General features: G+C 39.0%; 1 protein-coding gene and 1 non-coding gene across 9 annotated transcripts; one reads left to right on the top strand and one right to left on the bottom strand.

Annotated features, from left to right (window-relative positions):
* The first annotated feature begins 7224 nt into the window (after positions 1–7224).
* On the top strand, positions 7225–7331 carry LOC124080897 (U6 spliceosomal RNA). Its single transcript, XR_006847895.1, has one exon. It is a non-coding gene; the product is annotated as a U6 spliceosomal RNA (small nuclear RNA).
* A 17152-nt stretch (positions 7332–24483) lies between these two features.
* On the bottom strand, positions 24484–43020 carry Nr4a2 (nuclear receptor subfamily 4 group A member 2). 8 transcript variants are annotated; one of them, XM_058573492.1, is made up of 8 exons: positions 42424–43020; positions 30736–30857; positions 29389–30254; positions 28463–28592; positions 27943–28031; positions 26769–26971; positions 26199–26377; positions 24484–26049 (listed from the first exon to the last, which is right to left on the bottom strand). In XM_058573492.1, exons 3-8 carry the CDS (start codon positions 30250–30252, stop codon positions 25793–25795), a joined length of 1722 nt encoding a protein of 573 aa, XP_058429475.1. In that variant the 5' UTR covers positions 30253–30254; positions 30736–30857; positions 42424–43020; the 3' UTR covers positions 24484–25792. The 8 variants fall into 8 exon arrangements, 7 of the variants coding, with proteins under 7 accessions (XP_058429475.1, XP_058429476.1, XP_046282898.1 ...); XM_058573493.1 differs by having other exon boundaries at positions 27868–28031; positions 29389–30076; XM_046426942.2 differs by having other exon boundaries at positions 27868–28031; positions 42681–43016.
* Between the last annotated feature and the right edge of the window lie 29069 nt (positions 43021–72089).

Here is a 72089-nt window from a genome sequence, read left to right as displayed (position 1 = left end):
TGGCTATGGGTTTCTGGAACTCCCAGCTGGTATCATATGTCTTGGGTTTCAGCTTCTTAAATTGTCATCTTCAAGAGCTTTGAATTGTATAAGATGGTTCCTTCACTCACATGCCTGGTATTTGGAGTGGGATCACTGAAGCAACTAGAATGTACCTATACATATAAATATATCTCGACATATTCTTTCTGTATGGCAAGCTTAGGTTTCCTTACAATATGGTTGTCCAGGGTTAACTTTAAACATATTTGAATAGCCACAGCTCATCAACTTCTGCATGCATTTACAAAGTTGCCACATGATCCTATAAACACCTATCTTTTTTTTAGTTCATGTTTTATATTATGTTGTGCCTCTTTTTATTAATATCATATTAAATCCTTACAGTCTAAATGCATCCCCATAAAATTTATAAGTTGAAACCTAATCCCCAATACAATAGTTGTGAGAGGGCTGGGAATGTAGCTCAGTGATAGAGTGTTTCCCTAACATGTAGGAAGCCCTGTGTTCAATACCCAGTACTACAAAAAGAATATATATATATATATATATATATATATATATATATATATATATATATATATATTAACATACATAATTATACATACATATCTATATAAAAATGTATATATAATTATGTAAGTCATTAGGTGATTAGGTAATGAGGTCAGAGCCTTCATAAATGGGATTAGTGACCTTATTCAAGAGGCCTGAAGGAGCTTATTTGCTATTTTAACCAAGTAAAGATACTAAGTGTCATTTTTGAGCTCTTAGCAGGCACTGAGTCTGCTGGTACCAACATCATGGACTTCACAGCTTCTAGAACTGTGAGCAACAAATTTTTGTTGTTTAAATTACCTAGTCTTACGTATTTTTACAGCATTCCAAAGAGACAAAGATATATACTTTGCATTAAATCCTAAAACCAGGCCTGAGAAGTAGCACTGTAATATCATAGTATATATCTGAAAAACATTAGGCAATACACCTGTGAAAGGTTCAGCATACTCCAGCTGAGAAGTACTGGAAAAGTTATTACATTTAAATCGGTAATTGAAAAGGGTTCAATGGTTTTGCAAGATCCTACATATGTAATCTAAAGTGAATTAGTGAAAGCAAAATATGTTGTTTTTCCCAGATAAAATGCAAAGTTGAGTCATATTTGCAAATAAGAATGCAGGAAAAAATGGTTTTCCCAGAATAGACAGTAGAGAAAATTACCTAGAAGACTGAAGATGTCATTTGCACCAATTTTCCCCTCAAAGGACCAGCCACCCTTCAACTAAGCCCGGTAGGGATGTTGAGCCCAGGTCAGCACCAGCATTAGCCTCAATGGGAGGTATGTGTGGTTCCATGGCTCTCATATTTCTCTTAAATACTCACTTATCCCATGTGCCATCCCCATAGTCTTCCAAACCTGTTCCAGAGACAGTTAGTTTATTTGACAAAGTAATGCATGTGAGGGTGATAGTGCATTCCATAAGCTTACTGTGAGCATAGGAAGACCATAGTTTGCTTTCGAGGGACTGTCTCAAATGTCTGTCTCATCTCAAAGGAATTATTGTTCTGGTAAAAATGTCAGGCAACTAAGTCTGTTGATAAATCTGATGATAAATTCATGCTTGAGTTAGTATATTGGTTAAGAGTAATGACTCAGTTCTCAGCTAGGAGGGCTTAAATCCCAGCTTCAACACCTAGAGTGTGACTTTGGACATGTTACTTAACTTCTCCCTACTTCAATTTCTTCATCTGTATAATGGAGAATATAAAACTACCCTCAAGATTTCATATACACCCAAGAAGCATTTTTAAGTATCTCTGTAGCCTTCAGTTGTTTGTAAAAATTATAATCTCATATTTTTTCTTTTCCTAGAAAAGTAAAATAAATATGTCTCTCCTGGGGTCCCCTAAGCATCATACTTCCGTGTTAGCTCTGAATTGATTTTCCTGAATTCCCCATTGGACTAAGTATTAGACTAAGTGACTTGAGTGACTGTGTCTGTTATTTAATTTTTTATTTATTTATTTATATATTTTTAAACAGGGTCTTACTATTGTCTCAAACTTCTGGTCTCAATTGATCTTCCTGCCTAGTAACTGGGACTACAGGTGATCACCACAGCACATGTTTTGTTTTTGTTTTTTTTGTTTGTTTGGTTGTTTATTTGTTTGTTTTGTTTTTGTTTTTGTTTTTTGTACCCTACATGGTATCTGGTACATAGAAAAAAACCTCATAACTATCATTTATTAATTCATTCATACCTTATTTTCTGTATAAATTTCCTCTTTTGGCATGTTTGACCACATAGACAGTCATCTTTACCCAAGTCACTATCATCTGATAAGAATGGTAGTAACTCTTGGTATTCTGTATCAATATCTTCCCTACCTTCCAGATAAGGTTAGCACTGTCTCCAGGGTCTTGGGTTCTCCACTTCTATTTCTGTCTTCAGACCCATTTCTTGCCATTCTGTACTTCAAAATGTCCCTCTAGCTTTGAGTGAGCTGCATTTTATGATTCAGCTCCAGAAGTTCTTTGAGAGGGTCAAAAAGAAAAATTTTAAGTCTCTAGGTAAGCTACTACTCAAAAAAGTAATTTTAGGTATTAAATTCTTTGTCTGGTAGGAATCAATAAGAAAGAATGCATGCTACCTAATAAGGGCTTCAATGATGGTTCCTTTCTCTGATTTTTGATTGTTCTAAACATGATATTATCTTGTCCTTGAATTGTAATTTATTTTGATTAGAGATTGATTCTTTCTTCATTAAATATTTCTAACCTTGAAATAGATCATGGACAACTACAAATACATGATTTTTTAACAATAGGCATTACATTTGTTTTTACCATAAGCTTTCAATAAAACATAAATTGCCTGATTTTCATAGTACTTGCATCTTTCTAACTATAGTTGAGTGCTTTATGCACCTCCATATAATAATAATTTATGCAGAGCTATTGATACTGAATCTATTGTGTTGTACAATTCGTTGAAAGACAAGTGTTTATTTTTAAGATGAGCTACATTTTCATATGCACCAACATTTATATCTCTTCCTCATATAAAATATCATAGTTTCAACATACTAATATTTTCTTTTCTTGGGACATGTGTGTTTTATTATTTTTCTTTCACAAAGACTAAGTATTTATATTACCCTGCTTGAAAAAGAAAAATGGTATAAAGTGGACACTTCTTGATAAATGAATAAAATAACATGTAAATAACAGCATTTTTTTTCCTCTGACACTCACCAATCCTGACTTTTTTGCTCAATCTTACAAAATCTTTAAAGGAAAAAAATCACAACATGCAAAAATAAAATAGAAGCTGCACTGCATAAGCATTGATCTATAGAAGAATTCATAGACTTCATATGGACCATGCAATATGATACTTTGACATGTGACCTGGACACATAGAAGCTGACTTAAAACATGACACATCATCATTCTGTGGTTCTGAGTCACCTTTTGCATAAGAGTTGTCATCAGCAGAATACACGACAAACCTGATTCTGAACTTTGAGACAAACTGAGAGGTGATACAGAGAATTCTGAATGAGCTGCTGTTTAAAAAACAGACCAGGCAGCATAAGAACATTCTTGAAGCACGACAAAGTATCAGGAAGCAATTTGTGATGAGAAGAAATAATACCGAGACTCTTGAAAACTCTTGTCTTCTCAACACACCCCATTTAGGAAGAATGGGTTGTTATATATGAACAATTATTAAACAAGCTTGCACTCTTTCCAGCAGTACATATTTTTCGTTTAAATATGATTCCTCTTTAAATGAGCGATTTCTTTTTCTTTTTATAAATTTTCAAGGATGTTACAAATTTGAAGTCCTCACATAATGTTTACTCTTCCACAGTAGCATAAAAAACAAAAATTCATTCATTTATGTGGAAAAAAATTATAACTCTGATCTATTTACTCACAAGTATGGTAGCTAACTTATTCTTTGCTTCCCTCTTCTCACTAATCAAAACTGATTACCAGTCATTTCTTGAGACTTTCATAGTCAAAGCTGTTGAGCCAATTTTATACATTTTCTTTGTCTGTACTCTGCACTCTGCATTTCTTAAGAAAGGTGGAAAGTATTAGAAATTAATAAGTGGCACATGTTTTCGATTAATGAAGCATAAAATATTCAGAAATAAAATATTGTTTGTAGCAAAATTATGAAACCATTTCTCAAGCTAAGATATCCACATGCAATAAATTGTTCAAGGATTGCAGGGGTAGAAAATATTCTGAAGCCACAGGATTAAAATCAGAGGTGTCTAGAAAAACTATCAACAGCTTTAATGTTATTCCTATCAAGATCCCTATGGCATTTCTTGTAGAAATAAGAAAAACAAATTTAAAATTTATTTTGAATCAAAAATAGACTCCAAATAGTCAAAACATTCTTGAGAAAGAATAAAAAGCTAGAAGCATCACATATACTGCTTTCAAAATATATTACAAAACAATAGCAATTAAATAGTGTGGTACTGGTCTAAAGACAGACAGGAGGGCCAATGGAACAGAATAGAAATCCTAGAAACAAAACCACACATGTATGGTCAACTGATCTTCAATAAGGGTTCCAATAATATGCAATAAGGAAAAGATAGTCCTTAAGCTTTGCAGGCCAGCATTTGACAATGGGAAAACTGGATATCCACATGCAATTTTTTTTAAATGGACTCATACAATAGGCAAACCATCAGCTCAAAATGAATTACTGGTTTAAATGTACTTCCTGAAATTGCAAAACTTCTAGAAGAATACTTCTGGAGAAAGCTTCATGACTTTGATCTTGTTCAATGATTTTATGGATATGACCCTAAAATTACAGGCAAAAATACAAAGTGGGACTAGACCCAACTAAAATTCTTCTGCATAGCAAAGAAAACAATCAACAGACTTAAAACCCAACCTACAGAATGGAAGAATATGTTGCAGTCATATATCTGATGAAATACAAACTTCAAAAATAAATAAGAACCTTTATGAATCAACATCAAATAAACTAACAGCCCAATTTAAAATAGGCAAAAATCTTGAATAAAGATTTCTCCAAAGAGAACAAACAATGATCAACAGGTTTATGAAAAGATGCTTGACATAACAAGGAAACAGAAATTAAAACTACAGTGAACTATCACCTCCCCCCTTGGGAGGCCCTACATCACATGGTAAACCTTAGATTATAAAACCAAGATAAAGTCACTCAAGTTCATAATAATTGTGATGTATCCATAATATCTATTACCCCCACCCTAAAACTCAATGTTAGAATCTGAAAATCAAATTATATTCCTCTCTTTCTCTTTGTTCCTCACAATCCATTTCTGAGTTACTTTCATGCTTCCTAAAAAACATCTCTGGAATCCATCCTTCTTGATACTTCACTACCACTGCCTTAATTTAGGTATCCATCTTTTCTCTATATATCTACAACATCCTTCTTAATTTCTCCCTGTTGTCAAATCAACCTCTCATTCACAGTCTATCTTCCATGTATGATCAAAGTGATCTTTATTTTTTAAAAAATAATAAATATAGAAAAAGTCCAATTAAATATTTGCGTCCCTCAGTTTAAGTTTCTGCTCAAAAAACTGCCTATTAGCAGTTTTATTGCTGCCTATTAGCAAAAATATAAAATAAATTCATGTATATAGCTTTCAGAAAATCCACTCTAAACATCAGTTCAAACACATCTATCAGTACTCCCTTCCTTAAATTTTATAGGACAGCACTTCCCAGAAAACCCCAGGCCTTCTCATACCTACATACCTTAAAATTTGTATTTCCTTCTTGTCTTAGAAGGAAACTCCTACATTCTCTGAAAAAAAAAAATTACCCAAGTATGCAGTGATACTCCATCCCAAAACCTGGTTTATAGGCCCCCATTAGAGTTCTTACCATATTGTGATGGATGTGTCTGTCCTCAGGTATGTCTCCCTTATTAAACTGTGAGACTTGAGAGCAGTGACTATTGATGCTCTTCTTGACTTCACAGTATTCTTACACTCTAACACAGAGAACTTAGAATCAAAATTGTTCAAATAAATGAGGCCAAAAGAGGCTGTTCACACCTAACAACATTTTTTTTTATTTTTATTGTTGGTTGTTCAAAACATTACATAGTTCTTGACATATCATATTTCACACTTTGATTCAAGTGGGTTATGAACTCCCATTTTTACCCCGTATACAGATTGCAGAATCACATTGGTTACACATCCACTAATTTACATATTGCCATACTAGTGTCTGTTGTATTCTGCTGCCTTTCCTATCCTCTACTATCCCCCTTCCCCTCCCCTCCCCTCCCCTCTTCTCTCTCTACCCCATCTACTGTAATTCATTTCTCCCCCTTGTTTTTTTTTTCCCTTTCCCCTCACTTCCTCTTGTATGTAATTTTGTATAACCATGAGGGTCTCCTTCCATTTCCATGCAATTTCGCTTCTCTCTCCCTTTCCCTCCCACCTCTCATCCCTGTTTAATGTTAATCTTCTTCTCGTGCTCTTCCTCCCTACTCTGTTCTTAGTTACTCTCCTTATATCAAAGAAGACATTTGGCATTTGTTTTTTAGGGATTGGCTAGCTTCACTTCACATAATCTGCTCTAATGCCATCCATTTCCCTGCAAATTCCATGATTTTGTCATTTTTTAATGCAGAGTAATACTCCATTGTGTATAAATGCCACATTTTTTTATCCATTCGTCTATTGAAGGGCATCTAGGTTGGTTCCACAGTCTTGCTATTGTGAATTGTGCTGCTGTGAACATCGATGTAGCAGTGTCCCTGTAGTATGCTCTTTGTAGGTCTTTAGGGAATAGACCAAGAAGGGGAATAGCTGGGTCAAATGGTGGTTCCATTCCCAGCTTTCCAAGAAATCTCCATACTGCTTTCCAAATTGGCCGCACCAATTTGCAGTCCCACCAGCAATGTACAAGTGTACCCTTTTCCCCACATCCTCGCCAGCACTTGTTGTTGTTTGACTTCAACCAAACAACATTATAAACCGCCAAGTACAATCACAAAACTAATAAGTGGAAAAAGTAATTGAAATAAAAAATAATAGTGTTCTCAGAAACTAATCAGATAATAGTAATAGAAATAATAAGAGTTGCATAAGAGCTGTCAGCAGCAGAAAACATAACAAATTGAGAGGTCATATAGAGAACCCTGAATGAGCTGCTGTTTAAAAAAACAAACCAGGGTGCTCGCTTCAGCAGCATATACACTAAAATTGGGACGATTTAGAGAAGATTAGCATGGCCCCTGTGCAAGGATGACATGCAAATTCATGAAGAGTTCCATATTTTTATGTGATGGACATCATTACCCAAAGTACATGTATGAAGACACGAATTGGGTGTCAACATACTTTATATACAAACATAGATATGAAAAATTGTGGTATATATGTGTAATAATAATTGTAATGCAAAAAAAAAACAAAGTACATGTATAAAGACATGAATTGGCGTGAACATACTTTATATAAAAGATATGAAAAATTGTGCTGTATATGTGTAATAAGAATTGTAATGCATTCCACTGTTGTGTATTTAAAAAAATAAAATCAATTAAACAACAAAAAAAAAAAACAGGCAGCATAAGAACATTTTTGAAGCATGATAAGGTATCAGGAAGCAATTTGTGATGAGAAAAAATAATACCAAGACTCTTGAAAACTCTTGTCTTCTCAACACATCCCATTTAGGAACAATGAGTTTTTATATATGAACCATTATTGAACAAGCTTGCATTCTTTCTAGCAGTATATATTTTTAGTTTATATATGATTCCCCTCTAAATGAGTAATTTCTAGTAGTGTCTAGCTACTGAGGATTAGTCAGTAGCTAGACACTATTGCAAGCATTTTATACATTTAAACCCTACAAAACCTCATGAAAATTGTAATGCATTCCATGCTGTCATATATTTTAAAAAGAATAAAATAAAATCACTAAAAGATAAAAAAGAAAAATAAACCTCATGAAAGGTGATATTTTATCTCATTTACAGATGAGAAAACTGAGGGATAGGTAAATTGATGGTATAGATGGGATAGGTAAATTGCCTATGGTAACATAGTTAGCAATTGGCAAAATTCAATAAACATAAGTATACAGTTGGCTACCAATGGTTGCTAGCTTAATTTCAGTGCTCACAAGAAGTACCAGGAAAATCCCATTCTATTTTATATGTGATACAATGTATTGAATTCTTGAATTATAGAATAATTATTCTAGTGTATTTAGTCAACATACCCATGCATATTCAAATCTTTGGAAATATTTCCCTGAGCAAACCAGTTTCTAAAACTACTATTCTACTGGAGCCTGCTTTTTTCCTGCATCTTTCTAAAATATGCATCTTCCATGAATGTACAGCTCAAGGTAGGTAGAGTGCACGCTTAACATGTATAAGGCCTTGAGTTCAGTTTCTAGCACCCAAATAAGTAAATACTAAAACGTGATACTTTCAATAAGATGATTAATCTAATTTCTGAAGTGCCCCTGATATCAACAAACTGCATTGATTTTTTTCCTTTACAACTCCAAATTTAAAAAACGAAGGGGGACAAGATATGAATTTGGTGTCTGGCACCCATGTACAGAAATTTAAGAGCTCTAAGACAAGGCTTCTTCCTATGGATCATGCCAACAATTCCTAATTCTACATGCCTCCAGACACTTAGACTCTCAGAGGAAGTTCAGTGTATTTAGAATGATGAAAAAGTGGGCGCTTTGAATCTCAGCTTGGTATATTGTATCTATATGACATAGGCAATTTCAAACAAACAAATTTTGAACATATGAAAATGTAATTTCAGTTTAATTGCTAAACAAATGTTTGCTTCTCTTTGGCTAGGTATACCATTATTTATATTATACCCTCGTTAGTATAGGAGCAATTTAGTGTCTTTATAAGTAATTATGCGACAACTGCCTCAAGCATTTTCCCTATATGGTGCACATCTTCTTTCCCTATACCCATAAACTGGCTTTATTTTCTTATTCTTAATAGACACATAATGATTACAATATTTAGTGAGTACAGTATGGCAATTTGATGCAACTATACAATGTTCAGTGATCAAATAAGGGTAATTAGCATTTCCTTCTAAAACATGTATCATTTTTTGAGTTGGAAAGCTCTAAAATCCTCTCTTCTAGTTTTTTATAAAATACATAATAAATTCTTGTGAACTGTTGTCATCCCACTATGCTGCAGAGCCTTGGAATATATTCATGTGGAGTAATCATATTTTGGTACCCAAATCCAACTTCCCTCGGTCTCTTTTTGCTTCTACCCTCCCAGCCCCAGTGAACACTCTTCTCTTCTCTACTTCAATGAAGTCAATTCTTTTCACATAACTTTAAAACATCAGTCATTATTTATAAATCTACAAAGAAAGTGTTAAGCAACAAAACTCACCATTGTCAAAAACTCTCACATTCATAACAACTTAAAGACTTCTTATTCCTTGGAAAAAAATCAATGGAAGTTATTCACATATGTTAAAGAATCATCTCAAAAAACTACTTTTTCTATAAATAAATACATTTTGTATAAGTAAGCCAAATGTACATAATGTAATTTAGCTATACTTGGCATCCTAAAACACTTGAGAGAGTATTCACTAAATCATTCACGGAATGCTATAATATTCTGTCACTGTATCATAATATTTTATATGCAAAATATGCCCTTCCTAAAGTGGGCCTAAAAACAGTCATTTCTGAGACATTTATCTGGAATATAAATGTGTTAATGCATTATAGGGTAAAACACTTGAGTGCCTAAGGATTTTTATTCAGTCCCAGAAATTTATCAAAGACAAATCTTTCCTTCCTTTTAATGGGATATTTGAAATAGTTAGCATCTAAATATTAAAGTGTTCTTAAAAGTTTTTGCAAATTGCCATTTAATGATACATTGCCCTTCATTTAACTGAGACATTGTCCTTTACATGCAAGGGAAGCAAAACAAGATTGGCCAATAGAAAGAAAGAGAACCTTATTCAACCTTGAATGACGAAGGTAAGCCTTATCATTTCCCAATTCAATAAAGAAGTGCTAGCTTCCTAAGAAGGTAACCAATGTTAACTGCCTCCAAAATCAATCTAATTCATAAAGTAGACAATATAGACATTGCACAAATTATATTATAGTTAATAATAATGCTCTTGTACACAAAGAAAATTCAAAAATTGGGCAATCATGTAGTAAATTTGAAAGAATCTGGACAATTTATTCATGAAGTCACATTGCCTAATTATTAGTGTTTCTAATATGACCCCTCACCCCTGGTAGAACTTAACTAATGCTTTTAAAAGACAGATAAAAAGGAACCACAAAGAGCAGAATAATAAAAAAAAGTAATATCATAGTTACTTGAGGAAATTTTGTGGCTCAAAAACCTGAGTTCAAAATAATTTAGAGATTAAGAGGCATAAAAGGAATAATATGCAAGTTGAAAGGTTAGAACTAAGATTTCATACAAAAGCCAGGCAAGACTAAAAAATAAAAGGACACAATTAATTTTTAGAAATTCCATTTCATTTGTTGGGCTGGGGCCGTGGCTCAGTGGTAGAGCACTCGCCTAGCATGCATCAGGCACTGGGTTTGATCCTCAGCACCACATAAAAATAAAATAAAAAAATAAAGATATTGTGCCCACCTGTAACTAAAAAATAAATATTTTTTTAAAAAAGAAGTTCCATATCATTTGCAATAAATTCTTGGTTATTAAATAAATTAGAATAACAGATATCATAATAACAAACAGGTATAAGCTCCCTAAGTAGAACAATCCCAAAATTCAACATTTTTAAATGATCAGAAGCATTAAAAATATTTGTAATAAACCAATTATAAAAGTGAAAACAAAAAGTAACCACTCCTTTATTCACATAGGTATTTTTAAATTCACAAATAGTTATAGCAGAAATGATTCTTATTATAATGGTTTATCTTTAGTCTTGTAAGAAAAAGTCAATGATACAGGCTTTGTTTACTGCAATTAATTTTTTTACACCAAATCATTATCACATTAACAAAAGCAAACTGTTTTAATAGTTATAAACATTTGCTTACAATCTACTTGTATAATCTCTTCTCTATCACTTTTTAAGGTAAAAATGATTAAATTAAATCTCTAGGCTGAGGAGCTTGCTAAAATTAAAAATTACAAAATGAAAAAATCAACTTAAATCTTGCAGAATCCTCTGTGCTTAATAAAATCATCTAGAAAATATAGTTCATTGAATTAAACTGATTATTTTTAACAAACAATAACAATAAAGAAAAAAAAAGTGAATTCTCCTGCAGCAGAGTAAAAAGGTACCATGCAAACACTTTATTTGCAATCCTGGAACTAAAATTCTATGGGGAGTTTTAGTATAAAACACATCCAACAGAAATTTAAAGATAGAACATATAGTACCAATTGAGTATAATTGGCCATAAGCTGTAATGTACTGGCTATAACCAATGACAAATCCCTAAAAAAGTAAAGACAAATGTTAGGAGTTTCTTTCTTTCTTTCTTCCAATAAGCAAAGGAAATCTACCAGAGTTCAGATATCAATGTGCACCACACAGCTTAAGAGAAAATATCTGTGTGTACCCCCAACGTGACACCTCACTGTTAGAAGCTTAAATGATACGTACAGGAAATATCAGTTCAGATAAAGACAGACTACAAGTCAGTATTATCATGGAATCATACATTGGATCCTTTCCAGAAATAATTACACACAGCCTTCTGCAATATGCACGCCCTGGAAAGCTGCATATGTTGGCTTCTCAGCAGCCTGACAGCAGGCAGTTTCCAATTGCATGGAGAATGGAGAGCTCATGTTAATGAGATTCTCTTTCTGCATCTCTCTCTACCTCACAGGCTGCATCTTCTAGCAAAGGAAAATCACTCTTCTACTCAAGCAGAAAAAGCAGGAGATTCATATATGCCTTTATTTCACTTACATTTTTCTCCTTTTATCATTAATGTTTTAAAATACATTTATATTCCTCACTGACACTGGAAGGAATCATTTCCTTTGCTTGGATTCTACAGCAAAATGCTTTGTAACATCTTTTCCTCACTTTCATGCTTATTATAACATATTATAGCAGCCACTTAATTCCATTCATTATTTTTTCCTTCTAAAATGAACCACATTTCAGAGAGGCAGGACAGAAAAAAATAGAAATAAATCAAAGTTCACTTTGGTAGTGAAATTTGTCCCATCAATGTCATTATGAGAACAGTTTCAAAAAAGAAATATTTTATTAAGAGAAAACATTAAAATCTTCCTGTTACATTGACCAAGCTAAGATAGCCTATTATAGAGTACATGGTCAAGAGTAGATCTAATGCTAAGAAGACCTATGAAAGTAGGAATCCTCCTATTTTTAAGACAGCTTCATTTAAGAATCAGTATTAACTTTACTTGAATGTATCATATTTAATTTAAACTATACACAAAGTTCTTCAAATTCTAAATTGAGGTAAACAACTGGGGTTTTCTTCCTTCTCCTCCCTCTTATCTAAGATTTTCTCAATAGGGAATATGCAAATCTTTTGTGCATTTTCAAAAACAAAAAGCAATACAGTTTATCAGTTCTTCAAAATTGCTTCCATTGTCTTACAAATAACATCACTGCAAATTGTTTTTTTCTTTTTAATAATCTACCAAATTCCTGTTTACGTATTTTCTTCCCTTTAACTGAAAGTTGCTGCCACCCTGGGCCAAGCTAACAATCCATCTCCTATGTTAGTATTTACACTCTTCAAATAATCTTATATATTTTCTTGTCTTTCCTCGCCACTCTGTTGCCCATCTTGTTTAGGTAAGCAATACATAATCGGTTCTCTTCATCGTTCCTCATAAGTTAATTTCTCCAGCCCCTTAACCACTTCTTTTGTGCTTCTCTGAAATCTGTCTAATTTTTCAACCTTCCCCTGGTACTGAGAAGTTCAGTATTGCATACAGGATCCTGGTCCTGTCTTGCCAATGCTTGACACAAAAAAGATTATCGCCACACCACCTTTTTTTTTTTTTTTTTTTTTTTTTTTTTGGTACAAGGGATTGAACTCAGGGGCACTCAGCCACTGAGCTGCATCTGTGTGCTTTATTTAGAGACAGGGTCTCACTGAGTTGCTTAGTGCCTCACTGTTGCTGAGGATGGCTTTGAAATCAGGACCCTGCTGCCTCAGCCTCTGGTGCCACTGGAGTTACAGGCTTGTGCAGCTGCACCTAGCTAGCCACACCTCTTCTGATAGCCAAACATCTATAGGCATGCAGCTTAAAAAACACATAGGCTAGCTGGGCATGGTGGTGCACACTTGTGGTCCCAGTGGCTCCAGAGGCTAAGGCAGTAGGATCACAAGTTCAAATTCAGCCTCAACAATTCAGCAGGCTTTAAGCAACTTAGTAGACCCGGTCTCAAAAAATAAAAAGGACTGGCATTGTGACTCAGTGGTTAAGCACTCTGGGTTCAATTCCTAGTATAAAAACAAAACAAAACAAAAAATAGACTTTTTTGCTATAATTTTACACAGAATATTTCTATGTAATTTTTTTTGCTCTAACCTTCACTTCATGCATTAGCATTTTATAAATATTTCTTGTGCACTCATATTCTGCATTTCAAATATGTTGTGCTGAAACATGGATATATTTGCTTTCATCTTTTTCAACGAAGTGCTTTATTTTCTCTACGTATGTCTGACCTCTCTGCACCACAGTATTTCTCTGATCACAAAAAGGTCTCCACTTAGTACCATTCATGAGTGTAATTAATATGATCTTTATTCATTATAAGAGTTATTCCTAGTAATGTTAAATAAGAACCTTATGACAGCAACCCCCTGAATCACCTCACATAAGTCAGCTTATTGCCAGATAAGAGTTCATTTTATTTATGGTCTTTCAACCAATTTTCAGCACTTGTGACAGCACTCATGTCAATCTGAATGAGTTTCAAATAAGATTTTGTAAAACCATCTCACAGGTTTCATGTTCCTTTTAGTCACCAGTTTTGTAACTTGATCAACGGATTGTTAAGTTTGACTGCCATGGTTCAATTTTTAATTGTGGAAGTTACTGTTATTAGCTAGAGGAAAAAAATTATTAGACTACTCTTAGTACTAGAAGATGGATTTCTCTAAGTGAAAGCCATAGGAACACAGACTTTTTTTTTAAACAGAGAGAGAGAGATAGAGAGAGAAGAGAGAAAGAAAGAGATAGAGAGTTTTTTAATATTTATTTTTCAGTTTTCGGCGGGCACAACATCTTTATTTATTTATTTTTTTTATGTGGTGCTGAGGATCGAACCCAGTGCCCTGCACATGCCAGGCGAGCATGTTACCGCTTGAGCCACATCCCCAGCCCAGGAACACAGACTTTTAAAAATAATAAGCATTCATTGTAAAATCATATATGTTTAATAATATGCCTACTTCCCATATTTATGTTCCTGTTTCACTAAGTTATCATCGGAATTTATGAATATGTCTACATAATGCAAGTATTTTATTCAAGTTACAGAAAAGAAAAAATGCTTATTTACAGCTCTTGTTTATAATAACTTGCCTTTTCTATCCTATACTGCTACTTGCAATCTAATGAATGATGTGTTTCTCACCCACACCAACTTTCCTATAATCATCAAATTCCATAGCTATTTTACATTATGCAACATTAGAACAGTTATTTTGAATACATGTTAAGGGAAATTAACTCAAGGAAAAACAAGCACTTGATTTTCTTTTTTCTTGCTTTTCAGTTAAGTACAGACAAGAAATGTAATGAATGAATCAACAGTACATATTTTGATGAAAGCAATATTGAACATACAAAACACTACACATTCAAGAAAAGCCTTGCATTTTTCTTAACTCATAACATTGAAAATGAGATTCACAATCTTGTTAGTGTCAGACTATAATCATTCACATTGCTCTACAAATCAAAATAATATTTTTAAAAGAGCAGCATTGCACATTCAATGTTAAAGTTTTATGTCATTTTGTGTTTTATGAATAAAATTTTACTTAGGAAGATCCACAAAGGGATGTGAAAGACAGAGGTTTTGTTAGTCAAGAAGAGAACCCAAGAGGATACTTGTAGATAGTGCATACAAGTTGGTCTCTTGATACCATTTGAGTTGCAAGAAGCGACATTAAATACTTCTGTTCACTGAAAGTAAACTTATGGTATTCTGGTCAAACCCTGAATCACAATTGCTATGTGTGTCATTGAAGTAATGAGTTTGTCTCTAGGGACAGGGCACAAAGAAAAAGCACATAAAACTTCCACTACAGAAGAAAAACAGCCCTGACACCCTAGACAGAGACAGTTGCCCCTCTGTCCTCCCACCTGGAGGTACATTGCTGTCCTGGCATGTGACAACATGTGGAGATTAAAAACAGGAGAAATATCTGGGACAAAAAAATGTCAAAGCCTTAGAGTCAGTTACAATCTTAAAAGAGCACAACATCGAGAGGGAAGTCACATTATTCGGAGCACGGGCTTTAAAGGAGGGAAAGGTAATTAGCAGCATATTGGTTCTAAAGAACAAATTTCAGTCAAATCTTTCATGAAACAAGTTTGAATAGACATTAGAACAGACTTTGAGCAGCCGTTGGGTTTATTGCACAAGGCAAAATGTGGTAGCAAAAGATTTCAATCGAAGTTCCTGCCCTTTCTGGCACTCAAAAAACAACAAATGCTAGTTCTTTTGGTAGAATGATACTCACACATTTGGAAAGTGCTTCACCAAAGATTAGTTTTGAACTCACTTATTGAGTTCAACCTGGAGAAATACTATAGAGAAGGATATGAAGGAAAGATGACCACAGTATCAAACCTATCTTATTCAGTGAATGCTGTTGAAATCCCTGATTCGACATAAATTTAAGTTTTCTTAAAATCCACTTACCTCAAGGCCACCTAGATTTCTCAACTCAATTAGCAATTCTCTATTAGAGATTCTTTTATCCCTTTCAAAAATAAATGGTAAAGGAAAAATTTTAAATGCTGCTCACACTATTTCAAAACCTCTACTCTCTACACCAAAATCTGGTGCACAAATTCCTTGGCTTCTGAGAGCATAATCATTCCACCGAATTGCTTTTGTTCCTTATTTGCTAATTCAAGACCATAGAAAGTTTGAGATATTTGAACATGCACAAAGTGCATTTGATTATCTATTGCTTCTTTAAAAACTGAAAATTTATCTCTTCTTCATGAAGATCTCTTTTCATACTCATACCATGAAAAGCAGTAATAGCCTAATGCATTAAAGCATCATTTGCATAAATAACAAAAAAATCAGTCATCCAATGAGCAGACTTGTAGACTCCAGATGTAAACACCAAAAGCTGCATTTTAGTAAGAAAATATGCACCATTGGGGAAAAATGCAAGACAGACAGAGCAGCACACCATACATAAAATGTCAAACATGTCAAAACACTCATGAATACCAACATCTCCCACCACACCACAACCAATTTTAAAGGTTATTTAGGGCTAACACATCTGCAAGTGCAGATTTTACAGCAGCAGACTTTATTTTTCTCAAATACATTAAAAATAAGTCACCAATGTGTCAATTGTTTCTGATGTTTTCACACACATGTAGCCCATGTAGAAAATTTTGCCCAGCACAGCTTAGGGCAGGACAGTTACACAAAACACAGACTCCTGGCTTTGAACAGCTTCATTATGGATTTCTGGAAGTTAGCTTTTAACTTTATTAATTCAGAATTCAAAAGGATAATTAGACAAAAAACAAAGAAAGCAAATGTAACTATCTTCATACCACAAAAATTTAAAAAAATGAAAATAAAAAACCCTCTTAGGGCCTCTAATTCAACTTTTCAGAACTTTGTTTCAGAAAGACAATTTCAGAATATGTCACAAGGCTTCCTTGTCTCTAAGCCACTGATGGGGAATTATCTCTAGATAACTGCAGACAAGTAAGTTTTATAAATCAAGAAGCATAACACATGCAGAACACACTTATCCTATTCCTAGCCCTCAGATAAGTGAAGCTTAAATTAAATGTCAAAGACGAACAAAATCTATAGTGTAAGCAAACAGCTGACCTAAATCCACCATATTTTGTTTGTCAAGTATGTATATTCTAATAAATTTTGTAATATAATAATACTGTTTTTGCCACCCTTTGACCATACCACATTAGATGCACAGAGTCGTCTGAAGAAATATTATTTTCTGCTTGACTCTCTAAACAAAAGATATTTATACCATTTGGTAGACTGTACCAGCAGCTTTAACAAAATGTTAGTTACAATTGAACATTGTAGGCCATGAAGACAGGAAAAGTACAGGAAAGAGTAAATGGTTCATGCATAGCATTTTTCAGTTTTACTATCAGGGCTGTGACTATAGTAAATTAACTCACTGATGTACAATTTTGTATTCCTGATAGGAACTTGAGAAGTTGGCTGAAAATTAAATGGTTAATAACATTTTTCCTCCTTACTACATTTATGTGTCTTTCTCAGTGACATAAATATGCACAGTAATCATTCTCTTTCTTTTCTTGGGCAGCAAAGCAAGCAACTAAGGACTCCTTCACACATTAATTATGAAAAGCAATAAAAAAATAAGCCCTTCTTTAAAATTTCAGAGAAAAGAGCAGTCTACCATTATAACAACCCCACTATGACTTCATGTCCATGATTCCTTCCAAAAGTCTACACACACCTGAAAAAAAATAATAATCACAACTCTCAACAGGTAAGGAAACTCCTAGTCAGTTTCTATAGAAGTAGTGGGAAAAGGTTCAATCCATGTGAGTCAGCAATGCTAAAGCAAGGCACTTGGAACTACATATCTTGGCTATGAATTTGAAGTCCAGAGATTCCATGAAATTGTAGGTCAAGTATTTTGAAGTAACTTTGAAGTAACCATCTGTAAAATGGAAACAATAATGCCAACTTCAGAGTTGGTATTCAAGAGGATTACATGATATGAAAGTTGACTTTGCAATATGTGGTAGATACAGTTATTGTTGTTGAAGGAAGCTCACAACCCATCAAAGGTGGTCTCAGTCTCATGATCTTGCCTTTCAGAATGGCACAAGTCTTTAACAGAGTCCATGTCATCCCTACCTGGAGATTGCAGCCCTTCTTAGCAAACAAGTCCTTTAGCTAGAGTGGATTGACAAGGGATGAAACTTTCCACACCAATGATTTTGTTCCTTTTAATTTCTTTATCATGACTTGAAGCCTCTGTGTAGTTCTTATTAGCCCAGGGCTTCAAAACGAATGTCACACTCACTTTAAATAATCCTATGATGGCCTTCATATCTAACTTTCATCTCATACCTGCTCACCTACCTCCAGCATTCTTCATGTGGCCTTTGCTCACTTATTTTTGTCTTATTTTTTCTTCTTCTTTAAACTCATCCACATTATTGGTGGCACCCTGGCATCCTGTGTTTCTAAGACATTTTACCCTCTCCTTGTCATCTCTATTTGCATTCAACTCTAACATCTGATTAAATAAATCGTCTAAATTGCCTCAGCCATATTTATTTCTACCCATTTCTCAACAAAAGCTATGCTGCCTTCCTCATGCTTAGGTATAGCATATACATGAAAGGACCAGGCATTCCGTGAGTAGAAATGAGATATTCTCTTCTCTCCTTTCTCTATGGCTTCCTTCTCTATGTACTTCATGTTCACTCTCTTCCCAGGTACAGGTTGCCCAGGGAGAATAAAAGTGGGTTGCTAAATATGCTTGTCTCCTCCCTTCCTGATGATTGATGCCCTGTTGGCTCTCAACAGATCACAGGACAGAGGATAAAAAGATGCTAAATTCTGTTGGGTGAGAGGAGAGGTTGGTTGATGGAAATAAATTTTTAAAAAGACAAGAAAGAAAGAGAGGAAATAAGAAATAAAACAACAAAAGCAACAAGCAGTTGCTGCCCGAGAAAAGAATGAAAATGCTGCCTATGTTTATGTTACTGAGAGGGTCATATTAAAAGGTAAAGAGAAAGGATGTTTTTCATCAATCTGTTTGAAGAAACAGAAATGGTCACAAAACCACATTGCTGAGGTTCCATATCAGCACCCCTCGGAAGAGGCAGTCCTTTCACTTATCACACAGTCTTTTCCATCAACAGTGGTTATCAAACTTTTTTTTTTAACAGAGACCCACACTCAAATATATTTCATATTTTGACCCAAGTGTCAGCAAGCAATGCTTGGACTTCTTTTACTTTCCTACTCTGTGCAAAGCACTCTTCATTTCTATTCTGTTATTCTTTTATTTCTGTGGAAGAAAATCCTGACAGCAAGCCATCATGATCACTTTGAAAAACACTAATGGGTCAGGACCCTCAGCTTCAAAAACAATGGCCTACTTACAGCTTGAAGAGTCCTTTCTCTCTTTATCCCATCCCCTTCTCAAATTTCCAATTTAATTTGAGGTTATCAACACAATCCTCTCAACATAACTTCCAGAGCCAGGAAATCAGCAGACTCATTCCCTCTGGAAGTCACTCTCATACCTGCCCTGCGAGAAAGAGTTCTCACGATTGCAGCAGCCCTTCAGCGACCCTCTGTTGCCCAAGGGAAGTCTATAGCAGAAACCTGGACACTGTGTCTGTTAGGACAGGTGGGACTTGTCCTAGAAATCCTACTTTATCTAAATACAGGTTTAGGTGGAAATAAGAAGAAATAGGAGTGGAGAAAATAACTGAGGGGAAAAAGAAACGCGGAGAAAAGCGTTGAAACGGTTGTCTCCTAGGATCCGAGTGCCTGCTCCGCACTGTATCCAGTTCAACTGAACACGCGACAAACAGCTCAGCCAAGCCAAGAGGGCAGCAAGCGGTCCGCAGTCAGCCTCTTGCAAAGCGGAAGGAATGCGCCCGACCGCAAGCCGAGAGGCTTATTAGCGGTCCCGTACCCCCTCCCGGCACAGCCCTGGTCCCGCCACTTGACTTGTGGCTCACTTCGGGGTGCGAGCCTAGGACCCATTACACGTGTTTCAAGGAGACCTGGAGGAGGGGCGGAAACCCGCGCGATCTCTTCAGGGCTTCAGGTCATAGGCACAAGTGTGGAGCAAGCGTGTGGCATGGGTGTGTGTACCCCTTTCCCAGCACTTCCCAAGGCGCGGACGCGCCTGGCGATCCGGTTAGGACGTCTCACTCCCGCCCCTATGTGCGCCCCAACAACTAGAAAAAGAATTTTCCCCAGGGTCGTTTGGGATGCCGCCCCAGCCGGGTTCAATGTTCGGGTAGACCAGAGACTGGCTTTGGATGGGTAGGTGCAGGGAGAAGTCGGGAGCGCTCCTGGCTGCTGGCACTTGCGCCCAAACGCGCCAGACCTGACCAAGTGGTGACTAGAAAACCTGTTCTGGCCTCCGCCCTGGGAGATGTGGAACAGCTGGGAAAGACGCGGGGAGCATCTGGGGAAGGCTTGGAACAAACAGTTAACCTGGGCGAGTCCTTACTAATTACTTTAAGTCTCTCTCCGCAAAGTCTACCCATGCTACATTCGGAGTCAAACTCTTTCCAAAACGCAGAGGGCAGAGCAGGAGCGCTTGCGTCTCCACTTCTTCGTGTGCGGGACGCGTGTTCTCTTGAGTCATCTCAAAGGGGCAACATCAGACTAGGTCGAGAAGGGCGCCCTAGTGAGAAAGCAGAAACGGGGAGTAAGCGGCTAGAGCCCTTCTCTCCTGACTTCTTTCGCCACTATCTGCAGGGTCCAGAGCGCACCTCTCAGCCAGGGACAAGGGGTGCAGCTCTTCTCAGAGCGCCTCCAGCTAGGGTGGGGCTCTGCTTTCCTATGCAAGGACCGCTCGGTGAGACAGACGCCCTCCGACGGAAGTTGGACTTTTCCTAAGGAAAAGCACAGACGCAGAGGAAAGACGTTGTGGCCCCCGCAGTCGCTTCCAGTTGTGCTCAGGAAACATACTAAGGGAAAATGACTTGAAGTAACAGCCTCGCCATCCTAAAAGGTTATGTTTAATATTTAATTTTGGCGTCTAGTAAAATTTAAAGTAAAAATAAAAAGCGGATTTTCATATGTTCGTTTTATTGTTAAAAACGAATAATTTAAAAAACTGATAAACTACTTAGAATTCATATCTTGCTTTACCAGTAAAGTCAGGCAGTATCGACCGAACCTATTACTGAAAACATGATTGAGATCTACATAGAACCTTTAGCAAAGACTGTTGCAACCAGGTGCGCTTTTTTCGGTTACATCTCAGACCAATGGGGAGGAGGGGGTGATTGGGCGTTGGCCAGAAACCCCAATATCTTGGCAACCCTGTTAGACTACAAAACTGAGTCAAATCCCGGCCCTTGAGGTGCCCCGGGAGTTTGAGTTGTTGAGAAATTCCCGGGAGCGCCAAGAAGCGAGAGTTCATATTCTCAGATAGCGGGACAGGTGCATGTGTATGGGGGGGGGGGGACTCTCTCCTTAAAGCCCTCTTTGAAGAGTACATAGTAGAAACACTCATTCCCAGATCTATATTCAATCGTTAACATAATACAGGGGGGAAAAAGTTTGAAAATCTGCAGGACTAGATACCCTCCTACTCCCGCTTTAAGAGAACCCGTATCCATTTTTTTCCCCTGTAGATTAAGGGATAATGTCCTCCAGACAAGCTCCTCTCCCACCGAGGGAGGCGAGGCCGGGCCGGAGAGACTCTCAGCCCTTACTCTCCGCAGCCACCTCGGCGCTGCCGCGTGGAGGATAAAAGAGGAAGCGGACCGGTGCATGGAGCCAGGCGTGGACCTGGTGGTGCAAAGATGCGCAACACACGCTAAGCTTGGAAGTGCTCTGGGGTTGGTTCCCTGTATAGGGCCTGGTGAGAAGGAAATAATACCCTATACTGGAAAACTATGTGATTAAAATTATGACAAAAAATACAATAAAACTTTTCCCTCGCAGATCTGTTTTATCTTAGAAGTTTTATTTCTTCACTGCTGACGCCTAGATTTAAAATATAATTAGATAGATAATTGGATATTAGCATTGACGCAGTGGCACACTAAAGAGATTTTTAAGGCAAGTGAAATTGAACCTTCAAGTGACATTCTAAAATTGACAAAAATATCTACATCTTTTTTCTTGAGATCCTTACAAACAGAGAACCAGTGGCCCGTAAGACTTGGGGAAAGGGATACCCAAACTGTCTAGGGATGAAATCGAGCAGCAGAAAGAAATATACAACATTAGATCATTGGGTGCTTCTGTCACTGCAGGGTGCTATCAGTTCCCTGGGCGTGCATACCTCTTGCATTAGAATCAAGACTAGAGATTCAAACACACCCATCTCTCTCCTACCCACCACCCTCCAAAAAAAAAAAAAAAAAAAAAAAACCGGAAGTCTGAATGAGGGTCCAAAGAATACCCAGAGTAGCTGGCTGCTACAGTAACCTGAGCGGCAGAAAAGAAAAACATCAGGCGATAGAGCTGCTCACCTGTACTTTGAACTAAAGGTATCTCTCCATAAAGTCAGGGTGTTCTAGGCAATCACTTAAAGTGACTAGACACGAGAATTTAAGATTACACCTTCTCTCAGAGCTGAGAATATATGTCAATGATTCTCTAACAATGGTCATATATCTTCCATTGCTGAACTATACACAATAATTGAAACTCTTAAGAATATGGGGGAGAGGATATGAATTCACCACACTAAAGTTTTAATCTCTTTCTAAAGAATTCTCATGGTACTTCAGACTTTGCCAATGTAGCGTTGCCTGTGGCTTTTCCTGGGCTTCATTCCTAAAAAAAGAAGAAGGGAAAAAAAAATAGGACCCCAAAAGTCCTTGGCTGAGCAAACCTCTGAAGACACAAGAGAGATGCAAGTGAGGATCTTTAGGTGACTTTGAAATACAAAAGGCACTAGACACTTTGCAACTTAGGATTCATAACTGAATGTACACTGAGCAGGTGCAGTTTGCACGCCGGCATGGAAGCGCTTCCTCCCTCCCTCCTTTCACCCCAATTCTCAAGAGGCTAACTGCGCCTGGAGTGATGTACACCCATTGGCCTGGGGTGATGTACCGAGGCTTCCTTAGGAGAGAACAATCCACAGAGTTGTTTCTGGGTTCAACTTTCAGGGATTCTGTGAAGGAATGTAATTGTCTGGAGGCTGCAGACACCTGGGTTATGAGTGCTGATTGTTCTGCAGACTCCTAGCGATTTCTGCAGAGCTTTTGCTATCTTCTTATTAGTTTGTGGCTTGGTTGGGAATAAGATGAGAAAACAAAATGAAATAGCTATCTTCATCTTTTCAAGAAAGCCAGAACATTGGACATTCGTTATTATGTGACCTCTTATGTGGGCACCCTCTTTTTCCCCTCAGTTACCTGGAGAGAAATGTGCAGTTGTATAAAATAACCTTAAATTACCACTGGCACCTGCCTTCTTTTTGCCCACCCATAAAACAATTCTTTTCAAAAGAAAAGGAGGGGGAGGCAAAGGAAAAATAACAACCTAAGAACTCTTGTGGCAATTTACTGTTCTAGCCCTGCATTTTAAAAACAGTAACGCTCTTTGCAAATTTCAGTGACCCGGAGGCCATCTGTAATTCACCAGGGTCAGTGAAATAGATGGTTCCATCTTGCTCTTTCTATGAATTCGTAGCTGGCCTAGAGCGAAACTCAGACGGGAGCACCCAAGGATAAGGTTGCTGTGGGGAAGTTCAGCGGCTAAGCAGCGTCAACAACATCCTTTATTTGCTGAAAGTTGGTGCTGGGTAAAATCCTAGAGGCCCTGTTACAATTTGCTTATACAAGACCCAGGACCTGACAAACAGATGATTTATTATTTATCTAAGAAACTTGTAAGATTGAATTATTTATTCTAAAACTGCAAAATGCACCTCATCACTATTCACTGAAGAAGGAAAAAAGTTGTAAGAAATGTCACTACTGAGTTTCACTCTGTGCAACAAAGTGAAAACTGACCCTAGGCCCAAAGAGCCTGAAATGTTCAGCTCTTCTTCCAGGATCCATACCAAAAATGAGCAGTATGTAGATGAACTGGAAATCCAGAGATAATCTACAGGACTTTTAAAATCTGTATTCTTCCACCACTGCCCAAGCCAAGAACTCAACAAAAATTCCAAACTTACAAAAGTTCAAAAGCTTTTTGGTCTCCTGAACTTCTCTTCTGAAAGCTGCATTTATTCATAAGATTAGCAGAATAGTTAGACATTCTAAATAGATTCTAATAAATGTAGGTCATCAGACTGGAAAATTCTGGTTAAAGAAAAACATTGTACTGAATTCTCTAGATAATTAGTACGACTACCAAGTTCTTTTTGCCAGAATAGAGCTAGGTTGTCAGTTTGAAATTCAGATGTCAAATAACTAACATATCCCAAGTTAATCTCCAACTCTGCCTGTTGTATCATGTTGTTTAGTCATCATTTTCTTCCTGACCCAAAAAGAAGACAAGGCTGTGTTCATTTACATGGTTTATTGTTGTAAACATTAAAATTGTCTTTCTCAAAGAAAGAATTTATCAGAAAAAAAATCAGTCTCTAACTGTCATACACCATAGAAAAAAAGGCAGTGACTCATTTCATGTGCCATACTAGAAATATACAAAGAAAAATACTACAGAATATGGCAATATTAAAATTCTTACTCAAACATAAAATAATATATTAACTGACAATTTTAGACATTTTAAAAAAACAAAAAAAAATTCAAAGTGCTCAGTAATTTCCAGGGAGTTATGTATATTATAAGCACTCTGGAAACAGTCAAAAGCTGCTGCATGCAAGATTTGTTTAGCTTTAGACAACAAAATAATCAAGATATAAACTTTCTTTTATCAACATCAACAGTACATACAACACTTACAAACAAGGAATGTTGGACGGTGTTACAAACACTATGTGTCCCTTTTGCCAGGATTTTCCGATGTGTTAATACTTGTGCCCACCTATTTTACAATTGAGAAAATGTTTAAGCTCAGATAACTACCAATCTTTATAAAATCTAACAGACTACATAGTGTCTGAAATACTATTTATATAATATAGACATTACTGAAGTAGCAAGTGCCTATAACATTTCAACCTAGAATCAACATGCTTGTCCCTTTTTATGTAATTATTTATTTTCTTTTTTGCAAACACACTTATTTTTTAGAATTTGTAATATTTATTCATAAATAGGCACAAAATAATTTAAAAAGCCAAACTGCATTGGGTAAATTTACAAGCCTTTGCCTTCTTCAACTCATGCCACCCACGCAACATTTAGTTTTACTATATATTACAGCTTTCTTTACAGCAGAAAACTTTGAAGTCTTGTTAAAGGGCAATACTTGTGGGTCCCCATACGATAGGTGTGTGTGTGTGTGTGTGTGTGTGTGTGTGTGTGTGTATTACATCTGTCTTAACTGCAACAACCAACCATGGCCAAACATCTCCCATCATACATGAGCAATCTTTCTTCTGAACATTAAATTGATCTTTAACTGATAATAAAAAGTTTATACCACTTTATTGTGTGTAGTCCGTGTTCTAAATCCAGGATGCCCCGGAGCCAAAATGCCCTTTCAGGTTCTGCCTGCAGGTTAGGAAATAGCAACAGTTTTTGTTTGTTTGTTTTCTTTAGGAATGGAGGGGCTGGGGGTTTTACAGAAGAGGGAACAGCTTGAGCTGAGACAGCTCAGAGGGCTATCTCTGCCCATGTGACTAGCCCCCTCTGGACAGTTTCAGTTTTCTTTCCAGTTCCTTATAAGTGCATGGGAGAAGATCTTAGAAAGGTAAAGTGTCCAGGAAAAGTTTGTCAATTATTGCTGGTGGTGGTACCAAGTCTTCCAATTTCAGGTAGAAAATGCGTTGTAGACCCTGTGTACAAAGGGTACGGAGTTCTGGGAGCTTCCCCAACAGTTTGGACAGATAGTTGGGGCGGTTCAACCCCCCATTATTGAAAGTCACGTGGTCTTTGAGACAATTTACAATTTTGTTTTGCAGTTCTTCCACTCTCTTGGGTTCTTTGAGCCCATGTCTCTCTAGAAAACACAATCAGAAACAAACAAAAGAAAAAAAAAGGCACAAAATAGTTAGTTAGCTGGCAAGACCAGAAACAATGTGCGACAAGCGAAAGTGAATCCTGTTGGGCAGTTCTGGAGGGAAAGTACCCTGCACCTGCAGTACTGACCTGTAACCATAGCCAGGGCAGCAATGCAGGAGAAGGCAGAAATGTCGATGTTCATATTCTGCAAGTTGGAGGAGAATTCAACAATGGAATCAATCCATTCCCCAAAGCCACGCACGCATTGCAACCTGTGCAAGACCACCCCATTGCAAAAGATGAGTTTACCCTCCACTGGGTTGGACCTGCAATTAATACCAAAGAGAGAGGGGAGAAAAAGAGAGAGAGAAAAGCTAAACAACTAATTACTTGAAGAGCAATAAATGAGGGATTTAAGAGGCACCTAATTACTGAAGAGTTAATAAAATGTAGACCAGTGGACCTTGAAAGGGTTTAATTTCATAACAATCAAGAACGCCCCCTATCCCACCTCCATTCCATTCCATTCATTCAAGGTTTCTGGGCTTTTGTTCCTTCCCTTCTCCATTTGTTTTCTATCTTTTCTTTTCTTTTCCCTCTTTCATTTCCTCTTCTGTCTTTTTCCCTTCTTCCTCTTTCCTATTCCCTTTCCTCCTTTTTTTTTTTACTTTCTTGATTCTTCTCCCAGCCTCCCTGGATCACCTCTTCCATTATTACCTGTATGCTAATCGAAGGACAAACAGTTCTAAGAAAGCTGATTCAAAAAGCAGGTCCTGGTCAGCTTTGGGCAGGTCAGCAAAGCCAGGGATCTTCTCCGCCCAGCCCCTGATGATCTCCATGGAGCCAGTCAGGAGATCATAGAACTGCTGTATATGCTGGGTGTCATCTCCACTCATCTGATAGTCAGGGTTCGCCTGGAACTGGAATTTCATTTTAAAAAGCACTTAATGAGGTTCTCTAAAATATATAACCCGTGAAATTGCTAACCCCGTTTCTAGTAGGGGAGCCAGGTTTTTATAACAATTAAACCTCTCTCTGACCAGTAAGGAAATTAGATGTTCCGGGGCAATTAATTCAATTAGGGACGGTGCTATGAGGTCGCTGCTTTAAATATGTAAATTACCATTTCCATACAGACTAAATACAGTGCCAGCCAGCCCTGGGAAACGCTCACTCTTATCTCCACAAAACAATTGACACGTTAGTATTCATGCTAGTCCCAGAGTGGGTCTCGAGCTGAGACGCCCTTTGCAAATCTTAATAATATTGCAGTCGCTTCTAGGTTTGCCCAACATACTTCCTCCAATTAAAGCTCTCACATATTTCACAGCTGGAGTAAAAGAGGAATTTGACCACTTGATCCCTGACCCTGGTGCCATTCCTTACACCCCTCTCTTTTCATTCCCTAGCCCCAAGGCAGGTTCCACATCCTTCACCCAGGCAGTGGCAGGAAGGATGAGAATTATAACATCTGTATGCAGGATTGAGAATAAAGTAGACATGGGGAGATTTTGTGCAGCCTCAGGTTTTGCCTTAGAGACACTGGTGTATACGATGGTCAAGGAGTACTAGGGGAGTGGGGGTTCACAGAGATTCCACCACTCTATCATGTCCTCTCCTCTTTGCTCTGTTGGATCCTCTGGTCTACACTTCTCAGTTACCGGACTGTCTCCTGTGGCCCCGCCCAGAGTTGTGAGGCATATCGCCTTGTTTGCCTCCTTTACCCCTTGGGTCTGAGGGTTAGTGCTGGGTGTGGGAAGGGGGTCCTGCCCATCTGTTGGTTTGTCCACATGATAGCCCCCCTCCAACTTCTTACCCTGGAATAGTCCAGGCTGGTCATAGCCGGGTTGGAGTCGACATGGGCCCTGACGAGGGCACTGATCAGACTCACCGGGGGCGAGGGGGGAGAGGGCTCCTGTGGGCTCTTCGGTTTCGAGGGTAAACGACCTCTCCGGCCTTTTAAACTGTCCGTGCGAACCACTGCAAAAGAATAGCCCTGTTAGCGCCACTCCCCCGAGCCCAGGCCCAGATGCCGCCTGGGCTCCTCCCTCTGGAAGGCCGCAGTCATGGGGCGCCAGGCCCGGGCGGCTCAGGGTCCCCTCTGCTTGTAAAGCCTTTACTGACGAGAAGCATAAACAATGTGGGGTTATTTTATGTCTTCCTCCAACTGGGTCGTATAGTTAAAGGCGAGAAGGACCTGGCAGCTTTCTCTAGAGGAGGCTGAGCAAGCAGGCAGCTGCAGGATCTTGGAGGCCAGACTGAAGCAGGGCGGTGAAGCAGGGCGGTGAAGCAGGGCGGGGGGGAGGGGTACCCGAGACCCTTCCATCTAGGAAGTAGAAAGTAGGACTAGGGTACCGGTAGCCGGTTTTCAAGGGCGCACATTGAAGAATGGGCAGTTTGCGGTGACCTACCTTCTTTGACCATCCCAACAGCCAGGCACTTTTGAAATCGGCAATATTGACAACGATTCCGGCGCCGCTTGTCCACTGGGCAGTTTTTATTTGCTAAACACACATATTTCGCGTTTTTTTGCACTGTGCGCTGCAAAAGGAAACAATGTAGGCCGAAAATTACTTTTTTTTTACCTTGAAAATTCAGCAACCCGGAGACAATTACTGAATGGCTGGGGTCCACACTCCCTCCCCACAAACAAGCACAAACACACAATTCCTTTTTATTTTTTTTTCCTTTTTCTTTTCTATTTCTTTTCTTTTTCCTCCCCCAGGGTATTTAACAGAAGAAAATTGATAGCGTTAACATTTGAGCTAACCTTGCCGCTCCTTGCTGTGTTTTATATGCCAAGAGAAGGAGAAGGAGACGCTCAGTAAATACAAATCCGTGGGCATTCATATTATTTACATTCCTTGGAGACCTTCTCTATTTAAAATGATAAGATTATTCAATCAGGATGGCGAAATAAAGAGATCACTTAATTTGACCATAGGGAATTCTGTTCCACTTGGTTAGCTCAGACACGGTTCTCTGTCCTAACCAATTTCAATCTGAACAGGGAAGACAGCTCCTAGCACATGCAAATGACCCTCTTCCAACTCCAGCTCCAGCAACTTCGGGCGGGGGCCCGCCGGGTCGGCTGGTTGCGGGGGATGTGGCCCAGGGTCTACAAGTCTTTCTGCGTCCCTTGCTCAGATAACCCGGAGCAACTCCCTCCACCACCGCAAGCCTTGGGCAGCTGCAGGGCCGCTTAGGCTGGCCAGAGAGACTCGGGCGGTCCGGGGCGAGCTAGGGCCGGGTTGCCCGAACCAATGCGAAGGGCACAGTTCAGGGTCCTGGGCACTATGGAGAACCACCCTGCCTCCTCTGCCCCTCCTTTGCTCACCTTAAAGAAGCCTTTGCAGCCCTCACAAGTGCGCACGCCGTAGTGCTGGCAAGCCGCATTGTCGCCACACACCGCACACAGCCCCTCGTTGGAGGGGGAGCCCCGCGACGGTGGCGAGGGCACCTGTGTGTCAAGCAGCTGAGACGCGTGGCCGATCTGCAGGCCGGGGAAGCCCATAGACGCAGGCTTGCGAATGGGGTTGGGCACAGCGAAGGTCTGCCCGTCCACCACGTGGTGGCTGCCCGCGGGCTCCGGGTTCATGGGGACGTGCAGGGGCCCGTCGAAGCGCATCTGGCAGCTAGACACCGGAGTGCCTGGGGGCGACTGCTTAAAGGAGAAGAGCGAGAGGCGGGAGACAGGCGTTTTCCTCTGCTCAATCATGTGTGTAGTGGCTACGTAGTTCTGGTGGAAGTTGTGGAGAGACCCCGGGTCGTCCCACATGGGGCTGTGTTGCACCTGGAAGCCCGGGGTGGTGGGTGTCGGAGGCGAGGAGGGCTTGTAGTAAACCGACCCGGAGTGCGGCATCATCTCCTCAGACTGGGGGGGCAGGTGGCTGTGTTGCTGGTAGTTGTGCATCTGAATGTCTTCTACCTTAATGGAGGACTGCTGTCCGGACAGGGGCATTTGGTACAAGCAAGGTGGCTTGACGTCGTAGCCTGTGCTGTAGTTGTCCATAAAGGTACTGAAGCTGGGGAGAGAAGTGGTGGCAGTGATTTCAGTGTTGGTGAGGTCCATGCTAAACTTGACAAACTCTGGAGTTAAGAAATCGGAGCTGTATTCTCCCGAAGAGTGGTAACTGTAGCTCTGAGAAGCAGGGCTGGCTCCTTGAGGCGAGGACCCATACTGCGCCTGAACACAAGGCATGGCTGGAAATGAAACAGGGTGATATACACTCAGCCTGGTCAACTGAACACTTTCTCCCGGGTTCGGGTACACCTGGAGCTACACCGGCAGCCCACGGCGGTCAGAGAGCCGGTAGGTGCGCAAGAGGAGGAAGGGCGAGAGAGGTCGAATGCTGCAGAGCAACAGTGTAAAGTGTAAAAAGACTGTACAAAGACCCAGAGCTAGAAAGCTATTGAGGGTCCACCCTCTCAGATATTTCCAAATGCCTACTCCCCTCCCCCCTCCACCTCCACCCCAACCAATCCCGCTCTGAAGAAACTCTTCTCTGAAGCTCTGGTTCGGCGAGCTTTCTAGAAATGACCATCTAGAAATAAAGTTGAATTGCACAATGGAAAGTTCTCTGTAACCTTAAGTTACAGGGTTTGCCTGAGAAAATCGTGTCGTGCTGTTTGTTGATGGCTAGGGAACTCAGGAAAGGTGATGAAAGAAATAAAGTTCACTAACCTTCAGCCGAGTTACTGGTGTTTTCGAGGAAATTAAAGGTGGACAGTGTCGTAATTCAATGAAGGACAGTTTCCAAGGTATTTAGAAAAGCAATGGGGAGTCCAGTCTGTCGGATCTCCTTCCTAAAATACAGACACAGGAAGTTTCAGGGTGTCTTCCCAACTGAGATTTGGCTGGGCTTATGCAGACTCACCAGACAGGCCCTTTTATGTCTCATTGGAAATTAGGGTGTAGCCTTTACCAAACAGCAGTTAAAATGGATGTGAAAAGACGTGACTGGAAACAAGAGATAATGCCACCCATTGCACTGTGTAAATCCTTGCAAAGAAAGGATCCTGAAGGAGGAAAGGTATTCCATGAACTTATTTAACACTTATGATGTAATGAATTGGCCCCTTTGCTAGAGTGTGGGTGGAGGGGTCATTTCCCTTTTTGCTTATTTCAGACCTGAATAAGAAGACTAGAATTGAAGAGAAAGTACACAGTTAGAATCTACTTTTTTCTTTTCCTGGTGAAATAGGCTTTTATGGAGGGGGGGGGTAATTAGAAGTTAAGAATATAAAATGAGAAAACAATTCCCTCTTCTTACAAAATCTTAGCAAGGCCTAGACATACAAGAAGACAATTAGAGTGGAAGCATCTGTGTTTCCTAAGTGTTTTTACCAGAGCACTGAGAAACAAACAAGTGAATCGGTGTTCATGTCTCCAGAAAACTTGGTTTTCTACATCTTTAATGGCCAAGGGGTGGAATGAGGGGACTATGTTTTCATGAGCATCTTGGGTCAACTGCAGAGGAAGAGAATACTGCATATAGGGTATTGCACCAGTGTAAAAGCACTTTGCAGCCTATCAAGCTGAACACCTTCTCCACAATGCTTTCCACAATCTGCCTACTTGCTGGAACAAGGCATCCTTGTGTCCTAGTAATTTTCGGATGTTTTCACTTGGAAGGCATCCTAGAGCACAGACGATCTTATAATGAACAAGAAAGCCAAACATCATCGACTCTTGCTCTCTCCCTTCCCTCATAATCTTGATGGTGGGGGGGGGTGGCAGGAAGAAAAAGCTAACCAGAAAAAAAAAAATAAGAGACTTTTGACCCTCTCAACCCTTGGAGATAAGTCTATGCTAGATATTAACCCCCTAATGACTTCACAATTTCATAACTATACTCCACATCACCCCCCCACACACACCTCCTCTCTCTCTCTCTCTCTCTCTCTCTCTCTCTCTCTCTCATACAAGGACCCAAGGACGTCACATGTCAAAACCAGAAATTTCAGGCAACTTAGTAACAGGACACTATGAACACCACCCTTATTCAACAATACCCGGGAAACATCCGCACACTGGCCAGGCGGTGACACAGTTCCCAAGCAACGCATAAACTGAAGAACTTTCTCTCCCTGTCAGTTTGCAGACAGCTTCCCTCATATACACAGGACTTGGAGTCTCCGTGTCGGAAGGCCACAATCAATTCTTCCCTAAGAACAAACTTAGCGCATGTTTCCGCAGGCAAATCCACAGCTTCCCAAAGTGTGGAGGCTCCTTTCTACGTCCACCAATGAGGAGTCTAGAAATCTCTATTGGAAGCCAACTCCCCCCTAATGTCAAAGCCGGAGTTCAAAATAAAGCCCTTCACAGCTGCGCGCACCCACTCCCCATTCTCCCGCCCCACTCATGCTTCAACTCTCGGGCTCCCACTTTCAGAGAACCTGTTCCACCTACGTGGAAAGAGAAGACGTACAAAAGAAAGATAAAAGAACTCGAGCTGCACCGGCTGCACCTACTCACTTAGGAGTTCTCCACGTCTCTCTTCATTCATTCAACTCCGCCGAAGTGCAGTTCCCTCTGGGAGCCCGGGTGCCCGGGTCGGGGGGTGGTGGGCGAGCAGGGCGAAGGGAGCCGAGACACCGCAGTCCGGGAGGCAGCAGAGGTAGGCGGCCGGCTGGGCAGACTAACAGGACCGCGGAGCCTTGCGCGAGCCGCCGGGCGGACTGGCCCTGGCCGCCAATGTGCCTTTGTTTATGTGGCTCGCGCTGCCGCTGCCAACATGCACCTAAAGTCTCCGCGCGTCAGCGCGCGTCAGCGGCCCGCTACCCAATCGCGGAGCCGCCGCACTCCCCGGACTCCTGGCCCGCGCTGGCTTTGGTATATTTCCGACCTGACGTCACGAGCAGGGTTGATTTTAAGGTGGGAACCGTTCTGCGTTCACCTTGGTAGCCGGCTTGGGTGGGATTTTTTTTTTTTTTCCGAAAGAGGTGTGACCTCTTCACCCAGCTCTGTGAAGCCCGCAGCGCTGCTACACTTCACCTTCCCCCAAGCCTCCGAAACCCCGTGGCTTCTTGGCCACTCACACTTGGGGAGGGTATAACAAAAGCACGGGCGGAAGGGAACGCTGGCGTGGGGCAGGTAGCCTGCACCTTAAACAGCACGGGATGGGGTGTGCCTTGCAGGGTCCTAACCTCACTCACCCACCATCGTCACACAGACCCCATAGCGGAAGTGCATACAGATCTGTCCCATGACACACAAGACACTCAGGGCTCAGGCAGGGTGGGATTTCCCTAGCCCAGTGCATTCCCCTTTTCTCCCTTCTTCTATTCTTGTCCTCCTTTGGCACATTTCCTTCTCAGATTCATCTCTCTCTCTCTCTCTCTCTCTCTCTCTCTCTCTCTCTCTCTCTCACACACACACACACACACACACACACACACGAGAAAAGGGAGTAAGGATAGGGCCTATTTTTCTTTCTTTCTTTCTTTTTCCTTTGCGGTGCCTATGTCGGAGGGAGAACGTGGCTCCTGAAGGAGTGAGGAAAGGGTAGATGGTGACCTAGCCCTTCAGGGACTCCAAAAGTCAGAGTGAAGTGTTTTTCTTTTGCAGACAATGCAGCCAAACAGTAAGCAACAGGTGCGTCTTGTGCAGAAAGGGTACCACCTTCTGCCAAACTACAATACTTTCGACACTCCCCAGTGCCCACCAACTCGTATTCCATCCACGAGTTTTAGAGAAACAAATCGACCTTCTTTTGAAACACAAGGGCTATCACAGCCGTGATCTGAGTAAAGAGGAAAAGGCTAGACAAGGGAAGCAGAGAGGTTGGGGCGGGGGGGGTGGGGGGATCAGTGAGTACGCAAAACGTAAGGTGTATGCCTACAACCCTCCTCTGAGAGGAGAGCTGGTGGAATGTGGAAGCTCGACCTGAGCCCCGAGGTATCTCCGTCACCCTCGACCCTGCTTTGTAAAATAATTCGCCCTCCACGCCGCCAAAGGCGCAAGGAGCTTTTTAGCAAAAGAATCGCCGCTTCTTCAGGGGGCGATAGTCGTCCGGCTGAAACTGGGCGGGCCTCCTTGGGATACTCTGGTGGGTTGGAAGAGGCTGGGACCAAGGGAGAGTTCGGAGGTGCTCCCTTTCTGTGCCTCAGACCAAGTACCAGCCGCCTCTTCACTTTTGGCGTGGCTCGCTTCCAGACTACAGGGTTCCTTTGCAACTCGTCCCCCGCCTCCCCACCCCACCTCCCGTAGCCCCCAAATAGGTGAGCTCAACATGAGCCGAAAGAATCGTGGAACTATCCGAGTTCCGGGGTTGCTCATCCCTAATCTGCACCTCCACCATTGCCGGCTCCTCGCCGACCCCTTCTACCCTGTGAATGGAGAGGCGCTGCCATCAAGTGCTCTGTGGCTACCCAGGAAAGCTGAGGGCTCTTCTGCATTGCAGCTCAGGGAAACCTACGTGACCACCTTAAGTTTCCCCCAGATGTTGCGGCTGCTGCTACGGCTGTCTCGGCCGCAGAAGCTCAGCGGTGCCCTAGTGGGCGCGAACAACAACAAAAAAGCCAGGAAGTGTGTGTGTGTGTGTGTGTGTGTGTGTGTTGTGTGTGTACGCGCACGGGCGCGCGAGCGCGCGTGTGTGTAGTGGGGGGGGGTGTTGTGGTGGTGGGCAAGGGTGTGTGAGAAGAGGGACGAGAGGGGGAAGGGTGAAGAAAAGCTTATTAGTATGAGCTCGGTAGCGTCAGCGCCCCGTGGGCAGAAGCTATTCCACGCGAACGAAAGGGAAAAAGTGAGAGTTTGGAGAGCAGGGGAGAAGGAAGGGGGTGGGGTGGCGGTGACGCAGGGGCGCAGGCATTGACGCACCCGCCAGGCTCTGCCCAAAATAGCAACAACTCCAGCTCAGAGGCGCCCTCCCGGGTTCCCTTCCCTTCCCTTCCGCGAGGGAGCAGGGCGCGGCCAGGGGGAGCTTTCCTTGATCCCTGCGGTAGGCCAGGATCCCAGCAGCTATTTTCAGGCAGTCGGAAACTCAAGCGCAGCCATGCTGGGGTGGCAGTTATTATTTTTTAATATAGTCTTCAGGAAAGCGGGGGACAGGAGAACTTTAAGGTTGTAATCACAACCCTCCATACACAAATATTCACGTCTAGGTAGATTCGTTCCCTCCGCAGGATCCTCCCTCCTCGTGGCCATTAAAAACGTACAACTTAGGCTGGGTGAGCCTCGGGACAATTTGAAAATTTCCCTCCCAGAGAGCAGAAAAGTGTACTGGAGTTATTTAAAGTGAGATCAACTGAAGCCAAGCATGGCAGTAAGATAAACTATATAAGAGCAACCTGTCGAGTATGGTTTCTTTATAATACAGCCTCTGCTCAAGTCTTAATGCAACCAAGATACAAAGGCAGTCCTCACAGTAGCTTATTTCAATAAGTGTTAGTGGAGAATGGAGTAAATATTAGTTAAGTGTAATAAAGTGAGAGAAAGGGGAAACCTTTCCGCTCCGCATGTTTAAGAGTTTTCTCTCTCCTCTTCAAATTCTTATTCAAGTTCTTGGGAAGTGTTACTATTTCTTAGGAAAACACACCGGATGTGAAAATAATAAACTTGCTTTAACTAATTCTTGGATGAGTTATTTCTTGAGTTGGGGTTTTGGACTGGGCTTGGATATGCTTGGGGTGGAAAGGATCCAAGTCACACAAAAGAAAGTTTATAGAAGGGCGCTGCTCAAAACCCCAGACTATTTTCCCCAGGAGATTCTGATGGGACCAAGTCTCAGGAGCACCACCAATGTGTGTAATTGACTGATTCTGTCAGTAGGGGGCCTGACTCCACAATGTTCTAGAGAATGTCTTAGGCGCGCACACACAAAATTGGCTATTTACTACTTAGGTTAAGCCTGAGGAAAGAATGCTGCAGTCCCAAATATTCATATTGTGCTGGAATTCACATATAACTACAAATCTTTGATTCTTTTCAATTTCCTCCAAAAGGGAAACAGTTTAACACATGGGATTAGGTTCACAATAGATTTTCTTTATTTCCTCCTGCCCATGTTTAACTCACTGTTGGTCACAGGGGGGAAAAATCAAAATGGTAATAAAATCTCTCATTTTATCACCAACCAGTTCAAATTGGCATATAGTTTGGAAAAATGAAAGCATGTTTTAAAATCCTATGATTATATGTTTAAATAAATTATAGTTTAGAAGAGGATTCCTGTGGGTGTATTTGCTAGTACATAAGAGAATGCTTTTGTGCATAGAGGTTTAATTACACATATAATGGAATCAAAATGTAGAATTGAACAACCTTTCAGAAAATGCTTTAGGCTAAAAGAAACTGAATTTCTGCCTTTATTATGACTGCAAACCTTTGGATTCTTACACATAAATAGTTCAAATAAAGTATTTTATAGCTCAATTAAAATGACAATAATGTTTTTTTAAAAAATCAGGATCCAGCATCTGATATAACTTTAAATTACTGCCATATATAAATGTGTAAATTTATCCTACAATGAAGATCTAATTTCTTAATAATTTTGAATAGATGAGAGCAAAAAATTGGTCCTATGCATAACTACACCCTTTGGAAACCAACTACAACAAACTATAAATTATTACTATTAATAAATACACATTAGATGACCTCAGAATAGCATTTAGGAAGGTACTTATATTATCTTATGATATTAACAAATATTAAACATAATACATTAGCACATTTGTGGAAAATATTTTCATTAAAATCAATATAAATAATACATACACTCATATCTAAACTATTTTATTTTTTGCATGGCTAAGCAGATTATACTTAATAAAATTCAGCTTTTGGTATAATTTAGAAAGCAAACATGCATGTAATCCCATAGGATTTTCTATCTTAATGCATAGGAAAGAGGCCTCTGGGGATTTATTTCACTATACTCTCCCAAATTAATTCAGAGTAGACCTTAAAATGCAGGCATAGTGAAACAGACATACCTGTTATGTCCTAAGAGTTAAGGCAACTTTGAAATATTGTATAATAAAATTACTTAGTGGAACTTATTTTAATAATTAAAATGAGATACATATTATATTTAGACAAACTTTCGATTCACAGCATTTGTTGCCATTCAGCAGGCAGTTTTACATTAGTGATAGAAGAAATTTTCACTTTGAAGATTATCTGCTTTTAAAAATAATTTTTAAATATTAAAGGGTGGTAATGTTTTGTTTTGCCATTTCATCTGCATTGAAAGGATATTAATCAACAAAATTGTTCCTTTCCACAGGATGCTCAGAGAACAAGTCAGTTACTTCCTTGATAGTCTCATTTTGGATATTCGTAGCTTTTATTCAGATTTACCCAGTCCATTTTTCACCAAAAATCATGAAATACAAAGACTCTAAAATGTATTTCTTACTTTGATTCGGAACTCAATTCTAGAAATATGTAAAGATGTGCAGGAATAAATAGCACCCTTTTCTAGAAGGATCTACTTGTAAATTAAAATTATAAAACTGAACATATGGTAAGCCTCATGCCACTCAAAAAGTATTTTGCATAATAAATCTTTCATTTTTTTGGTAATATTTGACTTGCAGTGGCCATCTCCTAAATATTTACCTTTAAATTACTTAATATTTTCTCATGTAACAATTCCTTTTTTATTAGGCAAAGAAGGGTAACTTTGGTTTTATATTTATTACTAATTTCTATAAAATGTACAAATTCCTAAAAGACATTTTAAAGATTCTGAAAATAAGTTGCTATACATTAAGAAAATATCAAAGCGCCTGAAATTCTAAAAGTAGCTAATAACATTGGCTACCCTAGCAGTATTAGATATCATTTCTTTAGGTAGATAAAATATATAAACTTAACAATCATTTTTGTATGTAAATCACAGTAGGCTAGTTTTTGTACTAATTTCAGTGGTAAAATAACCTCTTTTGATTGTTTCCTCAAATTAATTGGTAGATAGGAAACTCTCAGTTTAATGAAAAATAAAGATAAGCTATTTATATTTTACGACAAAGACACATATGCCCTTTTCCTCTTCTTAATTCTGCAATTATCAAACCTACAATTTTAACACTACAAAAGTAACTTATAGCAAGGACCCTTATAGTGATAAGTAATAAATCTAATTACCATATCCTTTGAATAGATGTAATATAAATTTCATTGCTCACTTAAAAGTTCTAAAGTTAACAGCATAAACTTGAAGTTGAGTAATTAAGTAATCCTTATATAGACACTTATTAAAGTATTTATACATATTATCTTAAATCTACATCTATCATTTTGCCAATTAAAATTAGGACTTTAATTGCAATTAAGTAATTTAATTGCCAATTGAACAGCAAAATTGCTAAGTGACTAATTTTAATGCCTATTTTAATTACCAATCATGACTGGGGAGGGAGCTAATCAAGTTACATCAAGCAGTACCAGAGTAATGATGTGAAAAAAAAAAAAAAAAAGAACAAACATTCAAGGCTACATGCTTTAAAAAAAGAAACATAAATTAAATAAATGCAAACACAATCTTATAAATGTATAAAATACTGTATTTCAATATCTGAATACAGAACAGGAAAGAGAACAAGATTAATTAAGGAGCTCCTGTCAATCTTCAGTCAAAGTAAGGACAATCAAAGTCAAATTTTTATGTGATATTTACATGGCACTCATACTAAATCAGATAAAAACAAAGCTGCATAGAGACGAGAATAAAAGACTGTTTTCTGCTTGGCTGGTTAAATATTTACAGATTGACGTTTAAAAAAATTAATGAAATGCTTATAAAAGAGAACTAAGTTTCCAATGCAACAACATGGGCTTTGAATTTGAAAAGCAAGCAGGGCAAGTGTAATGGGACTATACTCTTGCCTGATGACTCTCCTCAAAACCATGAACTTAAAATGAAGAATTCTGTCAGAGGCCTAATCCCTAGTCATACCTTGTCCTGTTTCTTTAAGGAAAAAAAAAAAATCTGGACTATTTCAAAGACTTTAAATTTATTCATGAGTAAAAATAAGTAATAGTTAGGTTTATATCACAATTAAAAATTACTTAGTATGGGGAATATACCTAATTCTAATAGTCTGCATCAGTTTTGGTTAGAATTAACAATCTCGCTCAGGATAAAGGCTCTAAATCAGCAGACAGCAGAAACACTGATGAAAATCTTCTTGGCCAACACATTTTCAAAAGTTTTCGTACCCAAATAAATTCTCAGATTAGCTATATGAAGGACAATAATAAAAGAAGCAAGTGAAGTTGAGGGCTCAAAAAATACAAAGTGATTCCCTGGTAGACAATAACAATTCTAGTACTTACAGGCTATAAGGTTCGCTTTGGTGACCAACCACCTTTAGATAGTCCATTGTTTAGATTAACAATGGACATCCATCAAATCTTCATTCAAAATAAAAGTCCCGCTGCAAGATATATATCTTGTTTTTGTTGCCATATAGGTATACAAAACATATATGGTTTGTCTATCTTGAAGGGTTTGAAATTATTCATGAAATATATGTAATGTAACAACTTGAGAGAACAAATAGTGCAGTTTGGGGGGCTGGGGTTGTGGCTCAGAGGTAGAGCACTTGCCTAGCACAGAACTGGGTTCAATCCTTAGCACCATATAAAAATAAAATAAAGATATTACGCTCACCTACAACTAAAAATATAAATGTTTACAAAATAGTGTTGCTTGGGATTGTATTTACTAATGGATTTAAATAGTGAAATGAAGCACAGCAGGATTTTTGGCCTGGCTTTTAAAGGAGGAACATTTTTAATAATCACTAGACTTGACTAAGGGCTATGATATCTGTCCATGACAATAACAGCTTTATAAGGCAAGTTCTCTGTGACTGATTAAAAGACACACTCGCTGTCTATTCACAAGTCTTGGAGATGGAGTCATTTTTGACAAGCTCACCACTGATCATGGTTAAAACTCATTGATGTGCCACAGAGAAGTAAAACCTCAGCTATTAAAAGATTACCAAAAACAGGGGCTGGGGTTGTGGCTCAGCAGTAGAGCACTTGCTTCACACATGGGAGACCATGGGTTAGATCCTCAGCACCACTTAAAAAAATAAGTGAAATAAAGTTATTGTGGCCAACTACAACTAAAATATAAATATTTTTTAAAAAAAGATTACCCAAAACAGCACCAGATAAGAAGTTTACCAGAACCTAGGCTTATCTTAAGTTATCCTGAGTTAGGTTTATCTTAACTTGGATGTATCTTAATTTGCACCGTATAAGACTCTTTGCTATATACATATACAAAAGATCTCATTTGCTAATTATCAAAATGAACTAACTCAAACACTACATAATAAATCATTAACCATTACAAAGGGGAGAAAAAAAGGAGAAGCATCATCTTTTAATTTCAAAATGATCTACAGACAAACTTTCAGAATGTTAATACTTTCTGAAACATGTATGACTAAAAGTAAATAGCTTTTCAGACTGTTCATGTCTATTTTATGCATTTTGATAAGACTATATAGTCTATCAGTTCACACAAATATGGCTTCATATTATTGGAAGCAAAAACTTTTTCAAAGTTAGTGTCTCTAGCTTTCAGATCCCCTTACTAGATAAAAGTAAAGAAGCTTTAAAAAATTGTCTTTTACTTTTGTATCCTTAACTTAGTGCTTTTCCTTCAGTGTGATCTGCCTGCATTAGTGGATGAAAAATAAAGGAAATAATAAAAGAAAGCAGGCTTTTAATCTAAGGTTAGAGGCAATCAATTAAAACATTTCATTAGTTACCAAAATATTTAAAAATAAAATGTGAAATATTACTGAATCATTCCAATAGATTTAAACAGCAACTTCAGTTTGCTTTCACTGAAATGTTGGGAGGAAAAAACAAAAAATATCGCATTCATGATTCAAGTCCAAATGCACAAATAGTGAGTGCACAGGTATATTGAAATTGGTTTGCTAAGGAGAAAAAACTTAGATTCTTATATTTCATGGTTTCTATGAACAGTTTTCCTTAAGTTAATTTCCAGAGTTTAGGAATAGTTGGAGTTTTTGAATGGAGAATTCCAAGAAGCTAATGAATTAGCTTACTGATATGAATTAGAAGTTATACTGAAATAAATAGTAGGTCTCCCTAGGAGTTGATTTTCTTCTTTTAGAAAGTAAGGCGTTCCAAAGATTGCTAACTTTTAATTAATTCGCTCTGGAAGTCATATTTTCCCCATTCTCCTCGATTGGCAATTTCCAAAACAACAGTTTTGTTAAACTTCATAAATTTTGCATCGTCTAGAAGCGGGAGGGGGGAAACAGGAGGCAATACAGAACAGATTTTACAGCCAAAATGATTTGACAAGGGCCTCTCAAACTAAAAATAGATGTTATGGAATTTGAAATGTAGCTCTCTAACTCAATTTATATCACAGAAATTGTGAGATGCTATCTTCCTGTTGTTATAACGTATCAGGTCAAGGGATATAAATTGTACCAGGTAATTCATTTTGCTGTTCAGAGAGTCATTAAGTTCCTCCCAGAATATATGTGATTGATATCCCTGGAGGTGAAAGGCTAAAGGAACCATATGGCAACATGTTGCATTCCGTATGCTATCTGCCCATCCGTGCTTAAGCTGCCATTAGCAACATCTGTACCTTACGGAAATCCAGCTGCGCCGAAGACGGCTGAAGGAGTTGCACTGGGGAAACGGGGCGGCGGGTGGGGGGGGGGGGTCTTGTTTAGCGCCATTAACTTGAGACTTTCTGTCTATCTACCAGGGCGAATGGAAGCTTTCACAATTAGACGAGACGACACAAATGCTTTATTAAAGTTTAATTTTGAACTCCCAATTAGCAAAAGTGCATTACAAATCGATTGCAATTTCCTAGAAGGCACTACGAGTTCTCGGCCTGCCTGCCACGTGCGAGGGGCTCCAGAGCAAGCTTTCCCGGTTCCCGGCAGCTGAAAGGGGATGGTTCAGAGCTGGTCTCCGCATCCCAGGAAGTCCCTAAAATCCTTCTCAGCCCCTTCTTTCGCAGGGCGGGGTCATCCAAGTACTGAACCCACCCGAGATGGGAGCCGGGGCGTGGAGGGGAGGGACGACGGCTGGTCCACAGCGTTGTGGGGTGGCGAGAGGAGGGAGTGGACCGGGGAGTGACGGCGGGAGGCGAGCAGGAAGGGGGGGGGGGGGTCTCTATTATGTTGGCCTCTAGGGAGGAGCCTCATTTAGGCAGTCAGGCGGGAGAAGTTTCTCTTTCGCTCTTCGCGCTACGTACCCAGATTGGCTTCCTGCGAGCAGAAGGAGGCGGTGGAGGGGGGAGAGAGGAGTCCCGGAAGGGCTGCCAGGCGTTCTCATCCACCCCCAGCTCCCCTCCCCTCGCCCCAAACAAAGCATCCCCATTCTAGATCCAGGATACGTTACCTGCCCGGCGCTGCCGGCCCCTCCGTCACTGCGTCCCCAGCTGGGCGCGCCCGGTGTGGGTCCCGCTCCCCGGGGCGCACAAAGTGGCTGCCCGGGGCGGGATAGATCCCCCACTTTCTTCAAGTTGGGGAAGGGAGAAAATAGGAAAGCAGGGGAAGTGGAAGCGGAGGCTGGGGCAAAGGAACTTACAGATGAAATGTGGGGGTGGGGAGCCCGCGGGGCCTGGGTCCTGGCCGGGGGCGGAAGAGGCCGGTTACCTTTCAGGGGGTCGTAGCCGGGAGGGAGGGAGGTCAGGGAGCGGCCACCCGCCTCCCTCCCCCGGCCCCTGGTGGCGGCGGCAGCTGCACACACAGAAGCCCATTGTCGCCGGCACCCGGCGAGCAGCCCCGCGGACTCGGCCCGGCGGCCAAGCGCGTCAGCGGCCCCGTCAGCCAGGCCGGGCTCCGTGACGCGCGCGCCGCCCGCTCTATAAATAGCCCGCCGCCGGGCTGTTCGGGCGGCTTTCCAGTGACGCCGGGGCGGGCGCGGGAGGAGGAGGGCGAGAGGAAACAATAAAACGGCCGGCCCGCCCGCCTCCGAAGCCTCCCGCCACACTCCCGGGCCGCCCGCGGTCTTCCCCGTCGCGCTTCCTTTTTGCTCGCCCACGTCCGCCCCGAGAGGAGCGCTGCTCGCGGGTGGGAAGGAGCAAGCCGAGCCCGCGTCCTCCCCATCCTGCCCGAGCCCTGGGGGGCCCGAGCCCGAGAGAAGATTTTTCCCAGGCCGGGGTGTCGGGGAGGGATTGTGGCGACGATTTTAGTGAATGGTTCGCTGTGTTGCTCTCAGGTTGACTTGCATCTCCATGCTTTGAAGCGCCCCTACAACCATTCTAGTGCAGGTCGGATGTGTTTTTGTGGTAGTAAGATCTCAATGGGGAAAAAAAAAAAAACCTCCCATCTTAAATGTAAGCGTTATGTAGGCTTATTTGGGGGCGGGGGTCAGGCCCATGCTACTGTTTTAATTCGAGGTGCTGTATAAGGGTGCCCAGTAGAAGCAGCGTGGCGTGGGGTCCAGGACCCAGACTTTAAACTCCATGCATTTTGTAAGTCTTTTTGGCCTTGAATATAGTGTAAGTCTTAAACAGATCATATTTTAATTTCCCAAATGTCTATTATTTTTCAACGTTTTAGGCTTTCATCAAGGCTACCATTTAAAAGGGGCTTTCTCTAAAGTTCAATATTTTTTTGTGGCAACTTCTACTACTAACTTGGTCCTCAAGCAGTTTTGTCACTGACCCTGAGAACTGTCCTAACCATTGAGGTGACCATATACAACAGGAAGTACTGTTTCACTGGGAGTGTCAATTGATAGATGATTAAGATTGTGTTGCTTCCTGAACAAAAGGTCTCAGACATATGAACACACCATTTCGTGGGGTGCTGATTTATAGAAAATATGCAGGTACAAGCAAAGTGTTGAAGGGACCTGGTGTGAATAGAGCATGTTAGAAAGACTAAGGAAATGGTTCTTAATTTACAATCACGGCAAAATGGTATAATGGAAGGTACTTTAGGCTAGGAGTTGGAAGACCAGAAAATTTGAGTATTGATTATATCTTCGTTGTACTTTTTTGTGTCACCTTGCAGTAATCGGTTTGTCCTGCCTCACTTTTCTCATCTTTAAAATTAAAAACTGGTGTCTGCTTTTCTATACTAGTGTTCTAGGAAGATAAAGGATGTTATTGTGTTCAGATATCAAGTTTCATCAAACTAATATGAGCACTCATTGTCTCATAGGAAGAGGGTAACAAGTGTAGATTAATTTGTCTTCGGACATTTTCAAGTTTTGCACAAATTTTTCAAAAAGTGAAATTAGGATCACTTCAAGAAAAAGAATGAATTAGTGTACCAATGAACTATTTTAAGAGGAAAACATCATTATCACTATTGATTCATTTACATGATAGCAGATATATTTACAGTCTTATGATATCAGACCTTTTTCAATACCACTTCCTCATGTGAGAAATGGATTCTGAATTACAAAATACAGTAGGACCACTTTCTGCAATTTTGTCCCCATTTCTGGCTGTTGTAGTCTTTCAGAGGAATTTTTCATTTGAAGGACACTAAATTGTTTCTCAGTAAGTGGCAGTTTTGAGACCCAGGGAAGTCTTCTAGTTGAGTTTCCTGAGACAGAATATGCCTTATTCTCCTTCAGGTTGGTGAAGGAAGAAAACATAAAAGTGGCAGAAACAAGTTTAGAGCCAAAACATTTGCTTCACATAGATACCACCAAAGTGTGATCACAACTAAAAGTTAACCAATATTTTTCCAGTTCCAAAAGCACATCTGTCTCTTTTTCCCACAAAAATGTTTGATATCTCTAATTTAATTTTGCCTTAAGGTTCTTTCTTCTGCTTCTTATTAAGAGGTATTTTTCTTTCACCGCCATTTTCCAGAAACATCCAGCTTTTCACAAAGTTTTAAATTAAAGCTCTTTTACTTACTTATCCTTTTTTAACATGATCTATTCCAATCTCTATTACCATTACTTTTAAAAATTTAATAGAAGGAAAACTAGTATACCCTGTTTAAATTTGACACATGCCCAATTTTAAAGGGGAGGAGGAAAAGACATAGTTCTAAAATCTTTAGAACTACAATAAAACAATCATCATTTCCTTAAAACAAAAAAATCATGTGAACTTTGTGAAAAAAGGGGAATGAATATATGGAAAATCTTTTATTTGGTTCTCCTTGATAGCATAAAGCTTGTTACAATTTTCCTAACATAGTGAATGTTTTAGAATGTGGACTTTCCCCAATATTTCCAAAGTTTCTATCTGCCTGAGGTTACATCCTTCAAAAGACTCCTCTACAGTAACAGTATTGAAGAATTTATCAGAGAAACTGCTGCGCTCTTGCCTTATTACTCAGTTAATCCTGATCTATATTTAGAGAGTGGTGCTAGCCAGGTTGAGGCTTTAAAGGAATGAGCACAAATATTTGCCATATCCTCTGCAGTATAGTTTTGGTGATTGAAATGAAAATTCATTTTGGAAAATATCACTGAAGTTACAGTATAAGCAAATCTTAGCAACCTTCAAATGGATAAATAGAAGGTTAACAAGAAAAGTGATGAAGATTCTCAGTATTCCAAATGAAAGAAAAGGGAGTAACTCTGGTACGGAGCAAAAACCTTGATTCATTTAAAAGATCAAGAAATTTGGGCTAGGTATGGTGGCACATTCCTGTAATCCCAGCGACTGAGGAGGTTGAGGCACAGGAACAATACAAGTTCAAAGCCAACCTCAGCAACTTAGTAAGGCCCAAAGTAACTTAGCACAACCCTACTTATCCCAAATTTTGTTTTAAATAAATAAAAAGGGCTAGGTATATAGTTCAGTGGATAAAAGCTCCTGGGTTAAACGCCAGTCCAAAAAAAAAAAAATTCAGAAATAAGTTTAAAAAGAAGAAAATTTTAGGAATCCCAACATCAGCTTAAAGTTGTCATGATTTAATGGTTCAATAAATACCTCAAATACCCCATTGATAGAAGCCATTGAAAATAACTTTGCTGTTCTAGTATAAATAAATGCTCAACATCAGATTTGTAACAATGAAGATTTTAAAATATTCTGTGAGAATTCAGCATCACAGGCCCACTTGCCCTTGGATCCATTCCTGGCTCTTCTTTTCCCTCCTCTGGTTCATATCACAGGACTGCCCTTCCCCAAAAGCTGCATTTCCACTGCTTTCTCTGGAGCTGACTTCCAGCTGGGTGTGATCAATGGAAAGCCTGAGCAGAAAAGTGAACTGAAGGATGGAAAAAACAGTGTTCCCTCCCCCTCCCCCATGCTTCAGTGCCTGCCCACTGACCCTTGACCCCTGCTGTGCTCCAGTAGCACAGCCCCTTCCCTTTATCCCTCCAGCTTAGAAGCTGTAATGGCTTCATCCTCTTGAAAAATCACAGTTCCCCTTTTGGTTTCTCAGCTCTCCAGTTACCTGTTTTTCAAATTAGTTCAATTAAATCATCCCTGTGTTGAATACTTAGAGCAGTACCATCAAGAGGCATCACTGGATAGTACCCACAGAAAATTCAATTGTTCCTTGAATTTCTTTTGCTAGAAACTCCTTTTTAAATGTGCTATTTAAAAGGCTAATAAGTTGTGCAGTTCTTGGAAAAACAGAAACAATATATTTTCAAAAATCCATCTTCCTCAAGTAAAAATTATAAACACAAAATATTATATAACCTTACTGATATTATAAACAAAGAAAACCTTAACTGATACTAAGACATAAATTCTATGCTAATAAGTGTAGCACATAATACCTGTCAAGGCTTAATTTACATAACACATTTCTGTGAGGCCCACTCAATCACCAGCTTGTTTGCCAATGGTCTCTGCCTCCTCAGATCTTAAAATGGAGAGAGAAATAAAAGAACTTTCTGTATTACTAACTTGAAATATCATTGTGTATTCAAATCCTTGGGATAATATTTTGAAATTAAATTATGTCTGTATTTTTTCTCCCTATATTTTCTGCTGTTGCTTCTCTCTTCCCTCCCTACTCCTGTAAGATCTGCTAATTTTTCATTGCCCTGAAAAGAAGTAAAGTAAAGGCAAATAAGAATAGCCTATGAGTCTTTCAAGCTTTGTTTCTAGAAAATCATAAATTCTCAGGGAACAGGCTAAGTATCTTGAAGAAGTTTTAAAGAGGAAAGGATTTCCTTGAATCTGGAAAGAGAATCTTGACAGGCATATACAAGGGGAGAGAGAAACAGAGAATGACCAGAGTTTTCTAAAGGAAAAACCAGGAGCTGGAAGCTGTGCTACCTGGAGGAATAGCCCAGGTTGACTTGCCAAAGGAGTCCCATGAGGTCATGCTTTTAGCAAGCAGGTGTGTCATGGGACATGAATCATCACACAAATACTACCTAGACCTCACTCAATTGTGCCATAGATTATACTAATTCTTTTTTCCATTAACCAGTCTGCACTCCAAGTAGCCAAAGTGACTAGTCAGGATTGCTTGAGAGGTACTAGAAAGATCTATTTTGCTTAGTTCTCTGTTGTTGAACATGGAAAAATGCAAACTGAAAGAACAAAAGTGTGTTGAAGAAGAGACCAAAAACAGGGAAAGTGGATCCAAGAGACAGAGAAAGAAGTTCAGGGTGCTGAAGACATTTGAACCTCCATTCCTGGAGCTGCATCTATTACTGGGCTCTCCTGATACATGAGTAAAATTGCTCTCTCTTACCTGAAGTTAGTTTGGATTGAATTTTCTGTCATTTTAACTGGAAAGAACTTTGACTGACATATTAGTCTTGCTACCCATTCAAAGCCTTAGTAAGCTGGAACATAATAAGTACAAGAACATACCTGTTAACCACTATCAGTACATTATGCCTATTGTTACTAGAAAACGGAAGGAGAGATTTAATATTATTACATATGTGACATGTCAAAATGAAATGGAAGTACCCATCTTTGGTTTAACTGCTAGAGAGGATGGGAAACTTTTTGCCTTAGAGATAGAAAGCCATCCCATCACCACTATAGATAATTTGATGATTAGAACTGGAGATAAGACATAAAATAGCCTTTGTACCCTGTATACCTCCCACCTCTTAGTTTCTGTGTGTCCCCACCTCTAGGCTCCCCTCTTTGTCAGCTACTAGTAGTTCCTCAACTTGCCCAGGCTTCAGGAATTGGTACCTGGAATACCCCTCTCCTTAAGTGAAATAAATTTACCACTCTCTAACCTTCAAGATCCAGCTCAGGGCTCGGCCTCTGTGAAGTTTTAGCTGGTACTAATATATCTGCTCCTCACACCTCCAACGTATACACTCTAAAATGAAGTAATCTTGTCACACTCTGTACATCTTCCACTGTGGCCTATATGCTAGGGTTTTTGTTTTGTTTCTCTAGCTCTCTTGCTATTAGACAATTTCTGCAGGGGCAGAAATTGTCTCTAATTCATCTTGGAATTTTTAGGGGCCTGCTCATTGAGCTATCAATTATTTATTAGTAGTGACAATAAATAATTGAATAAATGATAATAATGAATGTAGAAGCAGAAGGATTCATACAGCTTTATTTATTTTTTTTTAAATTTTTATTTATTTTTATTATTATTATTTTTTTAGTCATACATGACAGTAGAATGCATTTTGATATATAATACATACATGGAATGTACATACATCAATCATATTGTCTATTCTATTCTGCTGCCCTTCCTATCCTCTCTACTCCTCCCCTCCTCTCCCATCCTTTTTCTCTATCCAATCTAATGTGACACATTTTTTTTCTTTTTCTCATTACAACATCATATATGTCATACAGCTTTATTTAAAAAAATATTTATTTTTTAGTTGTAGTTGGACTCAATATCTTTATTTATTTATTTTTATGTGGTGCTGAGGATCGGAACCCAGGGCCTCGCATGTGCTCAGTGAGCGCTCTACCACTGAGCCACAACCCCAGCCCTCATACGGCTTTATTGCTAAAAGCTTGGAATTCACCTAAGCCTTGTGAATTAGAATATATGCCATTATAGCAAGAATAGAAAAAATTATAAATTCTGAGACAATGAAATTTTTTATTAATTTATTTTTGTAGTTATAGATGGACAGAATGCCTTTATTTGTTTCTTTTTTATGTGATGCTAAGGATGGAACCCAGTGCTTCATACATGCTAGGCAAGTGCTCTGCCACTGAGCTATAGCCCCAGTCCCTGAAATTTTTAATTTTATCAAAACTCATCAGATGATAGCATTATGTATCTCATCTTTGCACAAATTTTAAGACTTCTTGTTCTTTAATTTGGCTATCTTCCCTAACTTAAATCAAACACTTTCTATTCCCTGAATTTTATTTCCTATGCATATCTGATTACTTCCCAGTTTTATATAATATTTGTGATTTCATAGTATTTTATTACAGCTAAAACCAAATCTTTAGTTCAAATATTAAATGAATTAAGATACTTCAAATAGCCAAGATAAGTACATTTGGAAAACTGAATCTAACTACATTGTACAAGTATGTACACAAGTGCATATACATTCATATTCATACTCCTTAAAAATCCCACAATTTCAACATCTTTGTGTAGCAAGAAAGTTACTGTCATTTGAAAAGGTTACTGTAATAGATGTTATTCCTTATAAACCTGCAGGAATCTGGGAATGCTTAGAAGCAGGATGATGAACAAAGTGGAAGTCAATAATTAAAATGTACCCAGTTATCATGATTTGGATTTGACTCCAAACAAATTGTGTTATATATGTACCCAGTTATCATGATTTGGATTTGACTCCAAACAAATTGTGTTATATTTGGACAATGTAAATTGTCTTTGATAATCATTATTTGTCCTTGGGATATAAGTGTGTATAGAATCCAATGGATGATTAAGGAGACTGAGGTGGCAAATCTTTACCTCTTTTCATGGGCAAGAATTAGAATCTAAAACTCTACAGGGATTGTGCCACTGGAGTCTTCCTTTGAAATTATTTTAGTTGCCAAATACAGACTTGGGAAAGGTATTGATAAAAAATACCTTAAGGGCTGCACTGGTTGGGAAAGAAGGATGGTCCCCCTATGAGATTCGCTACCAAGAAATGAGCATGAGGATGTAAAGAAACTTATTGTAGAGGTATGAGAGGAAAGTAAGACAGAGAAGCAAGGTCAGGAATTGGTATGATTTTGAGGGGATCTCTATGAAATTTTGGGCTCTTATTGCTCTATTCCTTTCAACTATTAGGAAGGTTTTTAGTGGCATAGAGAAGTGTAATAAATTCATGTCACAGCTCTCCAAGGCCTGTGCTACATTCATGGTATCCTACTGGTAAGTTGCAAGAAAACAAGTGGTAGCCTAGGGAGGAGCATGAAGGAGAATGTGGGCCTCATGTGAGCTATGTACACACAGATAGCTCAGGATTAACACAAGAAGGACAGATAGCTCAAGATCAACAGCAACAAAAAGTACCAGAACTTCCTGTCAAACACAAAAAATGTAGCTATTTCTTCCTTCTTCTTTTAACTTCCATGATTTCTTTCCTGAACTTCCGCAACAGCGCCCATGTTGTATCCTTGCTCTGCTGTGGGTACACCCCACACCTTCGCCATAGTTGTCTTTCTATGAAGTGATGGTTCACATCCTGCCCCAATGCTCTGCCAAAGCAGCCTGTGGAAACTTTACTGCCTGTTTAGTATACTCAGGATTTCCACTAAAAGTTGCTCCTTCTGTTTGGAGATTTAGGTGCACAAAGCTAGTGGTTCAGGCCTTCTGTAGACCCATTAAGACATGTCATTTTATTCTGTTAAGAAATGCCACTTAAAGTCATTTATCATGCTAAGAGGATCCCATTTAAAGATTTACCCATTTAAAGATTACCCAAGCTTTCAGTATTGAGACAGATGGCACCACAGTAGAAGCAGAGATGTCCTTGAAAAGCTGTGGGTTTGGTTTGGAAAAGTAAATGTTCGTATAGTGATCGATCAGTATTGTGGGATGTGCATCTTAATAAGTCTATAATGCCCTCAAACATTTCTGGTTCTAGAAGAATCTGGGTTGGGAGAGATGGCAACATAGTATAAGATAGAAAGCCTGGGGAGGCCCTGAGAGGTCCATGAAGGGGGAGTTTTAGATACAAATTGACTTATTTTGACACCTCAGTTGTGAAATTCCTGGGCAAGGCTCTTCAATTCTACACCTCATCAATATCATGTAACATCAGGGGCTTTATGGCAAAAACAACCCATTTCATTTCCTGAAAGTCAGTTACCTAAAAAACATTTTTGGAAGTCTTCTATGAAGTTAAGTTCATGCCCAAATTTCTAGTATGCATAATGACTAAAGTTTATAAATCCATTGAAGAGAAAATGAAAACCTGAAAATACCCTCCTGTGTATATACCAATAAGACACAGCATTGTAAAGGGACCTGGCATAGCTTTGAAATCCAGTATAAAATTCCTGTTATCCTTCCCTTTCTATATGCCTGGTCTCTTGATGGAATTAGCATAAAGCTAGTATACAGAGTCTTCTCATCTCTATTATAGAGAAATCCATTACAAATGCCTTCATAAATATCATTGACAGGGGCTGGGAATGTAGCTCAGTAGTAAAGCCCTGGGTTCAATATAAGGCCCTGGGTTCAATCGCCAACACCACACAAAAGAAAAAAAAAAAAAAAGGCTCATTGGCATAAAATTTCTCCTATATCAACAATAACTTTATAATACATTCAACTTTGGTATTTAGTTTATTGCCTTACATTCAAAAGCTCTTCACCCACTGCTGCCCACATATGCTGACAACTGTTCTGATCCCAGCAGGAGTAACAGATTTTATTTCTCAAGCATTGCAGAACTACAACTAGAGTGTTATTATTAGATGAAAGATCTCATACTGGCTTTTCAATGGAGGAAAAAGGAAGAATTGAGATGAAAATAATCTAAGCTATATAAAAATGCCCCACATTTTAAAAATTGTAATTTAATTTGATTTTCAAAGGTAGCATATTTAAATGCTCAAATTCAAAAGGTAAAAAATTGTATGTAGAGAATCATTTTTATTATATCTTTGTTCTCCTGCTACTAAGTTCTTTCCAGGCTAAACTGATTTTATAAAATGTTTTCTAAAAACGATAGTTTATGTATATGCAGGAAAATGGGAGCACACATGCATGTATGAGTTTTTAATTGTCTATTTTCTCTTTAACAACCTATCTTGGCAGTAGACTTGCATCAGTATCCTTTTTTTTTTTTTTTTTTTACTTTTTCTAGTTGTATACTATTCCATAGCAAGGATAGGCATAATTTAGCTAATCAGTATCATTTGTTTCAAATCTTCTGATAGGACAAAGATGTGCTGTATCACTTTGCTTATGGGAAAGTATTTCTTTAGAATAAAGTCTTGTGAGTGGAATTTCTTCATTAAAGTTATGTTTCATAATGTTTTTTAGGAATGTAATTCATACATTTTTGAATTGTAAAAAATTCAAAAGCAACTAAAGGATAAACTTTGAAAAGCATATTTTATCTGCATACTTCTTTTGCTCAACTGTATGCCTTCTTTCCCCAGGAGCTAATTGTTACCACATCTTGTGTATACTTTTAGAGATTTTACATACAAGCACATATGCATGTATATGTTCACACCAGAAGTCCAGATAATTTAATTTATTTAGATAGATTTGTATTTTATTTTCATTATAGCCTACAGGAATCAGAAAGCACACACCAAGATGCTGGCTTCAATGTAAATATTTGACATAAGAACATACTCTTATAGCTTCATACATTGTGATAATTTAAAGCAATGATATAAATCTTATCTATTTTCTCTGTGTACATCGATTCTATGTAGAGGAAAGGGGAGACCAGGGATAAATAGGCCTGCACTGTCCTCAGCCAACATTTTTCTGACGAGACCTGGTCTCGAGATTTTGTTGGGTAAACCTGGTGTGGAGCAGTCAGCTTGTAATGTTATCCTCCTTCATCTTGGGATTCTCTTCCTCTTTGTCTAGTGTTAATCTCCTGCTTCCTCTGGTCCATGTAATCCCCTTTTTTTTTTAGGAGGGGTACCAGGGATTGAACTCAGGGGCACTCAGTTACTGATCCACATCCCCAGTCCTATTTTGTATCTTAGAGACAGGGTCTCACTTAGTTGCTTAGTACCTTGCTTTTGCTGAGATTGGCTTTGAACTCAAAATCCTCCTGCCTCAGTCTCCTGAGCCTCTGGGATTACAGGTGTGTGTCCAGCCTCTTAATGTTCTTTTCCCCAAGCCCCAAGAATTCCCTCTGTCAAAGTATACCTTTCAATAGCCTTAGGATGTTTGGGAGGTAAATTTTTGAGATCTTGCTTTTTTTTTTTCATAAATTTATAGGCAATGCTCTGGTATTATTGTTAAATTCAATCTTATTATGATTTCTCATCCAAGTATTTCCTCTGGAAACTTTCAAGTCCTCTAGGTCCCCAGTGTCCTAAAAAAAATAAATAAATAAATAAAAAAGTTCCAATGATATACCTTGGTGTGATTTTATTTTCATCCATTATATGGAGTGATCACTGTTCACAGTTTATGGGAATTTTCCAAAGTTGCTTCACTGATGATTTCCTTCTTTATACCTTCTTTTGTTTCTCTTCTTCTGAAACTTGTATCACTTTTTGAATGATGCACTTCCAGGACTTTTCCTTCAATTTTCTTATTATTTTTCTCTTTTTCATCTCATTTTGGTTTTGCTCTAGTTTCTGAAAAAAATTCAACTTTATTCTTCTTTTCTTTTTTCATTTTCTGGTACTGGAGGTTAAACTCAGAGGCTCTCTACCACCAAGCCATGCTCCCAGACCTATTTTGTCTTGTTTTAGGATAGATCTCTCTGAGTTGCTGACTCTGGACTCAAACTTGGATTTTTCTGCCTCAGCCTCCAGTGTCACGGGGATTACAGGTGTGTGCCACTGCTCCAGCTCAAATTTATTTTTCAATGTACATTTTTATATACTTTAAGTTCCATGTATTCACTTGTTTATTTCTAATTGGCAAAATATACATAAGCAAAGTTATCATTTTAATAATTTTCAGGGACACAATTCAATGGCATTAAGCGCACTCACATTATGAGTAAGCATCTCCACCATCTATCTCTTAAATTTCATACTCTGTACCCATAGATCAAAAACTCCCCGCTCCCTGGTTGGCCGGCTCCTGGCAACCCCAAACATTTTATTTTCTGTCTCTATGACTTTGGCTATTATTTTAGGTAACTCAATAAGTGAAATATTACAACATCTGTCCTTCTATAACTGTTATTTCAGTAAGTGTAATGTCTTCAGGATTCATCAATGTTGTAGCCTATGTTGAAAACTGCTTCCTTTTTAAGGCTGAAAAACATCCAGTGTGTGGGCTGGGGTTGTAGCTCAGTGGTAGAGCGCTTGCCTAGCATGTGTGAGGTCTTGGGTTCAAATTTCAGCACTGCATATAAATAAAGGTCCATTGAAACTAAAATAAATATATTAAAAACAACAACAACAACAAAAAGTCCAGTGTAGGCATGCACCATGTTTTGTTTATCCATTCATGTGCTAATGGGCACTTGGGTTACTTCTACTTTTTGGTTATTATAAACAATGCTGTTATGAACAATGGTGTATTTTATGCCTTTTTAATTTATATTTTTCATTAATAAAGAAATTGAACTTATTACTTTTACTTAGTAATAAATATTTTATCTATATGTCTTTTATATTTATATATTGTATATATTATGTTGTTAAAAGCTGTATCCTTTGTTTCATTTTTTCAAGGTTGTAATGCCTTTTTTAAATTATCTGAGAATGTAAACAGCAATAGATAAGTATATGAATTCGTGTGTGTAGCTAATGTATTTAAATTTATTTCCCCCTGCATAGTATCCATTTCCTCAAGTTGCATTTGATTGTTCATTTTAATATCTCTTTTCCATGTTAAGATTTTTTTCAGGCTTCTTATAATCCTTGCTTAGTATATTTTATTTTATTTTGATGGTGCTGGGGTTCAAACCCAGGGCCTCCTGCATCGTAGGCTCACATTCTACGTCTGAGCAGTGCCACCAACTTTGATTTTTCGCTCTTGATTAAGAGTGAAAGGATAAAAACCTAATGGGGAGTGTGGTATATGTATGGGGCTCAGTGACATTGAGCTTTACTACAAAGTGACCTAGGAAGACTGTTGGACATCCTTGTTAGCAGTATTTTTATGTTTTTCTAGTCAGGCTAGTAAAATTACTGGAGAAAAGTCCAATGTCTCTCTCATGAAGGTAGAGATATAGGTGTCCTGAGATCTGACTATAGGAAGTGGGGGAGGAATCTGTTTTCAATAGAATATTTAGATCTTCAACTCTGCCTAGCCTTCTTCAGTGTGGAAACAATACTGTATTTTTCTCTAAAAAATAAGACCACAGATTTATATCCAAGTGGAGAAAGTCAATCTCCCACTGGTGTGAAGTTGAGAAGGAGATGAACAAGATGAATGCTTCTCAATCAGATTCCACCCAGCCCTTATTTTAGCACTGACTTTTCCTGCTTTACTTTCCACCCCAGAATTATCCAGTGATACCATTACTTGAATCTCTTGAGGATTCTGTTGTATTGTGGTATTGTCTCAGCTTTCCCTATTACCTGCTTAGTTTTCACTCTCTGGGGTCAGCAAAAGCAGTCAGAGTTCACCCATCTTTTTCCAGTTTTCAATAGGATGTTGTTCTTATTACCTATCTTCTTCCTCATCTTTCGTGCCTTTAAGACCATGGCTTCGAGATTTCTTTAAAGGAATTTCTGAAGTGTTAAATTAGTGTGTATATATCCAGACCTTACATTAACCCTGAATCAACCATATTTAATGCTTTGGGGGAAGAAAAGAGGAAAAAATATTCTTGATTCACTAAACTTCCAAAATATTTGAGGATATAAAATATAGTTTTGTGTCATTAAGTTAATATTATCTTATTAAAAATTCTCCAGTTTCTTCATTTGAAGGTAATTTCGGCCTCCATCATATGAAGTGCCTATTTATTTTGGAAAAGGAACTTTAACAGCAAATAAAGCTATTTGAAAAATGTTAATAATGGGTTGGGGATGTAGCTCAGTGGTAGAGCACTTGCCTAGCATATGTGAAGCCCTGGGTTTCAGCCCCAGTACTGCTAAATAAATAAAAGTAATGTCAAGTTTGCCCATATATACTCTATTAGAATAATTATTGGGGATAACTAATAAATGCATAATATTTATGCATAATATATTTTAAAGTAAAAAATGATTTGGGTTGTTTGGGTCTCCGCTTATCAAAAAAGGACTCTTCTAAGGGCTCTTTTTGCTGAAGTTTCACATATATTCTTTAAGGTCATTTATTGCAACTAATCAAATTCAAGTACTATTGCAATAATCAAACGAATCCTCAAGAAAAAAATAAACTTAAAAATAAAAATGGCACCTGGTTATTACCCAGATATATCTATTCCCTCTGCTTCATTTTAGACATAGCTATTTAATTTTCTGAAACAAAAAACAAACAGATTTTTTACTAATGTCAGTGCTGCAGAGCTAGCATAGGACAGAAGAGCCAGCTGTACTCGATTTCATCTTATGCATCATCAACAAAATTGGCAGCTAAGTTCTGATTTCAGAGCCTTTATGGTTAATGATGATGTACAAGCTGTGCTTGATTTTCAGATATAAGACTGATCTTACTTTGCTGACAGAAAAGTCTATTTTTGATTTGTAAATTGGGCAAATGTGATGCAAAATTATTGATGTAGGATAAACGCACATCATGAAGATAACATTTTTAGACTCACATTTCTAACCCTAAAGCCACTTAAGTTTATTATTATTATTATAATCATCATCATCCTTATAATTATTAGCATTATGATGATGGAAACTAAGCACTTAAATAAAATTGCAGTTAGATTTTTTTGAATGAGTCATGTATCCACAAGTAGTATACTAACTTACGAATGTGATTGCAATGGAAAGGAGCAACAGAACTAATTAGCAATTGATTCTGGGTATAGCATTCCTGTTCTGGGTATAATGTTAATTTAGTGTCATGTTGCAGGGGACCATGGGTAAAATTTGACATTCTGTAAAGAATGGTAGAACAAATAGATTTAAAAGAAGGAAAAAATTGCTTCCTTGATTATAATCTCTTACACAATAGTAATATCTCAGTCATTTCCTAGGGTAACTACTATCATTTTTTTCATTCATAGAAATCAATTTGATCAAGCTTGCTAATGGTGTACCATTGAATATATTTTTTAGGGGCAGCAATACTGGCCTTATATTTGAAGCTATATAAAGTTGAAGCTATAAAAATCTGTGTTAAATGTTCTTTAATCCTGTCCCCATTAAGAGCTCCCATCTTAGACACCCAGTTCTATTGTGATGTCTGTTTGTTTCCTGAAGGCAGTACTTCTCATCTACCTCCTGCTCAGGTTGGCCGCCCTCTTATCCCATACTTGTTAGCCCTTAACCCTTCAAAATTTACCTGGCATTTGTCCCATTCTTTTAAGACTCTGCATTTTAAGAGCCTGTAAATGTTTATTTTTTTAAATATGTTATCCTCCTAGGAGTAGAGATTTGCATTTTTAAGAAGAATTCTTGAAGACCTATTGCCAGCAGTTGAAATGTCACATCTTCTGTCTGTCAAGAGTGGCAAAAATCCATATCCTACAATAACCAGCTTTTACTTATTGATTCTACCCAGCTTAAAATATGTGTTTCTGAAGCATAATGAGATAGAGATTAAGATCAAGGGCTTTGCAGCCAGACAGACCTAGTTTTGAAACTCAACTCTGCTACTTACTAACTGTTAGTCATGATTTGCTTATCTTCAGGATGGGATAATGGTGCCCAGATCATAGGATTGTTCTGAGAAGTAAATTAAAATGTAAAATGATTACTGTAATTTTGAATAACATTAAAGTTTTAATACTTCTGAGCTGATATTATTTCTGTAACTGATATTGTGTAATTCAAGCATTCATTCTAAATTATTGATTTTCTTTCATTTCAAGTATGGATCCTAAATATTTACACATATAGGAATATTTGCATACTATCCAAGAGAAATGTAAACCTAAGAAAACTGAGGATATGTAAGGCATTCAGCCTTGTTTGATTTTGTTTTCCCAGCAGTGCATCGTATGAGAATTTGTATATAGTAATTGTTAGATGAATGTCAAGTTTTATTTAATCCACCAAGAAATGTCTTTGATAATAATATATATTTATTGAAAGCTAGGAGCAGCTTAAACAAAGGGAAAAGGTAGATTTGTACACTATCATATTTCAATTAGATTATACTGTTGTTTTTGTGTGTGTGTGTGTGTGTGTATTTCTTCAGTTAAAATCAAATGAAGCATTCTCTTAAACAACAGAACCATCTCTTTTGTCACTTGCATAACAGAAAACTCACAAGTTATAAACAATAACCCCATAACCCAGGGCCCTGTTTTCTATCATGAAGCCCCTTCAGATTACTGGAAAAGTGTGCCAATTATATATTATTTCTAGGGGAAAATTGAAACATTTGGAAAATTTGTTTTAATAATATCAACAAAATAACAGCAGTATTTATGGTGTTTGGTCCAATTCTAAAGGGTACAATGAGTGCTGTGGGAGTTGAAAGTCTTTGAGAAATGGCTGAAAACCTGTACAAGAATCATTAAAAACGAGCTCATCTCCAGGCATAGAGTTTCCTTAGCATTTGCAGTGAGTTCAATCCAGGGATCTTTCGAAGTTGTTTCTGCAGATTGAGTTCACACTGCTGTCATAATGAGTGATGAGTGAGTGACTCTAAGTTTGTCTGATGCAAAACACCAGGCACTCAAGTAGACAATTTAGTGTCTAACAGAATTTAACAGCCTGCTTGATTGGAAGCTGTAGAGTCAGTTTTGAACATGAGAGAAAACTGAATTGACTTACTTCATGATTCAGTTTGGGGATATAGACATGAGCGGAGAGAGAATATCTTGCCTGTTCCCATATTTACCAGTGCTTACATCTTCTTTCATTAGGAACTCAAAGTGTTTCTACTTTACCCTTCACCACTGAGTTGCAATCAATTTATTGGAGTCAACAACAGCTGAGCAGCCTGGAAAACAGGTGGTCCCGAGCTGCTCACCATCCTGTATTATACTGGGACCACTCAAAAGCAGATATCCTTAGAAAAACTACCACTCCTCATCTCCTGTCATAGCAGTTCCATGTTAAGGTCTTCTCTTATTCCTAATTGCCACATCTGAGTGTAGCAGAGGCTTGGTGCTTCACATCTTCCATGTTAAACTATCTTGCTTCTCGAGGCAAGGCTTTTAACACTCATGGTTTGGCCCACATTTCTACTTCCTACTATATCTATCACCAGAAGCACAATTTCTCTTTGTTACTGGTTTTGCTTATTACTCCTGGGCCAAATTCTACCCGCTGCCTGTTTTTGTAAATAAAAGTTCATTGGAACCTAACCACATCCATTCCTTTGCATTTTGCTTTCACACTAAAGCAGAGCTGAGTTTCTGCCAAGGGTAACATGTGCACTATCTGGTCCTTACCAAAAAAAGTCTGCTGACCTGCAGCCTGCATATTCTTCCTTATTCTAATCTGTGCATCCGCTCATCTGATCTGTCATCCCAAGCTCTTTCACTCTGCCAAGATAGAGCAAACAGTTCGCGTCAACAAATTTATCTGTATCCTCAATTTCATCTCTAAATGTTTCCTTTGCTTTCTTTTTCTAGATAAAACCAGGCTATGCTCTGTTGTAGTCATGGGCAGTGGAGGCTGTTTCTCTTTTGTGATCTACTAAACTACAGGGTGGGTAATTTGTTCATCATTGCCATTGTTGAACCTTTTCATCATCCAGATCTACAGCTCCATGGATGTTTATGCTTGCAGACTTCTTTACCCATGGCTGCTTCCTTGTTGTTTTCATCTAAAGATCTCGATTACCTTCATTGTTCAATAACTTTAGCACCTGGCTCATTGTATTTATATTACTCTGCTGGGTTTTATTTATTTATTTTTTTGTAGTTGTAAATGGACGGAATGCCTTTATTTTATTTGTTTATTTTTGTGTAGTGCTAAGGATCGAACTCAGTGTCTCATAAATTCTAGGCAAGCACTCTGCCACTGAGCTACAGCCCCTGCCCCTAATCTGCCGTATTCTTGATGACTACCCTCCTGCTGATTTCAGTATCCACAGAGATAATACATCTAATCTTGGACTCCTTACTTATATTAGAATGAAGATATTTCTCACCCACCCTCAGCCCCTGCCTCTTATGGTTATAGTTTTGAACTGATGATCATCAACTGGTCCATCATCTTTAAAACATCAAATTCAAGCATGCCATTCTCTGATACTGTCTCCTCTCCTACTAGCTTACTATTGCAAATACATCTCTACCCAGGTAGCATCTTGACGTCATTAAGACTTTACAGGCTGTTGACTTATGACTGTAGCACTATCAGTTCTCCCCCTCCTTCTCTACCAGCTTAAATTCTGTGATACATTATTGATCTTCTCTTTGATGACAAGCTTTACCCTCTTGCCTCTGCAACCCTCCTTTACTGGGCGAAGTGGCTGTTCTATTACACGTAATTTCCCCCATGAAGCAACACAATGGGATATTGGTGAAGATGCAAGAATCGTGCTTGTCAATATCACTTTAAATTGAGGCTATACATCTCAAATGGGTCATCAAGCGCAATCATTACTTCCATAGAACTTTTGCATTTCAACTTTCCAAAAAGATAATTTCACATCATTGTCTTTACTCCTTAAATTCCTTAACCTCTTTTACTTTCCAAAATTCCAGCTTATAATCTTGTCCCATAAATTGTTGAGAAAATAACATACCTGAACAATTAGGGTACCTATCCCTATAGGTACCAAATATACCTGTTACCTGCCTGCCTTCATTTATCATACAGCAAGTATTTCTGCTGATAGCATTGGTATAGACCTCTGGTTTAATCCTGGATTCCCTACCTCCCACCCCCCTCTCCAGGGCTTGTTTTCTCAATTATCTGCCTACTTGCCCCCTGAATCATTCCTTTTTCCCTCAATCACCCCCATTGGCATAAACTACTTCTAGTACTTCCTTTCTTAAACACACACATACACATGCACACACCAACTACTAAGAAAATATTTGTGATAGCAACAAAGCAACCAAAAGACCCTCACTTCACTTGACATCTTCCTCCAAAGTTCTCTTGGATCTTAGCTTAAGTGGTTTATCTGTCTAACCACTTAAAGTAGCCACCCAATTACTGTTTATTATGTCATTTGATTTGAAGTTTCCACATTACATTTCTCACTCTCCTACATGTACATATGTTGATGTTTGTTTACAATTTTTCTGCCCTCTGTCACATTACATAAGCTCTGTGAAAGCAATTATCATCTGTCATTTCTACTCTGTATTCTCAACACATATGACAGACATAGAAGGCCCTCAATAATAATCTTTGAATAATTAAATGCATGAGTTATTTCCTTTTTTCATGTCTACTATTGGACAATGGAGTCCTAAAGGGTAAGGACTTTGTGTCTTTTATATCTTTATAGTCGGTGCTTGATAAACACTTGTTGCATGAGTGAATGAATCATTGCTATAAATGAGCAATAACCTAAAGATAAAAGTTATTAACATGATGTTCTACTTTTAAAATTTGCATTGGCATTTTTTGCCTTTAAAAAACACAAAAATGATTTCTTTTAGGATTATATTAATTCCTTCTAAAGTAGTGCTAATTTGTGTGACTTATCCATATGCATCAAAATTAATTTTTCTAACTTTAACTGGAGCTTATAAATAAATAAGAATACATATATGTATGTAGATGGATGGCTATATATATACCTACCCACACATATATAAAACATATGTTAGTCCTGTTCTAAGGATCTGCCAAATTTTCTTGGTAAGACTTGCCAATTGCTATCATGTGACAGGATGACAGTTCTCTTCTCTGGGAGAAGTCCAGACTTCCAGTGTCTGGGACAGAAATAATATACACCAAGAAACATATATAGCTGATGATGGATGATTTTTGGCTTCCATAATGTGAGCTTTGGTTATCTTATTGGGAGGCTATGAAAATCATTAGACCAGAAATTATTTTTACTTTCACTCAGCTGAAAGAAGTTTTCCTTCCTCTATTTCTGTAGACAGGCATACTGCAAAGACAATTTGCCTGGGTCAATATGGATTTATACTAAACTCTATCACTCAATGATAGCATGAGATCTTTTTGCCAGGGTAGCTGCCTTATTTTTATTGGCATAGTAAGTATGTGTCCAAATATACCCAATTATAGATGCTTTCCTGTTACCAATAATATGGTAATGCTTAAGAGTGAATGTGTTTTTACTCTTAGGCAGAACCTATTCTGAGATGACAGGGACTCTCTGTGATTGCACTTATGCATGCAGAGGAGGTAACAGTGGCTTTAATGAATTGGAATTCAGTGCCTCGATGGTATCAGGGGTGCCATCTATTTGGTTTCATTGGCCTCACCATCAAAGCCAGATGACAGCTTCAGCACAAAAGTGTTCCAACTCATTCTAGCAAAGTGTCCAAAAGCAGGAAGCAGGAGTTGTCATGGACAAGTGAGTTTCTTTTTGTGTAATCTCTTCTTATCAAGGGGAGAAAACCTTCTCTAGCAGCCCTCCAACAGACCTGTCTTCACATCTTATTCACAACAAATTGCTCCTATGACAGTTCCTAGACCAGATATAACTACAATCACTGAAAGCTAGAGATCCATGTCTGATTTGAAAGGATAGGAAAGGGAATGAGCTTCTGCTTTGGCAGCAGTGCCACAGTGCACTACCAAGCAAGCTTGTGTGATTTCATGGAAGAGATCCTGCTTATGTTGAACTTTGAATGCATGTAGAAGTTGATCAGGTGGTATAAGTTTCAAAAGTTTGAAAGGCAGAGAGAGCTGCTTCCACTAGTGTATGGAACAGAGAACTGCAGATGATTTATTAGAGCTGAGCATTATGTATGTGAAGAACAGATAGAGGAAAGACTGCAGAGGTCAGCTGGGGAAAAGTCCTGAGGGCAATGTAGAAGCAGGGCGTCAAGTTCTCATGCATGCTGGCATTCTTTCTGATGTTATCATTAAAGGAACAAATAAATACCTACCTTGGCGTTCCCTCCATGCATAATTGAGAAAATCTGAACATTTCAAAGTCAATGATGTCATCTCTATATTAAAGTTAAAAAGGCAGAGAGATCATTCATTGCTTATGTGTTTTGCTGCCTCTTTTCCTCCCTCCTCTTCTCTCCAGGTCTCCCTCCTCCCCTCTCCCTATCTAAACATTCTAAGGGGATTTTTCAATTTTCTGCTAAGTCATATTGTTCTTAATGAGTTATGAAACCCTATAAGATTTTCCAGCTATACATTCCCTACCAAAAACTTTGGGGAAAAGCTGAGCACTGGGAGTAAAACCAGTCCTACTACCCCAGTCATTGTTATTTGGGCCAAGGGATCACTACTGAGCCAAAATCTGCCCCGGCGCAATATGCCTTACTTAATAATGATAAATCCACATAATCAGACCTTTTTATCTTGAGGTTAACAGGGAGAGGGGCATATGCCAGAAATATCAGTAGCAGAAGCAAAATACAGAGAAACAAGGAAGAAGGGAAAAGAGAGTAAAAGAGAAAGATGAAATGACAACAACAGCTGAGCTCTAGAAATTTACACATTAAATCTCTGATCTTGGAAATTGGGAGAAAAAAGATAATGGAAAATGTCAACTTTCAAACAACACTTTAATGTCCCAGACCATATAATTATCATTATCATTAGCCCACAACAATCATGGAACCTATTCTCAAAATGCAGCCTAATCCTATTCCCTTAAATAATACAATATACTCAAATAAAATTATTGATGAAAGATGCAATCATAAATTATTTTTGATCAAGTTGAATTACTTTTCACCTTCCAGGGTGAGTCTCTGAGGTCAGAGTTCTCTTTAAAATATTTGCCGTGAATGTGTGGTAAATGGCTCAAGAGAGAAGCTTTCCTTTCTTCCCTGGATATTTCTGAAGAAATGAATATTCGAAATGGAAGACAATGAGGTAATAAGAGAAAGAAAAGTACTGTTTAATTATCAGAATTGAGGACCAGGAAAGATGATTTATGGATCTGCCACAGTATGGAGGGGAGGATGAGTGCCACTAGGAGCAGACTGGACAACAGAGAAGAAACTTCTGGAGAAAACAAGCCAAAGAGATCTGGTACTGTGGAGGCACATCTCACATCTTCCAGGTAGCAGTTCTCCATCTTGGCTACCAATCAGAATTACCCAGAGTGCTTTGGAAAATCTGTGTCTCTAGACCTTACTTCCATCCTGCTGGATCAGAATAAGGCTTATTATGTCTCTGGCCTGGCACCCTCTTGTGAGGAGCTTCAGCAGTCCACAGGAACATGTCCCTGTAATGATGGTGGCAGGCCTTTCTTGAAAAGGACCATCATGTTCCCAGAACATTGCCATTTATCTCTCATTATAATGTTCTTCCTTTTATGAAACTGTTACGAAAAAACATGGTAACTTTTTTTTTCCTTAAATGTTCTTACATAGCAGTAAAATTAGTGCAAGGTTTGAAACCTTGGGTAATTCTTCCCAATCACTAGTTTCCTGACTTAAAGATAAGAGTAGATGAAATTACATAGCATATAAACTATGTCTGATACATAAAAAACATTTAAAATGTTCTCTTTCTACCTTATCAGGTAAAATACTTTGGTTTGCAAAATTAATACAAGTGATTCATTGTTTCAGATAAGCATAATATCTAGATCTTGTGTGAAGTATCAGGTTTTATTCAAACAGTACTCTGGCTCTTATTTTCTATGATTCTTTCTGATCTATTCTTCTCTGTCATCTGTTTTTGCATCTGAGGTAGCTTCTGAAGGTGGTTTTCAGGAGAAGTGTTCCACATAATGTTTGGATGTGGTTTGAGGGTGTCCTGCAAGGCTTCCTGTGTTGGGAGCTTGTTCCTCAGTGTGGCAGTGTTGGGAGGTGGCATAGAAACTTTAAGAGGTAAGATCTAAAGGGAAGTAATCAGGTCATTCAGGACACTGCCCTTGCAAGGAACTTATGTGGTCTCATGGGATCATGTTTAGTTCTTGCAAGAGGATTGTTATGGAAATATCAAGTCTCACTCCTTCTTCCTTCTCTCTAGTTTTCTTTCTTACCAAGTGTTCCTTTCTCTCTTGGTTTTCCCCCATATACTCTGGCCACTGTGAGGCCATCCACCATCAGGCCCTCACCAGAATCAAGAGGATGCCAGACTCAGGCACTTGAACTTCCAAAACTTTGGGCTAAATAAACCTCTTTTCCAGCCAGGCATGGTGGCAAGTGTCTGTAATCCCAGCAGCTCAGGAGGCTAGTCAGGAGGATAATAAATTCAAAGCTAGCCTCAGCAACTTAGCTAGGCCCTAAGCAACTAAGTGAGACCCTGTCTCAAACAAAAAAATGAAAAGGGCTGGGTTTGTTGCTCAGTGGTTAAGCACCCCTGGGCTCAATCCTGGTACAAAAAACAAAACAAAACAAAACATTTATAAAGTACCCAATCTCAAGTATTTCATTGTAGCAGCAGAAAGTGAACTAACAGCAGTGAAAGAATGTTATTCCTTCAGCATGGAATAAAATTCCAACACTAAAGAGATGAAACTATTGCCAAGCCCCTGAGTACTGTCAGGGAAAGCCATGAAGTAGTTGGCTCAGCCCTGGGTTAGACTGCTCCTGAACTGACGGCTGGTGCTAAGGGAAATGGGATTGCCTGTGTAACTAAATGCACGAGGACCCATCCCTGAAGTTAGATAAGTTAGAAAGCCACAGAGCCACCATATAACAGGCAGGAAGAAAATTGAAGTCATAGGAATTACCGCAACTTCCCTCATAGCCTTGCTCACACATATACTTCTTACTATCTACCTGCATAGAGCAGCCACTTCACATATCCTTACTGTCTGTTATAAAGTGTTTGGGTTAAATTTAGAGAAGCTTTAAATATTGTCATTCATAAAAATGTTATATTTTTACTTAATATTTAGAAGTACAAAATATTAGTCAGGTCAGTGATACACACCTGTAACCCCAGTGACTCAGGAGGCTGAGGCAGGAGAATGGCAAGTTCAAAGCCAGGGTGGGCAACTTAATAAGACCCTGTCTAAAGAAGAAAAAGGAGGAAGAAAGAGAAAGAGGAGGAGAAGGAGAAGAAGAAGGAGTAGAAGGAGAAGAAGAAGGAGGAGGAGGAGGAGGAGGAGGAGGAGAACAACAACAACAACAACAACAATAACAACAACAACTTAGGATGGAGTTCAATGATAGAACATCCCTGGGTTCAATCCCCAGTACAAAGATAACAACAACTACAACAAAAATCAGAAGGGGAAAAATCCTCATCTCCTACCAGAGAGTATAGCCATTAATTAAAATTTAATGTATTACTATAATCTCTCTACTATGTGTATATAAATGTTACATGAATAATTTTGTATTCTTATATTTTATTTTAAATAAAGCTTTGAACTACTATAGCTTTTTCTTCATTATCAGAGAAATATCTGGTTAAGTTTTAAAAGTAGAAAAATATAGATGTGTGAAGCAAAAGAGGAAAGAAGCAAAGAAAAAGGAAGAAAGGAAGGAAAGAAGGAAGGAAGCAGGCAAGGTAGGTAGAAACCTGGAGGTAGCATCTCTATTTTTCAATATGCATCACAAATTGTTTTATGTAGTTGTGGTAACGTTATTTATACTTGTGTTTTAAGCATAATTAACAAACGTTCATTTGTCTTAGATGACAGATAATATCTACCACTGGATGGTTTATTAGTCTTTTCCAATTAAAAAAATGACTCAGGTAATCAATATGAGTTTTAAAGATGTGGAAACTCATAACTCAAGTTTCTTAGCAATAAAAATGACCAGTATGTTGCTGTGTGTTGCTCTATTTAATATAGTGGAGGAAAGGAGATATAATATTTCTTCCAGTGTGGCTCACAAGTGTGTAAATAGTTTAGCCAATTTTTATTTAATTTTTTAAAATTGAAATAGTATACGCCTATGCTACAACCTGAATTTCCATTTCCCCACCAATTCATGTGTTGACATCTTAACCTCAACATAATGGTATTAGAAGGTAGGCCATTGGAAGGTGATTAGGTCATAAACGTGATACTCCTATGAATTGATTGTATTAGGACCCTTTAAAAAGTGAGCTCATTTTCCACCTCATAAAGACACCATACATACCTGCCTTCTATGTATCAGGAAGCAAGACTCCAGCTGACACTGGAGTCTTGATTTTGGACTTCTCAGACTCCAGTGAGAAATGAATTTCTATTGCTTATAAGCCATAGCCCATGTTATTTTCTTACATCAATCTGAACAGACTAAAGAGCATACAATTTAAAAAGACAAGTGCAGTACAGTCATCCTCTGCTCTGTCTTTCCTAACGGATCCTCTTAGTCCATCTCTCTAGAGCTCACCACTTTGAATTCTTACAGCTGTTTTCTGTGATGTATCATTATGTTTCTTAACCATTTTAGTGCCATTTACAGAGTTATTGGTTTTAGACATTGCTTTTAGCATCCCAACTCTTCTAAAAGAGGAGTTTTAAACTCATGAACATATATGATAACACGTTGACACATTTCTGAAGCTAGAGGAAAAATATGGAACAATGATATGATCGAGGGTTCTTTGAATCAAGCACACACCCCTATTCAATGACCAATACTACTTAAAAAAATGTCTTAATTTTTAAATCAAATTTTCTGGGAATGCACAACTAGAATCATAAATTAAAGGTTTGTAAAAAGTTGCATTACTTAATTGGAAATTTCCTACTTTACAATCTGAGTAAATCTATATGTAAATACTTTCATCTTCATTACAAAATATCAAAGCCATAAAAGCTTTACCCTTTTTGTAGGAGCTAACATATCTATGGAGCTTCAGCTTCCATGATTGAGAGTGAAAATTGTTCTCATTGAACTTAGTCATTTTATAGGCAAAATCAAAAAATAAAACAAGCAAACCATACCCTCATCAACCAGAATTATTTCAGTTGATTTAATCATTATTTTTTTTCTTTTTTCCCACTTTAGTGAAGTCATCTATTCAAATAAAAAGCATTGTTTTGTTTCTCTCTAACCCTGTTGTATCAGGGTGTCATTTTTTACAGGGTACAAAGAAATATTAGGCATCACTCATCTCCACATTTGCAGCACCAAGCCCAATAATCGGTTTGGGCTTGAGCTGAGTGGAGCTGAGCTGCAGTTTCTGTGTACTTATACTGGAACCTGCATTTAAGAAAGGAGTTACAACACTCTAATGCCCACCATTGTATATTCCTCTGGCTTTCCAGAGCAGAAAGTGTTACAGGTTCTAGATGTAGACTCCCCTCTGGAGGCATGGTTTGTAATTGAACATATCAGGATATTTTCCTTTGATAGATTTATTGCCCATTCAGATTAATTCAACAACGTTAAAGAAGTTGTCAGCTGTGTGTTAGACAACATCTTGAGAGTTTGAGGTCAGCACTAGGATCCCTTTGTGAAGCTGTGGTACAGTTGAATCAACAGGTGAATCAACTACGCAAATTCTGGAGACAAGTCCTATCAGTAGCTTAAATATTTCAATAACCATCAAGTGGACTTGTAAGCAGGAACGTCCACTGTGGTGGCTGGGTTGTTTCCAGCAGAACTGAACTTCTTTACGTAACCAAAACAAGATCAGTCAAGACTTGATCATCCTGAATTATACCCTGGCTATTTGTTTCAGCTTCTGGTCTTGCCAAAAGCTTGCAAAAAATCTGGCTAGAGTTTGTGAATGTCTTCCTGGTAGGTGAGAGCAACACTCCTGCCCTCTCCCTCATTGTATCCCACAAATATCTCTGGTAGTTTCCACTTTAGTCATGGTAGAATTCCAGGATCTCGATGGCTCAGATTTGCCAAAATCATTAGAAAAGATTACATTCAAATCCTAAACTCTTCATTGTGGTAAGCCATTCTTATAGACCGTGGCCGCCATTAGAAGATGGCGCCGGCTTCCACTGTGGCCTGTGATAAACAACTCCTTATATGGAGAATTGGCACGCAATCCCTTCCCACCCTATGAGAGAGATCCACGTGGCAGCTTGGGATTGGTATGCGGGAGGCTTTATTAGGCTGTGCTTGGGCGCTCAGCGGGGGGGGGTCACTAGAAGATGATACATGAAACAAGGCCTGAATAAACTGCTGAAAGAAGAATCCTGTGTCGTGTTTTCCCTTGCCGGCGAGGGGTTGTGACAATTGGTGGCCCGGACGGGGAATTATATTCCTCGAACCCAGGATCCAGAACTTTCAGCAGTCAGGGTGGTGCACCGGTAAGTTCCCAGGTAAAGTGGGAATCCGCAAGCAAATAGCGGGGCACTCTCTCTGTAAATAGAGAGAGAGCGGGAAAAAGGACGCTCCCCTGTAAAAGGAAGAGAGCGGGGATTTTTGTACTTTCACTTTCTTTATAGCTCTAAAAACATTATGGGCGCTACCTCTTCAAGCCCAATTTTGTTGGCCCTAGATGGGTTGTTACATTCAAAAGGACTTAAGATAAAGCAGAGTACTTTGCAGATGTTTTTAAGAGAAGCTGATATAGCGGCTCCTTGGTTTGCTTTTTCAGGGAGTCTTACGATTCCTAGTTGGGACAAATTAGGGAAAGATCTAGATTTCGCTCGTGAGCAAGGCACCTTAGAGGGTGGCGTTATTCCACTTTGGAAGTTAGTTAGAGGATGTATAACAGATGGTAAATGCCAGGAAGCTGTGAGTGAGGGTCAAGCTATTCTTGAGCAACTGCATGAGGAAAAATCTGAAGGATCATGTAGTGAAGTGGCAGAGAGTATTAAAAGTAACAGTAGTGAGAAGGCAAAAGAGCCTGAAGATAAAAATAGGAGAAGGCTCTACCCAGACTTGACCGAATTAAAAACGCCTGAGAACACAAGTGACTCAGAGAGTTCTGAGGACCTTGATATATTGTTACAACAACTACATAAGATAAAAATGAAAAAGAAGAAAAAGGAGACACAGGGCAAGCAGGCCTACTGTAAGAAGGGGAAGGGAATTAACATCGGTCAACAAAACTCTGAGGAGGAGGAGGTAGAATATCTAGAAGAAGATATGGTGCCGATTGCCCCACCTCCGTATGTGGGGGGGAGCCAAGGTTCCGGGAGATCTTTTCATGCACAAGTTTGGAGGACAGTTAATACAGATATGGGACTTGCATACCCTGTATTTCAGGACAATAACAGGGGAAGGTATCATGAGCCTTTAGACTTTAAGATAATTAAAACCTTGGCAGAATCTGTCCGCACTTATGGCATAGATGCCGCTTTCACTCTCACTCAGGTGGAGGGACTTACTAGATTTTGCATGACTCCCTCAGATTGGGCTAGTCTAGTCCGCGCTTGTGTTTCCCCAGGGAAATATTAGGAGTCCAAAGTTGGCTGTTTAATGTTTCTGGCAGTACCCAAGACTCGGAGCGAGGTAGGAGACTTAAAATTACTTCACACAATTCACAATTGTTTAATGCTACATTACCCTCCGCAGCAGTCTGTCTCCAATCTCCGTTCCTGTTTCTTTTGGCTAATGATACATCACAGGGGATGCTTAATTGTTCTAATATTACCTGTTATTTGTCTGAGTGTTGGAATGGCTCCTGGACTACGGCAGTGATTATGAAAATTCCAACTTTTGTCCCGATCCCGGTTACTGCAGATCCAGAGTCTTTTCCTATTGTTGAACTGATTAGAGCCCGTAGAGATTTTGGAATTACGGCAGCTATAGTGACAGCTGTGGCAGTGTCTGCTGCTGCAGCAGTTACAGCTGGAGTAGCCATGGCCAGCCAAGTACAAACTGCTGCCACTATTAATCAGGTTATTCAACAAACATCCACCATACTTGAGTCTCAAAGTAGAATTAATCAACACATTTTATCTGGGATTCTAGCTGCTAATCAAAGGATAGATCTGCTTCAAGCTCAAGTTGAGGAATTGTCTGTTCTAGTACATTTAGGTTGTGTTGATCAACGTGCACATTTATGTATAACCTCTGTCAGATTTAATGATTCCAGGAATGCCTCCCGCATCATCGGGGAGTATCTATCCGGAAACTGGTCCATGGAAGCAGAGAAGTTGATCCAGACCCAACTGACACAAATTGCCATGTTGAACAACACTCGTGTGGACCCTGTGACATTGGGCCAATTTACGAATTGGCTGTCTTCTGCTTTTTCTTTCTTTAAGGAATGGGTGGGAGTAGGCATTTTTGGAGCGATGTGTTGTTTTGGGATTGTCCTTTGTCTGTGGCTTTTCTGTCGCCTAAGAGCTCGCCATAGCCAAGAAAAGGCTATGATCGTCCAGGCTTTTGCAGCCCTAGAGAATGGTATCTCTCCACAAGTTTGGCTTGCGCAACTTAAGCAATAATTTCCTGGGTTTTGGCCATTGCACCCCAAGTCATCTTTGACATTGCACTGGGTTTGGCATGCACTCCTCTTCCTGCCTTCCCAGTTTTGGAAGGCCCATGCACTCTGCAGGCCTTGTTGCCATTGCACGCAGGTGGGCTTCCATGCTGGTGCTGCACTTTATGCTTTGGACCCTTCGTTTTCTCAGGGGCTGAGGGATGGTGTTGCCACTTCCAACCTCATAGTCACTGACCGGCTACTTGTAAAATCCCCTTTCTTTTTCACCGTCATCACGATGCAGGATGCAAGGCAAGGCACTGCACTTGAGTGATCCCTCAACGGACCTCAAGGAAAGCATGTCCTATTGCATGCGGGTTTGACGTCCACGCCCCGCCCTACGTAAAAAGGCGTCGGCTGATATGGGACCAGGTCTAGGGAAGGGCCCTCCTTAGGACTGAACCATACACTGCAGCCACTTCTGCACAGTGGGATAGGACCTCTACTTTCGCCTGCATTGTTTTATAAAATAGAAGGGGGAACTGTGGTAAGCCATTCTTATAGACCGTGGCCGCCATTAGAAGATGGCACCGGCTTCCACTGTGGCCTGTGATAAACAATTCCTTATATGGAGAATTGGCACGCAATCCCTTCCCACCCTATGAGAGAGATCCACGTG

This window comes from Marmota monax, unplaced genomic scaffold, assembly GCF_021218885.2.
Source record: "Marmota monax isolate L192 unplaced genomic scaffold, Marmota_monax_Labrador192_F-V1.1 WCK01_AAM20220418_F8-fsc00048, whole genome shotgun sequence".
Classification (NCBI taxonomy): Eukaryota; Metazoa; Chordata; class Mammalia; order Rodentia; family Sciuridae; genus Marmota; species Marmota monax.
The sequence above is the reverse complement of the archived record's forward strand: the minus strand, read 5'-3'. Positions and strand labels throughout refer to the sequence as shown.

Bases quoted from the DNA above. Each gene is read 5' to 3' on its own strand.
- Nr4a2 (XM_046426942.2), bottom strand. From the start codon at position 30,252: ATGCCTTGTGTTCAGGCGCAGTATGGGTCCTCGCCTCAAGGAGCCAGC. The intron at 28,593-29,388 runs GTGAGCAAAGGA...TTCCTTTTGCAG, and splicing joins GCTGCAAAGGCTTCTTTAAG to CGCACAGTGCAAAAAAACGC. The intron at 26,050-26,198 runs GTCAGTACTGCA...TGTGTTTTCTAG, and splicing joins TGCCCTGGCTATGGTTACAG to AGAGACATGGGCTCAAAGAA.